The 69,491-nt window shown below is 55.9% G+C and overlaps 1 protein-coding gene and 5 long non-coding RNA genes across 6 annotated transcripts; all 6 read right to left on the bottom strand.

Annotated features, from left to right (window-relative positions):
* Positions 1 to 24,181: 24,181 nt before the first annotated feature.
* On the bottom strand, positions 24,182 to 27,174 carry LOC137453089 (uncharacterized). The gene is made up of 3 exons (XM_068162042.1): positions 27,133 to 27,174; positions 25,012 to 25,967; positions 24,182 to 24,217 (listed from the first exon to the last, which is right to left on the bottom strand). The coding sequence occupies exons 1-3, from the start codon at positions 27,172 to 27,174 to the stop codon at positions 24,199 to 24,201; spliced, it is 1,017 nt and encodes a 338-aa protein (XP_068018143.1). The 3' UTR covers positions 24,182 to 24,198.
* Positions 27,175 to 28,927: 1,753 nt separating this feature from the next.
* LOC137453106 (uncharacterized) lies at positions 28,928 to 31,923 on the bottom strand. Its single transcript, XR_010990262.1, has 3 exons — positions 31,414 to 31,923; positions 31,010 to 31,169; positions 28,928 to 29,549 (listed from the first exon to the last, which is right to left on the bottom strand). It is a non-coding gene; the product is annotated as an uncharacterized lncRNA (long non-coding RNA).
* A 213-nt stretch (positions 31,924 to 32,136) lies between these two features.
* On the bottom strand, positions 32,137 to 33,880 carry LOC137453107 (uncharacterized). The gene is made up of 3 exons (XR_010990263.1): positions 33,792 to 33,880; positions 33,620 to 33,698; positions 32,137 to 32,614 (listed from the first exon to the last, which is right to left on the bottom strand). It is a non-coding gene; the product is annotated as an uncharacterized lncRNA (long non-coding RNA).
* Positions 33,881 to 39,582: 5,702 nt separating this feature from the next.
* On the bottom strand, positions 39,583 to 43,044 carry LOC137453105 (uncharacterized). The gene is made up of 4 exons (XR_010990261.1): positions 42,811 to 43,044; positions 42,093 to 42,266; positions 41,689 to 41,848; positions 39,583 to 40,228 (listed from the first exon to the last, which is right to left on the bottom strand). It is a non-coding gene; the product is annotated as an uncharacterized lncRNA (long non-coding RNA).
* Positions 43,045 to 43,148: 104 nt separating this feature from the next.
* Positions 43,149 to 44,583, bottom strand: LOC137453103 (uncharacterized). The gene is made up of 3 exons (XR_010990260.1): positions 44,493 to 44,583; positions 44,321 to 44,399; positions 43,149 to 43,315 (listed from the first exon to the last, which is right to left on the bottom strand). It is a non-coding gene; the product is annotated as an uncharacterized lncRNA (long non-coding RNA).
* A 15,857-nt stretch (positions 44,584 to 60,440) lies between these two features.
* LOC137453102 (uncharacterized) lies at positions 60,441 to 68,823 on the bottom strand. The gene is made up of 4 exons (XR_010990259.1): positions 68,780 to 68,823; positions 67,467 to 67,545; positions 63,277 to 63,379; positions 60,441 to 61,057 (listed from the first exon to the last, which is right to left on the bottom strand). It is a non-coding gene; the product is annotated as an uncharacterized lncRNA (long non-coding RNA).
* Between the last annotated feature and the right edge of the window lie 668 nt (positions 68,824 to 69,491).

Here is a 69,491-nt window from a genome sequence, read left to right as displayed (position 1 = left end):
CAATTTTGAGCTACATTGATGTTTTTGAGCCTAAAACTCAAGGTGCTTGTAGCAGATGCCACTGTCTCTTCTCCACTCCATATTGCTGGATGTCAGTGCATACAACTTACAGCAGCAGTTCCTAAAGTACACAAAAGTATCTGGCAATCAGTGTTTCTTACAGGCTTCTAGGACAGTCATCTTCTCCCAAGTCATGCTTTTTGCCTAAAGTGTCCCTTCTGTCCACAATTAAAACACATGGAAAAACTTTTAAGGGTTAGTGGGAGGGTGTCCAGCAGCAGGGGGGGAGTGGGCTGCTGTTGCTATTGGCCAGGTGCCAGTGACTGCAGCTCCAGGGGTGCAGGTGAGCTTAGTGGCCATGGTGGGGGAGAAGGGCTGGGGGGCGTAGATGTCAAAGAAGAGCTTTGTTCTGGTGAAATGGCATTACTATTGTAACAGCTTTATAATGCTCTGCTAATTGATCTAAAGAATCTTTAATTAGTCCCTGTGTTGTAAGGGAAGATGTAACAATTTTGTTTACTTTTGTTGCCGCCATCCCTCCCCGCTCCCATGTCTTTTCATTCTACATTGTTGCCCTTTTTTTTCCCTCCAAGATGTAAGTAAATGACTCTGAGTATCAAGTTATCTTCTTTTGTTCTTTCATTACCCATACGTGCTCCTCAACAGGAGGCACCGACGCTCAGTTTCCCCAGTCACTTACCTCTGTCCGGGGTGACCATTTGTTGTAGTATTGATGTTTTAATTACTTCGAGCAGTGCTTTCTGGGCCAGATGTAAGCAGCTGAAGACATTTATTACATTATACAGCAAAGTTATATAGTCTAATCAGAAGGCACACCTCAATTGGGCATTTTCTACTGGCATACGTGCAATTAAGGCATACAGTAGGTCGTAACAACAAAACTATTTTAACACGTCCAACCAAACTCTGCCCAGTTTCTCTCCTTCGGTTCCAAAGTGTTTACATTACTCTCAGAGTCAAAGGCAAAACATAGCTTTCTCTGACTCGAGCAAAGGCAAATCTTCCCCGTAGTCTTCCAAAGCTATCCCAAAACACCTTCCCACATCATACTATTCTTCTACATCCACTTAAACAGGAGAGCTTCTGGAATGTAAAAGCAAATTCTAGGGAGAGCAAAACAGGGTTTCAAAGCATAAATATAACATGTGTATCACATAAAAACAGTAGACCTTCCTTTTTGTCTGTCATGGGAGGGGGGGGTTGCCCTTCTTTGTTCCTTTGGGGTTTTTTTCTTTTTGTTTCTTAGTTTTCAATACAAATGGAAAAACCTTCAAAGAGGGCCGCACTCAGCTGCTCCCCACACACAGGGGCAAGAGAAGCCCCTAACTGGTCAGTGTTGCCACCCCTCTTAAGGGGATCGGTTGGCACCTAAGGTGCACCTGGGGGTATCAAAGGGGAATTTGGGGGCACATAGAGGGATGAGGAGGGCCTCTGGAGAGTCTCCCAAAGGATTAGTTGGATATTTAGGGTTATTTGGAACCCCGCCACAAAGGCCACTACTGCAAAGCTTTCCCCCCACCACCACAACTAACCCTAACCATCCGACTAAAATACCCACAGGAGACCTTCCATTAGTCCCCACATGCCTCTATATTCCCCTTGACTTCCCATTCAAATTAAGAAACTAAAAATAAAACCAGTGATGTTTCTTTTGTGTGTCTTGTGGGGTTTTTTAGTTTGCAAATAAGAGTCATTTCAAAGCCTTTTTGCATCCACATTACTACTGTTCTGCAATCTCTCGATTAAGAGCACAGCTTTTTCTCTGCTGGAATACCTCACACTAACACTTAAATTTTTTTCATGGGTTTTCATCCCCTCTGAGAGCATTCAGGCAGCTTTTTTGGGCAGCATCCCCCGCCCCTCACTCACCTGCTCCTCTCCTGCATCAGCACCCACCCCCATGTGGTATCATGGAAGGAAAGAGAGACAGCTGAGGGGCTGCCCCGCTTTTTATCACCCCGACCCACGGATGCCCTTCTCAGTAGGATTTGCACCTTCAGCACGCAGCTGAGTTTTTGCTGCGCTTCCCTCCTCTGTGACAGCTGCTGCGCAGGTCTGCATCTCCAAGCATGTCACACCTTCAGGGATTTACTACCCCATAATCACCTTGCAGTTGGTGCATTTCTTGCTGGCAATCAACCCATCTCTTCCATCTGTTGCTCTCATTGTTTTGTTTCAGCTTTCTGAGCCTGTGTCGGTACAAGTCCTTCTCAGGGCACTGCAAACAGAGACAGACAAAGCTTCCTTTTCTCCAATAGTTCCAGGAAGATTTCCGGCACTTCTAGGCAAGCACCGACAGAGTGACGGCTGTGAGGGGACATCAGCCTGGCACTGGAGCTGGGCATTCTGAGCAGATGAGGAACCCTGGGCAACACCTACAGAGAAATCTTGGTTTCTCTGCAGAGAAGCACTGGCCTTAGAGACAAAGCTGTCTTTGATCTGGGCACCAGCTGCAGCTCCCAGCGGTGCCTAGCTGCAGAGCAATGGCCTGCACCTTCATCCTGATCCAGGTGGAGAGAGAACTGCCAGGAGCACAACTTCTCTGCTACGGTTGCAGCATCCCCAGGGGCCGAGCGCAGCCTTGCTGTTAGTGAGGAACACAGCCCCTGTGAGAAGCTCCTGGGGTCAGGGGACAAACAAGAGGTTGTCCACACTGGAAACAAGGGAAGTCTCTTTGCCACTCCCATTATACCCATCAGAGGACTTCTGCTTGCTTACCTACCTGCTCGGTTGGAGTCTACACTGGAAGAAGTTTCAGCTCCCCGGTAAAAGCGTGGACTGAGCAGTTTCTTTTTCAGCCTTTCCTTCCTGACTGACAGATCAAACCCTACCTGGAGCCCACACAAGCCAAGCAGGAGATCCCCTGCTAGGCTGGCAGGGCGAGGCTGTACCGTCGCAGCAGCCGTAGCCCTTGTGCCGACCGTGTCGCTGCTGCACGTCTTGCTTGCTCGGTTAATGAAGTGGAAAGCAAAGAGTCAATCTGTAAAGAATAAAGCAAAAAGCAAAGAACAGATCTCAGTTACTCACATTGTAAAGCTCTGAGGAGGTTAGCATGCATTCAATAAAAATACCACAAAATCATTTGTTCTCCCTTCAGCGTTCATTTAACTCACAGAGCTGTGAACTGATGCTGTCCCAAAACACACACTCAGCATCTGGTGGTACTTGGAGCACCAAGAAGAGAGTTTGGCATGCTGGGAGAACACTTCCCCACTGAGGGAAGATCTGGGGCCCCACTGGGAGACTTGGGAAGGCACTGGGAGCACTAGAAAAGGATTTTGGAGTTACTGGGAAGAAGAGGGAGAACACAGGGGCCATGCTGGGAGCAATCAGGAAAGCAGAATAGAATACAGACTTAACCAGGTTGCAAAAGACCTTCCAGAACACTGAGTCCAACCTATCACCCACCACCATCTAGTCAACCAAACCATGGTACTCAGTGCCTCATCCAGTCTTACTTTAAACACTTGCAGTGATGGTGACTCCATCACCTCCCAGGGCAGCTCATTCCTCATGAGTGCAACACAAAGCAGACTTACTTGTGGTCTTGTTCTCCAAAGCACAACGTATAGACTGCTCCTGATGTAGACATACACACACACCCCACATGTGGAGAACAGCAAGAGTCCTGCAGACAAGACTCCTAACAGGAGTGGGGAAACACTGGGTGTACTAGAAAAGAAAAAGAGATAAAGGGCCAATTCTGTTATCACTTACAGCTCCACACTTCCGTCATTATTGCATGCACTAGAAGCACAGAGTTACAGGTATCTCTAGGTACAGTTGAGGCAGCAGCCGCCACCCCTCCAAAGCCCCGCGCTGCCCCGCCGGCCGCCGCCGCCACGGCCAGCCCCCAAAGCCTCGCGCAGCCCCGCCTGGGGCCACCCCCACAAGCCCCGCGCAGCACCGCCTGCGGCCACCCCCCCAAAGCCCCGCGCAGCACCGCCAGCGGCCACCCCCCCAAGCCACGCGCAGCTCCAGCGGCTGCTATAGAGAAACCCCACAAAGCAGCAGAGACTAGCACTGACCTGGGACACAGCAGAAGAGCTCCAACCTCTACCAGCCACGACCCTGCACTGAGCCATTTTAAAGCATCCGGCACCATGTTGTTGAGGGCGGTGCCACGCTGGGGGGTGGGGTTCAGGCTGGGGGGGGGGCGATGCTACGCTGAGGGGGCGGTGCCACGCTGGGGGGCGGTGCCACATGGGTGGAGGCGGTGCCGCGCTGGGGGAGGCGGTGCCGCGCTGGGGGAGGCGGTGCCGCGCTGGGGGAGGCGGTGCCGCGCTGGGGGAGGCGGTGCCGCGCTGGGAAGGGCGGTGCCGCGCTGGGAAGGGCGGTGCCGCGCTGGGAAGGGCGGTGCCACGCTGGGGGGGGGCGGTGCCACGCTGGGGGGGGGCGGTGCCACGCTGGGGGGGGGGGGCGGTGCCTGCTTTGTCACTTCACGCTCAGCTTTCCATGGGTTTTATTCCCCTCCAAGATTGTTGAGTTATGAGCAGCTGAGGAGCCCTGGGGAACACCTGTACAGAAATGTTCTTCCAAGAGCTGTCAGAAAAATGTGACTGAGAAGGACTGGGAAAGAACTGGGAGGGACTGGGATACCACTGGGACCCTCACAAGTCTATGGCACCAGATGGGATCCATCCCAGGGCAGAGAGCTCTGGCAGATGAGCTCCAAGCCACTGCCCAACATTTGCCACCAGTCCTGCATGACCACAGAGGTCCCAGGTGGCTGGAAGCTGCCAGTGTGATGCCATTCACGAGAAGGGCTGGAGGGAAGAACCTGGGAACTCCAGGCCTGTAAGCCTGACCTCAGTGCCTGGCAAGACTATGGAGCAGATCGTCCTGGGGGCAATCACAGCAAACCTGCAGGACGGGCAAGGGCTCAGGCCCAGCCAGCAAAGATTTGGTGGGAGGGGCAGGTCCTGCCTCACCAACCTGATCTCCTTCTATGCCCAGGTGACTGCCTGGTAGGTGTGGGGAAGGCTGTGGATGTAGTCTGCCTGGACTTCAGCAAGGCCTTTGACACTGTCTGCCACAACAACCACCTGGCCAAGCAGAACAGCCCACATCCTGGACAGGAGCACTCTGTGCTGGGTTAGGAACTGGCTGGAGTCCTGGGCCCAGAGAGTGGTGGTGAATGGTGCCACATGCAGCTGGCAGCCGGGCACTAGTGGTGTCCCCCAGGGATCAGTGCTGGGTCCCATCCTGTTCAATATCTGTATTGATGATCTGGATGAGGGGAGCGAGTCCATCATCAATAACTTTGCAGATGACACCAAGCTGGGGGCAGGAGTTGATCTGCTGGAAGGTAGGAGAGCTCAGCAGAGGGACCCTGACAGGCTGGACAGATGGGCAGAGTTTGGAAAGCATGCACGGACTCCCTGGTTGGTGAAGCAGGAATTGTTTAGTGGTACAGAACAAGCAGTGTATGTAGGAAAAATCAAGCAGGCTAAGCAATTCCCTGGCATTCTTGCACCACTGCTGCTAATTGAGTTTTCTCCTTTGATATGCAGCTCTCCATTATTATCTTCATCCCATAGCAGGTTGAGCTTCTCCGGCACGGAGGCGAGCGTCCTTCTGTCTCGCGCTTCAGGCTGTTTACTGCAGTCAGCTCTTCTTTATCATCAGACCGTTCTTCCGTCGTCAGCAGCCTGTTGTTCTTTCCTGTCCTGAAACCCTCCATAGATACTTTCTGCTTTCCTCCAGGCAGAGTCCAAGGGCATGATATTGAACACATCCAAGTGCCAGGTTCTACACATTACCACAACAACCCCAGGCATTGCTACAGGCTGGGGTCAGACTAGCTGGAGAGGAACCAGGCTGGAAAGGGAGCGGTAAGGGGGTGGCAAAGGGCTGGGAGGGGCTCAGGACAGTACTGGGAGGTACTGGGAGGCTGTGGAAGGACTCTGGGGGGGAGGGTTACTGGGGGGGAGTGAGGAGGCACTGGGAAAATTCTAAGGGTTAACTGGGAGGTACTGGGAAGGGCTCTGAATGGCACTGGGAAGAACTCAGAGACTGTGGAAAGACTCTGGGGCAGTGTGGAGGGGCTGAGGGGGGCACTTGGGGTTATGAGGAGATACTCACAGTGCTCCCAGTGCTCTCCCAGTTGTCTCCCAGTTGCTCCCAGTTGGGTTCCTGCTGCTTCCAGTTGTCTCCCATGGCTCCAGAACTGACTTCAGCTGCTGCAGGTATGGCTCCCAGTCCCTCCCAGTGCCTCTCAGCCCCTACCAGCTTCCTCCCAGACTGGGAAAGGACTGGGAGGCACTGGGAGGGGTTCAGGACAGTACTGGAAGGTACTGGGAGGCTGTGGAAGACCTGTGGTGGGGGTAAGGTTACGGGGGGGAGAGTAAGGGGACACTGGGAAAATTCTAAGGGTTAACTGGGAGGTACTGGGAAGGGCTCTACATGGCACTGGGAAGAACTCGGAGACTGTGGAAAGACTTTGGGGCAGTCTGGAGGGGCTCAGGGGGGCACTGGGGGTCATGGGGAGATACTCCCAGTGCTCTCCCAGTTGTCTCCCAGTTCCTCCCAGGGACCCCTAGTGCTCCCAGTTGGGATCCTGCTGCTTCCAGTTGTGTCCCAGGGCTCCAGCAATGCCTCCAGCTGGTCCAGGCATGTCTCCCAGTGCCTCCTGGTCCCTACTGGTCTCCTCCCATACTGGGATAGGACTAGAAGGGATTGGGAGGTACTGGGAGGGACAGGAATAAACAGGGAGGGACTGGGAGGGGACTGGGAAGGGAGTGGGACAGTGTGGGAGGGGACTTGGAGGGACAGGGAGGGGACACAGTGGGAATGGACTGGGAGGCTGTAAAGGGCTGTGGGAGGGAAATGGGGGACTGAGGGGGGTACTGGGAATTCCTGGGTCATGCTCCCAGTGCTCCCAGTTGTCTCCCAGTGGGGATGCTACTGCTTCCAATTGTCCACCAGGGCTCTTGCCAGGTAGTGCAGGTATGACTGGGAGGGTACTGGAAAGGGATGGGGAAGGCACTGGTTGGGGACTGTGAAGGGACTGGGATGGAATGGGAGGAACTGGGATGGACTGGGAGGGGCTGGGATGGACTGGGGGGGCACTGGGAAGAGACTGGGATGGGAGTGGGAAAGGACAGGGAGCAACTGGGTGCACTGGAATGGGAATGGGAGGGAACTGGGAGAGACTGGGAAGGACTGGGAGTGCACTGCGACGGGACTGGGAGGGGAGTGGGGAGCCAGTGGGAGGGGATTGGGAGGGAACTAAGAAGGGAATGGGAAAGGAAAAGAGTTGGAAGGGACTGGGAAGGGACAGGGAGGGGATTGGAAAACGACTGGGAGGGTACTGGAAAGGGCTCAGGACAATAGTGGGAAGGACTGGGAGGCTGTTAACAGCTCTGGAGGGGAATTGGGGGGGGCAGTGGGAGGCTGTGGAAGGATCTGGGGTAGGGAGGGTTACTGGGGGGGAGTGAGGGGGCACTGGGGAAGTCTAAGGGTTAACTGGGAGGTACTGGGAAGGGCTCTACATGGCACTGGGAAGAACTCAGAGACTGTGGAAAGACTTTGGGGCGGTCTGGAGGGGCTCAGGGGGGCACTGGGGGTCATGGGGAGATTCTCCCAGTTGTCTCCCAGTTCCTCCCAGGGACCCCTAGTGCTCCCAGTTGGGTTTCTGCTGCTTCCAGTTGTGTCCCAGGGCTCCAGCAATGCCTCCAGCTGGTCCAGGTATGCCTCCCAGTGCCTCCTGGTCCCTACTGGTCTCCTCCCATACTGGGATAGGACTAGAAGGGATTGGGAGGTACTGGGAGAGACAGGAATAAACAGGGAGGGACTGGGAGGGGACTGGGAAGGGAGTGGGACAGTGTGGGAGGGGACGTGGAGGGACAGGGAGGGGACATAGTGGGAATGGACTGGGAGGCTGTAAAGGGCTGTGGAGGGAAATGGGGGACTGAGGGGGGTACTGGAAATTCCTGGGTCATGCTCCCAGTGCTCCCAGTTGTTTCCCAGTTGTCTCCCAGTGTTCCCAGTGGGGATGCTACTGTTTCCAATTGTCCACCAGGGCTCTTGCCAGGTAGTGCATGTATGACTGGGAGGGAACTGGAAAGGGATGGGGAAGGGACTGGTTGGGGACTGTGAAGGGACTTGAAGAGGACTGGGAGGGGCACTGGGAGGGGAGTGGGAGGGCCACTGGGCAGGACTGGGAGGGACTGGGGAGGAACTGGCAGGGACTGGCAAGGACTGGGAAGGGACTGAGAAAGGATTGGGAGGAAATGGGTTGAATGGGAGGGGATTGGGAAGGACTGGGGAAAACTAGGAAGGGACTAGTAGGGGACATGGAAGGGACTGGGATGGAATGGGAGGAACTGGGATGGACTGGGAGGGGCTGGGATGGACTGGGGGGGCACTGAGAAGAGACTGGGATGGGAGTGGGAAAGGACAGGGAGGAACTGGGTGTACTGGGATGGGAGTGGGAGGGAACCGGGAGAGACTGGGAAGGACTGGGAATGCAGTGCGACGGGACTGGGAGGGGAGTGGCAAGTGACTGGGAGGGGAGTGGGGAGCCAGTGGGAGGGAAATGGGAGGGAATTAAGAAGGGAATGGGAAGGGAAAAAAGTTGGAAGGGACTGGGAATGGAATGGGTAGGGAGTGTGAAGGCAGTGGGAAGGAACAGGGAGGGCACCGGGACAAACTGGGAGGGGACTGGCAATGGCACTGGGAGGACCTGAATGAAATGGGAGGGGACTGAGAGGGAATGGGAGGAACTGGGAAGGATGGGGAGGGAACTATGAGGGGAATGGGAATGGACTGGGACAAACTGGGAGGGGACTGGTTGGGAAGTGGATGAACTGTGAAGGGACTGGGAAGTGACAGTGAAGGGACAGGAAGGGACTGGGAAGGGACAGGGAGGGCACTGGGACAAACTGGGAAGGGACTGGGGGGGGGACTGGGAGGGGACTGCTTAGGCACTGGGATGGGAATGTAAAAGGGACAGGGAAAAGAGTTGGAAGGGACTGAGAAGGGACAGTGCGGGGAGTTTGAGGGACAGGGTGGACCAGGAGGGAATGGAAGGGACTGGGAGGGTACTGGGAAGGGTCTGGAAAAAGCCTGGGAGAAACTGGGAGGGGACTTGGAGGGAACTGGGAGTGGACTGGGAGGGAATGGGAGGGCACTGGGAAGGACTGGGCGGACTGGGAGGGGACCGGGAGGGAATGGGTGGAACTGGGATGGAGTGGGAGGGAACTGGGAGGGCCTGGGAAGGGACAAGGAAGGGGAGTGGGAAGAGATTGGCACAAACTGGGAGGGGACTGGGAGGGAACTGGGAAGGGAAAAGGAGGGCAGTGCAAAGGGACTGGGAAGGGACAGGAAGGGACTGGGAAGGGCCTGGGACAAATTGGGAGGGGACTTGGAGGGAACTGGGAGGACCCAGGAAGGGACAGGGAGGGGAGTGGGAAGGGACAGGGACGGGACAAGGAAGGGACAGGGAGGGGAGTGAGAGGAAGTGGGAGGGAACTGAGAAGGGAATGGGACGGGCCTGGAACTAACTGGGAGGGGACTTGGAGGACCTGGGAGGGCACTTGGAAGGACTGGGAGGGCACCAGGAGGGAGTGGGAGGAAACTGGGAGTGCCTGGGAAGGGACTGGAAAGGGCCTGGGACAAATTGGAGGGGACTGGGATGGAACTGGGAAGGGAAAAGGAAGGGACAAGAAGGGTAGAAGGAGGGGACAAGGAGGGGACTGGGAGGGGAGTGGGAGGACAAGGAGGGTACTGAGAAGGGACAGGGACAAACTAGGAAGGGCCTGGAACGAAGTGGGAGGGGACTTGGAGGACCTGGGAGGGCACTTGGAAGGAATGGGAGGGGACCGGGAGGGAGTGGGAGGAAACTTGGAGGGCCTGGGAAGGGACTGGAAAGGGCCTGGGACAAACTGGGAGGGGACTGGGATGGAACTGGGAAGGGAAAAGGAAGGGACAGGGAGGGGACAAGGAGGGGAGTGAGAAGGGACTGGGAGGGGAGTGAGAAGGGACTGGGAGGGGAGTGAGAAGGGACTGGGAGGGGAGTGAGAAGGGACTGGGAGGGGAGTGAGAAGGGACTGGGAGGGGAGTGAGAAGGGACTGGGACAAACTGGGAAGGGCCTGGAACTAAGTGGGAGGGGACTTGGAGGGAACTGGGAGGGAATGGGAGGGCCTGGGAAGGAACTGGAAAGGGCCTGGGAGGGACTGAGAAGGGACTGGGTAGGTCCTGGGACAAACTGGGAGGGAACTGGGAATGCACAAGGAAGGGCAGTGGGAAGGGACTGCGAGGGGATTGGGATGGGACTGGGAGGGACCTGAGAAGGGACTGGGACAAACTGGGAAGGGCCTGGAACTAAGTGGGAGGGGACTTGGAGGGAACTGGGAGGGAATGGGAGGGCCTGGGAAGGAACTGGAAAGGGCCTGGGAGGGACTGAGAAGGGACTGGGTAGGTCCTGGGACAAACTGGGAGGGAACTGGGAATGCACAAGGAAGGGCAGTGGGAAGGGACTGGGAGGGGATTGGGATGGGACTGGGAGGGACCTGAGAAAGGGCCTGGGACAAACTGGGAAGGGCCTGGAACTAACTGGGAGGGGACTTGGAGGGAACTGGGAGGACCTGGGAGGGCACTGGGAAGGACCGGGAAGGAATGGGAGGGGGTGGGATGGAGTGGGAGGAAACTTGGAGGGCCTGGGAAGGGACTGGAAGAAACTGGGTGGACTGGGAGGGGACTGGAAGGGGACTGGGATGGAACAAGGAAGGGACAAGGAAGCAACAAGAAAGGGACCAGGAAGCGACACGGAGGCGACAAGAAAGGGACAGGGAGGGGAGTGGGAAGGGACAGGGAGGGGAGTGGGAAGGGACAGGGAGGGGAGTGGGAAGGGACAGGGAGGGGAGTGGGAAGGGACAGGGAGGGGAGTGGGAAGGGACAGGGAGGGGAGTGGGAAGGGACAGGGAGGGGAGTGGGAAGGGAACTGAGAAGGGACAGGGAAGGGCCTAGAACTAAGTGGGAGGGGACTTGGAGGACCTGGGAGGGCACTTGGAAGAACTGGGAGGGGACCGGGAGGGAGTGGGAGGAAACTGGGAGGGCCTGGGAAGGGACTGGAAAGGGCCTAGGACAAACTGAGAGGGGACTGGGATTTAACTGGGAAGGGAAAAGGAAGAGACATGGAAAGGACAAGGAGAGGAGAAGGAGGAGACAAGGAGAACAAAGAGAGTACAAGGAGGGGAGTGGGAAGGGACTGGGAGGGGAGTGGGAAGGGACTGGGAGGGGAGTGGGAGGGCACTTGGAAGGACTGGGAGGGGACCGGGAGGGCCTGGGAAGGGACTGGGAGGAAATGGGTGGACTGGGAGGGGACTGGGAAGGGACAAGGAGGAGACAAGGAGGGAATTGGGGAGGGACGGAGGGGAGTGGGAAGGGACTGGGAAGGGACAGGGAGGGGATTAGGATGAGACTGGGACAAACTGGGAAGAGACTGGGACAAACTGGAAGGGGACAGGGAGGGAAGTGGGAGGGAACTGGAAGGGTAATGCAAAGGGACTGGGAGGGGAGTGGGAGAGACTGGGTGGAGTGGGATGGACTGGGATGGAACTGAGTAGGCACTGGGATAAACTTTGAAGGGACTGGGAAGGGCCTGGAACTAACTGGGAGGGGACTTGGAGGGAACTGGGAAGACCTGGGAGGGAATGGGAGGGAACGGGAGGGACTGGGAAGAGACGGGAAAGGGCCTGGGAGGAACTGGGTGGACTGGGAGGGGACTAGGACAAACTGGGAGGGGACTGGAAGGGAACTGGAAAGTAACAAGGAATGGACAGGGAGGGGAGTGGGAAGGGACTGGGAGGGGATTGGGAAGGGACTGGGACAAAGTGGGAAGGGACTGGGACACACTGGGAAGGGACTGGGACACACTGGGAGCAGACTTGGAGGGAAGTGGGAGGACCCGAGTGAAATGGGAGGGCACTGGGAGGGACTGGGAGGGCAGTGGGAAAGACTGGGTGACCACTGGAAAGGGAATGGGAAGAGACTGGGAGGGGCCTGGGAGGAACTGGGTGGACTGGGAGGGGACCGGGAGGGAATGGGAGGGACTGGTAGGAAACTGGGAGGACCAGGAAAGGGACTGGGACAAACTGGGAGGCGACTGGGAGGGCACTGGAAGGCTAATGGAAAGGGAGCGGGAGGGGAGTGAGAGGGTATTGGAAAGGGACGGGGAAGGGAGTGGGGGGGAGTGGGAGGGAATGGGTGGACTGGGTCAAACTGGGAAGGGACCGGGAAGGGCCTGGAACTAAGTGGGAAGGGACTTGGAGGGAACTGGGAGGGAATGGGAGGAATCTGGGAGGGCCTGGGAAGGGACTGGAGGAAGTGGGTGGACTGGAGGGGAATGGGATGGAGTGGGAGGACACTGGGAACGGCCTAGGAAGGCCCTGGAACTAAGTGGGAGGGGACTTGGAGGGAACTGGGAGGCAATGGGAGGGCCTGGGAAGGAACTGGAAAGGGCCTGGGAGGGACTGAGAAGGGACTGGGTAGGTCCTGGGACAAACTGGGAGGGAACTGGGAATGCACAAGGAAGGGCAGTGGGAAGGGACTGGGAGGGGATTGGGATGGGACTGGGAGGGACCTGAGAAGGGACTGGGAAGGGCCTGGAACTAAGTGGGAGGGGACTTGGAGGGAACTGGGAGGACCTAGGAGGGCACTGGGAAGGACCGGGAAGGAATGGGAGGAAACTTGGAAGGCCTGGGAAGGGACTGGAAAGGGACTGGGAGAAACTGGGTGGACTGGGAGGGAACTGGAAGGGGACTGGGAAGGTCCTGGGACAAAATGGGAGGGGACTGGGATGGAACAAGGAAGGGACAAGGAAGCAACACGGAGGAGACAAGGAGGCGACAAGAAAGGGACAAGGAAGCAACACAGAGGCGACAGGGAAGCGACACGGAGGTGACAGGGAAGGGACAGGGAGGGGAGTGGGAAGGGACAGGGAGGGGAGTGGGAAGGGACAGGGAGGGGCCTGGAACTAAGTGGGAGGGGACTGGGATGGACAGGGATGGGCTGGGATGGACAGGGAGGGGCTTGGAGGGACTGGGAGAGAATGGGAAGGGTCTGGGAGAGAATGGGAAGGGTCTGGAAGAGAATGGGAGGGGACTGGGAGTGCACTGGGAAGGGACTGGGAGTGCACTGGGAAGGGACTGGGAGTGCACTGGGAAGGGACAGGGAGGAAAGTGAGAATGGACTGGTAAGGGCCTGGGACAAACTGGGAGGGAACTGGGAGGGGAGTGGGAGGGACTGGGTGGACTGGGAGGGAATTGGGAGGGACAGGGCAGGACTGGGAGCTTGCTGGGAGGGACTGGAAAGGGCCTGGGCGAAACTGGGAGGGAACTGTGAAGAGACTGGGAAGGTATGGGGAGGGCACTGGGACGGACTGGGAGGGAACTGGGAAGGGACAGTGAGGGAGTGGGAGGGACTGGGTGGAACAGGAGGGAATGGGAGGGACTGGGATGGAGTGGGAGGGACTGGGAAGGGGCTGGGAAGGGACAGGGAGGGAACTGGGACAAAGTGGGAGGGGACTGGGAGTGCACTGGGAGGACCAGAGTGAAATGGGAGGGGACGGGGAGGGAATGGGAGGGCACTGGGAATGGACCAGGAGGGGACTGAGAGGGAATGGGAGGAACTGGGAATGACTGGGAGGGCACTGGGCGGACTGGGAGGGGACGGGGAGGGAATGGGAGGGGCTGGGATGGACAGGAATGGGGGGGGAGAGACTGGGAAGGACTGGGACGGAATGGGAGGGAACTGGGAAGGGAATGGGAAGGGACTGGGAGGGCCCGGGATGGAGTGGGATGGACTGGGATAGGACGGGGAAGGGACTGGGTGGGAATGGGATGGACTGGAAAGGACCTGGAGGGAACTGGCAAGGGACTAAGAAGAACTGGGAGGTAGTGGGAGAAATTGGGAGGGACTGGAAGGAAACTGGGAAGGGACTTGGCTGGGAATGGGAGAGTACTGCGAAGGGACTGGGATGCAGTGGGAAAGGACTGGGAATGAAACTGGGAAGGGACTGGGAAGGGACTGGGACAGTGTGGGAAGGGACTTGGTAGGGATAGCAAAGCGATTGTTACAGACTGGGACAAGCTGGGAGGGACAGGGACAAACAGGGAAGGGACTGGGAGAACACATTGCAGTACTGGGAGCCCTTGAGGGAGATCTTGGAGTTCCTGGGAGCACTGTTGTTGCTGCGAGGTCACCGAGAATAGGATCGGAGAGGTTTTACTGGCAGCACCGCGTGGGACAGGAGGTCACTCACTGCGTTCCTGGGAGCACTGGAGAGGGATTTTGCAGTTCCCGGGAGCACTGGCAGAGACTGGGAGGCGCTGGGTTCACCCTGGGATCGCTGGGCGAGTCTGGGGGCATTGGGGTCAGCCTGCAAGAGCTGGGAGAGACAGGAGAACAGCTCGTGAACTGGGAGCAGACTGCTCCTGACCGCGGCAAATCGACACCCACCCCCGCCCCCTCGCTGCTGCCCACCCCCAGACCCGTGGCAGAGTCCTGCAGCAGGGACAAAACAACTCCAGAGAGCAGCAGAGTCGACACTGAGCTGATGCGGAGCAGAGAAAGCAGAGGGGACGAGGGTTACGCTGGCTAGGTCAGAGCCGAGGGGGCGAGGGCGGTGCCATCGTGGGAAGGGCAGGCGCTGTCACGGGGAGGACGGCGCCATCTTGGGAAGGGCAGGCGCTGTCACGGGGAGGACGGCGCCATCTTGGGAAGGGCAGGCGCTGTCACGGGGAGGACGGCGCCGAAGGGAGCCGAGCCGAGCCGAGGAGCCGAAGGGAGCCGAGCCGAGCCGAGGAGCCGAAGGGAGCCGAGCCGAGCCGAGGAGCCGAAGGGAGCCGAGCCGAGCCGAGGAGCCGAAGGGAGCCGAGCCGAGCCGAGGAGCCGAAGGGAGCCGAGCCGAGCCGAGGAGCCGAAGGGAGCCGAGCCGAGCCGAGGAGCCGAAGGGAGCCGAGCCGAGCCGAGGAGCCGAAGGGAGCCGAGCCGAGCCGAGGAGCCGAAGGGAGCCGAGCCGAGCCGAGGCGCCGAAGGGAGCCGAGCCGAGCCGAGGCGCCGAAGGGAGCCGAGCCGAGCCGAGGAGCCGAAGGGAGCCGAGCCGAGCCGAGGAGCCGAAGGGAGCCGAGCCGAGCCGAGGAGCCGAAGGGAGCCGAGCCGAACCGAGGAGCCGAAGGGAGCCGAGCCGAACCGAGGCGCCGAAGGGAGCCGAGCCGAACCGAGGCGCCGAAGGGAGCCGAGCCGAGCCGAGGCGCCGAAGGGAGCCGAGCCGAGCCGAGGCGCCGAAGGGAGCCGAGCCCAGCCGAGCCGCCGAAGGGAGCCGAGCCGAGCCGAGGCGCCGAAGGGAGCCGAGCCCAGCCGAGCCGCCGAAGGGAGCCGAGCCCAGCCGAGCCGCCGAAGGGAGCCGAGCCCAGCCGAGCCGCCGAAGGGAGCCGAGCCCAGCCGAGCCGCCGAAGGGAGCCGAGCCCAGCCGAGCCGCCGAAGGGAGCCGAGCCCAGCCGAGCCGCCGAAGGGAGCCGAGCCCAGCCGAGCCGCCGAAGGGAGCCGAGCCCAGCCGAGCCGCCGAAGGGAGCCGAGCCCAGCCGCGCCGCCGAAGGGAGCCGAGCCCAGCCGAGGGTTATATAAAAGGTTAATCTTTTCCCATGTTAATTCTTATTTTATACAGAACGGTTAATTTTTCCTATCAGGCTCAGCCAGCCTCTGTTCAGAGGGTTTTCCATTCACATAAAAAATAACCAATCGACAACAAAATCGATACTTTTAAAAAGCCACTCTTTGCATATGATAGATACACACTGCACATTTATATATTTGAGAACCCCACGTACCCCATTTCAAAGCCTCCCTTCTTACGAATTAACACTGTAGTATGGAGGTTTTACTTCGAGCAGTGCTTTCTGGGCCAGATGTAAGCAGCTGAAGACATTTATTACATTAAACAGCAAAGTCATATAGTCTAATCAGAAGGCACACGTGGCACATCTCAGTTGGGCATTTTCTGCTGGCATACAATAGGTTGCAATGAAACTATTTTAACACATCCAACCTGTTATAAAATATGCATCCTTTTTTTTTTTAATATATATAATCCTTCTCTTAAAACGATTTTGAATACAAAGAAACAAAAATCTCATTCTATAATATCCCTATATCAAACTCTTATCCTAACACCTTAGTACCTTAGTACAATCACTAATTACTTAATACTTATAAACACTAAATACTTACTATTCATTATGCTTACAGGTAAAACAACTATTAAAAACAAAAAAAAAAATCTCTAAAACACATCACAATCAGAAATAATGAAATAATCATTGTTGCTTTAAATCAGAACACAACTTTCATAGACTAGAGAGGTTATCAGAAAGGGGGGGAGAAATGGGGGGGGGGGGAGGCGGCCGGCTAGCAAAGGCACCATAGGGACAAAGAGAGGGGGGGGAAAGGGGTGTGGGGAGAAAGCCACCGAATTCACACCAGCTGCCCTTCCAGGCAGCCTCGAGGTCAAATGTAGGATTCCCTGAAGGCATGGAGACTTCCATAGGAGGCGATAGCAGCAATTTTGAGCTACATTGATGTTTTTGAGCCTAAAACTCAAGGTGCTTGTAGCAGATGCCACTGTCTCTTCTCCACTCCATATTGCTGGATGTCAGTGCATACAACTTACAGCAGCAGTTCCTAAAGTACACAAAAGTATCTGGCAATCAGTGTTTCTTACAGGCTTCTAGGACAGTCATCTTCTCCCAAGTCATGCTTTTTGCCTAAAGTGTCCCTTCTGTCCACAATTAAAACACATGGAAAAACTTTTAAGAGTTAGTGGGGGGGGTGTCCAGCAGCAGGGGGGGAGTGGGCTGCTGTTGCTATTGGCCAGGTGCCAGTGACTGCAGCTCCAGGGGTGCAGGTGAGCTTAGTGGCCATGGTGGGGGAGAAGGGCTGGGGGGCGTAGATGTCAAAGAAGAGCTTTGTTCTGGTGAAATGGCATTACTATTCTAACAGCTTTATAATGCTCTGCTAATTGATCTAAAGAATCTTTAATTAGTCCCTGTGTTGTAAGGGAAGATGTAACAATTTTGTTTACTTTTGTTGCCGCCATCCCTCCCCGCTCCCATGTCTTTTCATTCTACATTGTTGCCCTTTTTTTTCCCTCCAAGATGTAAGTAAATGACTCTGAGTATCAAGTTATCTTCTTTTGTTCTTTCATTACCCATACGTGCTCCTCAACAGGAGGCACCGACGCTCAGTTTCCCCAGTCACTTACCTCTGTCCGGGGTGACCATTTGTTGTAGTATTGATGTTTTAATTACTTCGAGCAGTGCTTTCTGGGCCAGATGTAAGCAGCTGAAGACATTTATTACATTATACAGCAAAGTTATATAGTCTAATCAGAAGGCACACCTCAATTGGGCATTTTCTACTGGCATACGTGCAATTAAGGCATACAGTAGGTCGTAACAACAAAACTATTTTAACACGTCCAACCAAACTCTGCCCAGTTTCTCTCCTTCGGTTCCAAAGTGTTTACATTACTCTCAGAGTCAAAGGCAAAACATAGCTTTCTCTGACTCGAGCAAAGGCAAATCTTCCCCGTAGTCTTCCAAAGCTATCCCAAAACACCTTCCCACATCATACTATTCTTCTACATCCACTTAAACAGGAGAGCTTCTGGAATGTAAAAGCAAATTCTAGGGAGAGCAAAACAGGGTTTCAAAGCATAAATATAACATGTGTATCACATAAAAACAGTAGACCTTCCTTTTTGTCTGTCATGGGAGGGGGGGGTTGCCCTTCTTTGTTCCTTTGGGGTTTTTTTCTTTTTGTTTCTTAGTTTTCAATACAAATGGAAAAACCTTCAAAGAGGGCCGCACTCAGCTGCTCCCCACACACAGGGGCAAGAGAAGCCCCTAACTGGTCAGTGTTGCCACCCCTCTTAAGGGGATCGGTTGGCACCTAAGGTGCACCTGGGGGTATCAAAGGGGAATTTGGGGGCACATAGAGGGATGAGGAGGGCCTCTGGAGAGTCTCCCAAAGGATTAGTTGGATATTTAGGGTTATTTGGAACCCCGCCACAAAGGCCACTACTGCAAAGCTTTCCCCCCACCACCACAACTAACCCTAACCATCCGACTAAAATACCCACAGGAGACCTTCCATTAGTCCCCACATGCCTCTATATTCCCCTTGACTTCCCATTCAAATTAAGAAACTAAAAATAAAACCAGTGATGTTTCTTTTGTGTGTCTTGTGGGGTTTTTTAGTTTGCAAATAAGAGTCATTTCAAAGCCTTTTTGCATCCACATTACTACTGTTCTGCAATCTCTCGATTAAGAGCACAGCTTTTTCTCTGCTGGAATACCTCACACTAACACTTAAATTTTTTTCATGGGTTTTCATCCCCTCTGAGAGCATTCAGGCAGCTTTTTTGGGCAGCATCCCCCGCCCCTCACTCACCTGCTCCTCTCCTGCATCAGCACCCACCCCCATGTGGTATCATGGAAGGAAAGAGAGACAGCTGAGGGGCTGCCCCGCTTTTTATCACCCCGACCCACGGATGCCCTTCTCAGTAGGATTTGCACCTTCAGCACGCAGCTGAGTTTTTGCTGCGCTTCCCTCCTCTGTGACAGCTGCTGCGCAGGTCTGCATCTCCAAGCGTGTCACACCTTCTGGGATTTACTACCCCATAATCACCTTGCAGTTGGTGCATTTCTTGCTGGCAATCAACCCATCTCTTCCATCTGTTGCTCTCATTGTTTTGTTTCAGCTTTCTGAGCCTGTGTCGGTACAAGTCCTTCTCAGGGCACTGCAAACAGAGACAGACAAAGCTTCCTTTTCTCCAATAGTTCCAGGAAGATTTCCGGCACTTCTAGGCAAGCACCGACAGAGTGACGGCTGTGAGGGGACATCAGCCTGGCACTGGAGCTGGGCATTCTGAGCAGATGAGGAACCCTGGGCAACACCTACAGAGAAATCTTGGTTTCTCTGCAGAGAAGCACTGGCCTTAGAGACAAAGCTGTCTTTGATCTGGGCACCAGCTGCAGCTCCCAGCGGTGCCTAGCTGCAGAGCAATGGCCTGCACCTTCATCCTGATCCAGGTGGAGAGAGAACTGCCAGGAGCACAACTTCTCTGCTACGGTTGCAGCATCCCCAGGGGCCGAGCGCAGCCTTGCTGTTAGTGAGGAACACAGCCCCTGTGAGAAGCTCCTGGGGTCAGGGGACAAACAAGAGGTTGTCCACACTGGAAACAAGGGAAGTCTCTTTGCCACTCCCATTATACCCATCAGAGGACTTCTGCTTGCTTACCTACCTGCTCGGTTGGAGTCTACACTGGAAGAAGTTTCAGCTCCTCGGTAAAAGCGTGGACTGAGCAGTTTCTTTTTCAGCCTTTCCTTCCTGACTGACAGATCAAACCCTACCTGGAGCCCACACAAGCCAAGCAGGAGATCCCCTGCTAGGCTGGCAGGGCGAGGCTGTACCGTCGCAGCAGCCGTAGCCCTTGTGCCGACCGTGTCGCTGCTGCACGTCTTGCTTGCTCGGTTAATGAAGTGGAAAGCAAAGAGTCAATCTGTAAAGAATAAAGCAAAAAGCAAAGAACAGATCTCAGTTACTCACATTGTAAAGCTCTGAGGAGGTTAGCATGCATTCAATAAAAATACCACAAAATCATTTGTTCTCCCTTCAGCGTTCATTTAACTCACAGAGCTGTGAACTGATGCTGTCCCAAAACACACACTCAGCATCTGGTGGTACTTGGAGCACCAAGAAGAGAGTTTGGCATGCTGGGAGAACACTTCCCCACTGAGGGAAGATCTGGGGCCCCACTGGGAGACTTGGGAAGGCACTGGGAGCACTAGAAAAGGATTTTGGAGTTACTGGGAAGAAGAGGGAGAACACAGGGGCCATGCTGGGAGCAATCAGGAAAGCAGAATAGAATACAGACTTAACCAGGTTGCAAAAGACCTTCCAGAACACTGAGTCCAACCTATCACCCACCACCATCTAGTCAACCAAACCATGGTACTCAGTGCCTCATCCAGTCTTACTTTAAACACTTGCAGTGATGGTGACTCCATCACCTCCCAGGGCAGCTCATTCCTCATGAGTGCAACACAAAGCAGACTTACTTGTGGTCTTGTTCTCCAAAGCACAACGTATAGACTGCTCCTGATGTAGACATACACACACACCCCACATGTGGAGAACAGCAAGAGTCCTGCAGACAAGACTCCTAACAGGAGTGGGGAAACACTGGGTGTACTAGAAAAGAAAAAGAGATAAAGGGCCAATTCTGTTATCACTTACAGCTCCACACTTCCGTCATTATTGCATGCACTAGAAGCACAGAGTTACAGGTATCTCTGGGTACAGTTGAGGCAGCAGCCGCCACCCCCCCAAAGCCCCGCGCAGCACCGCCGGCGGCCACCCCCCCAAAGCCTCGCGCAGCACCGCGGGCGGCCACCCCCCCCAAAGCCCCGCGCAGCACCGCGGGCGGCCACACCCCCAAGCCCCGCGCAGCTCCAGCGGCTGCTATAGAGAAACCCCACAAAGCAGCAGAGACTGGCACTGACCCGGGACACAGCAGAAGAGCTCCAACCTCTACCAGCCACGACCCTGCACTGAGCCGTTTTAAAGCATCCGGCGCCATGTTGTTGAGGGCGGTGCCACGCTGGGGGGTGGGGTTCAGGCTGGGGGGGCGATGCTACGCTGAGGGGGCGGTGCCACGCTGGGGGGCGGTGCCACATGGGTGGAGGCGGTGCCGCGCTGGGGGGCGGTGCCGCGCTGGGAAGGGCGGTGCCACCCTGGGAAGGGCGGTGCCACCCTGGGAAGGGCGGTGCCACCCTGGGAAGGGGCGGTGCCACCCTGGGGGGGGCGGTGCCACCCTGGGAAGGGCGGTGCCACCCTGGGGGGGGGGCGGTGCAACCCTGGGGGGGGGCGGTGCCACTCTGGGGGGGGGCGGTGCCTGCTGTGTCACTTCACGCTCAGCTTTCCATGGGTTTTATTCCCCTCCAAGATTGTTGAGTTATGAGCAGCTGAGGAGCCCTGGGGAACACCTGTACAGAAATGTTCTTCCAAGAGCTGTCAGAAAAATGTGACTGAGAAGGACTGGGAAAGAACTGGGAGGGACTGGGATACCACTGGGACCCTCACAAGTCTATGGCACCAGATGGGATCCATCCCAGGGCAGAGAGCTCTGGCAGATGAGCTCCAAGCCACTGCCCAACATTTGCCACCAGTCCTGCATGACCACAGAGGTCCCAGGTGGCTGGAAGCTGCCAGTGTGATGCCATTCACGAGAAGGGCTGGAGGGAAGAACCTGGGAACTCCAGGCCTGTAAGCCTGACCTCAGTGCCTGGCAAGACTATGGAGCAGATCGTCCTGGGGGCAATCACAGCAAACCTGCAGGACGGGCAAGGGCTCAGGCCCAGCCAGCAAAGATTTGGTGGGAGGGGCAGGTCCTGCCTCACCAACCTGATCTCCTTCTATGCCCAGGTGACTGCCTGGTAGGTGTGGGGAAGGCTGTGGATGTAGTCTGCCTGGACTTCAGCAAGGCCTTTGACACTGTCTGCCACAACAAACTCCTGGCCAAGCAGAACAGCCCACATCCTGGACAGGAGCACTCTGTGCTGGGTTAGGAACTGGCTGGAGTCCTGGGCCCAGAGAGTGGTGGTGAATGGTGCCACATGCAGCTGGCAGCCGGGCACTAGTGGTGTCCCCCAGGGATCAGTGCTGGGTCCCATCCTGTTCAATATCTGTATTGATGATCTGGATGAGGGGAGCAAGTCCATCATCAATAACTTTGCAGATGACACCAAGCTGGGGGCAGGAGTTGATCTGCTGGAAGGTAGGAGAGCTCAGCAGAGGGACCCTGACAGGCTGGACAGATGGGCAGAGTTTGGAAAGCATGCACGGACTCCCTGGTTGGTGAAGCAGGAATTGTTTAGTGGTACAGAACAAGCAGTGTATGTAGGAAAAATCAAGCAGGCTAAGCAATTCCCTGGCATTCTTGCACCACTGCTGCTAATTGAGTTTTCTCCTTTGATATGCAGCTCTCCATTATTATCTTCATCCCATAGCAGGTTGAGCTTCTCCAGCACGGAGGCGAGCGTCCTTCTGTCTCGCGCTTCAGGCTGTTTACTGCAGTCAGCTCTTCTTTATCATCAGACCGTTCTTCCGTCGTCAGCAGCCTGTTGTTCTTTCCTGTCGTGAAACCTTCCATAGATACTTTCTGCTTTCCTCCAGGCAGAGTCCAAGGGCATGCTATTGAACACATGCAAGTGCCAGGTTCTACACATTACCACAACAACCCCAGGCATTGCTACAGGCTGGGGTCAGACTAGCTGGATAGGAACCAGGCTGGAAAGGGACCTGAGGGTGCTGGTTGACACCAGCTGAACATGAGCCAGCAGTGTGCCCAGGTGGCCAAGAAGGCCAAATACATCCTGGCCTGCATCAGGAACAGTGTGGCCAGCAGGAGCAGGGAGGTCATTCTGCCCTGTGCTCAGCACTGGTCAGGCCACACCTTGAGTTCTGGGTCCAGTTCCTGGGCCCCTCAGTTTAGGAAAGATGTTGAGATGCTGGAAGGTGTCCAGAGAAGGGCAACAAAGCTGGGGAGGGGTCTGGAGCACAGCCCTGTGAGGCAAGGCTGAGGGAGCTGGGGTTGCTTAGCCTGGAGAAGAGGAGGCTCAGGGGAGACCTTCTTGCTCTCTACAACTACCTGAGGGCAGATTGTAGCCAGGTGGGGTTTGGTCTGTTCACCCAGGCACCCAGTACCAGAACAAGAGGACGCAGTCTCAGGCTGTGCCAGGGAAGGTTTAAGCTAGAGGTGAGGACAAAGTTCATCCCAGAAAGAGGAACTGGCCATTGGAATGTGCTGCCCAGGGAGGTGGTGGAGTCCCCATCCCTGGAGGTGTTCCAAAAAAGAACTGGATGTGGCAGCTGAAGCCATGGTTTAATTGTGAGGAGGGGATAGGGATGCAGACATAGGAGGGAATTGATGAGATCTGAGGTCTCTTCAAACCTGGTTGATTATGTGAGACTGGGAGGTACTAGGAGGAACTGGGGGTTACTGGGAAGTACTAGAAGGTACTGGGAGGCTGTGGAAGGACTCTGGGGGGGAGTGAGGGGCACTGGAGAACTATAAGGGTTAACTGGGAGGTACTGGGAAGGGCTCTGAATGGCACTGGGAAAAACTCAGAGACTGTGGAGAGACTTTGGGGCAGTCTGCAGGGGGTGAAGGGGTCACTGGGGGTTATGGGGAGATACTCACAGTGCTCCCAGTGCTCTCCCAGTTGTCTCCCAGTTCCTCCCAGTGCTCCCAGTTGAGTTCCTGATGCTTCCAGTTGTATCCCAGGGCTCCAGAACTGACTCCAGGTGCTGCAGGTATGGCTCCCAGTCCCTCCCAGTGCCTCTCAGCCCCTGCCAGCCTCCTCCCAGACTGGGAAAGGACTGGGAGGCACTGGGAGGGGCTCAGGACAGTAGTGGGGAGGTACTGGGAGACTGTGGAAGGACTCTGGGGAGGAATTGGGGATGCTCAGTGGGGTACAGAGGGTCACTGGGAGGCTGTGGAAGGACTTCCTCGGTGGAACTGGGAGGGCTCAGGGGGGCACTGGGGGTTACTGGAAGGTACTGGGAGGTAGTGGGGAGTACTGGGAGGCTGTGAAAGGACTCTGGGAGGGGAGGGTTACTGTGGGGGGAGTGAGGGGGCACTGGGGAAGTCTAAGGGTTAACTGGGAGGTACTGGGAAGGGCTCTGAATGGCACTGGGAAGAACTCAGAGACTGTGGAAAGACTTTGGGGCGGTCCAGTTGTGTCCCAGGGCTCCAGCAATGCCTCCAGCTGGTCCAGGTATGTCTCCCAGTGCCTCCTGGTCCCTACTGGTCTCCTCCCATACTGGGATAGGACTAGAAGGGATTGGGAGGTACTGGGAGGGACAGGAATAAACAGGGAGGGACTGGGAAGGGAGTGGGACAGTATGGGAGGGGACATGGAGGGACAGGGAGGGGACATAGTGGGAATGGACTGGGAGGGACTGGCAGGGACTGAGAGGACACTTTCACAGCTGTCTCCCAGTTTTGTCCCAGTTGGGTTCCTGCTGCTTCCAGTTGTCTCCCAGGGCTCCAGGTCTGACTCCAGGTGCTGCAGGTACGGCTCCCAGACTCTTCCAGAAACTTCCAGTCCCTACCAGTCTCCTCCCAGACTGGGAAAGGTGTAGGAGAAAATGGGATGGACTGGGAGGCTGTAAAGGGCTGTGGGAGGGAAATGGGGGACTGAGGGGGGTACTGGGAATTCCTGGGTCATGCTCCCAGTGCTCCCAGTTGTCTCCCAGTGGGGATGCTACTGCTTCCAATTGTCCACCAGGGCTCTTGCCAGGTAGTGCAGGTAGAACTGGGAGGGTACTGGAAAGGGATGGGGAAGGGACTGGTTGGGGACTGTGAAGGGACTGGGATGGAATGGGAGGAACTGGGAGGGGCGGGGATGGACTGGGGGGGCACTGGGAAGAGACTGGGATGGGAGTGGGAAAGGACAGGGAGGAACTGGGTGTACTGGAATGGGAATGGGAGGGAACTGGGAGAGACTGGGAAGGACTGGGAGTGCACTGCGACGGGACTGGGAGGGGAGTGGGGAGCCAGTGGGAGGGGATTGGGAGGGAACTAAGAAGGGAATGGGAAGGGAAAAGAGTTGGAAGGGACTGGGATGGAGTGGGATGGATCAGGGAGGGAATTGGAAAGGGCTCAGGACAGTACTGTGAAGGACAGGGAGGCTGTTAAGGGCTCTGGGGGGGCACTGGGAGGTACTGGGAGGCTGTGAAAAGATCTGGGGGGGGAGGGTTACTGGGGGGAGTGAGGGGGCGCTGGAGAACTATAAGGGTTAACTGGGAGGTACTGGGAAGGGCTCTGAATGGCACTGGGAAGAACTCAGAGACTCTGGAAAGACTTTGAGGAGGTCTGGAGGGGCTGAGGGGGGCACTGGGGGTTATGTGGAGATACTCACAGTGCTCCCAGTGCTCTCCCAGTTGTCTCCCAGTTGTTCCCAGTGCTCCCAGTTGAGTTCCTGCTGCTTCCAGTTGTCTCCCAGGGCTCCAGCAATGCCTCCAGCTGGTCCAGGCATGTCTCCCAGTGCCTCCTGGTCCCTACTGGTCTCCTCCCATACTGGGATAGGACTAGAAGGGATTGGGAGGTACTGTAAGGGACAGGAATAAACAGGGAGGGACTGGGAGGGGATGGGAAGGGAGTGGGACAGTATGGTAGGGGACTTGGAGGGACAGGGAGGGGACATAGTGTGAATGGACTGGGAGGGACTGGCAGGGACTGGGATGGAGTGGGATGGGACAGTAAGGGGATTGGGAAGGGACAGGGAAGGGACAGGGAGGGGATTGGGATGGGACTGAGTGAACTGGGAAGGGAATGAAAGGGACTGGGATGGACTGTTAGGGGCTTGGGTGGACTGGGATTGACAGGGAGGGCAGTGGTAGGGAATGGGAGGGATGGGAGGGGACTGGGAAGGAACTGGGAAGGGCCTGGGTCAAACTGGAAGGGGACTTGGAGGGAACTGGGAGGACCTGAGTGAAATTGGAGGGGACTGGGAGGGAGCGGGAGGAAACTGGGAGGGAATTGGTAGGGAACAGTGAAGGGACTGGGAGGGCACTGGAAGGGTTTTGGAAAGGGAGTGGGAAAGGACAGGGAGGAACTGGGTGTAGTGGAATGGGAATGGGAGGGAACTGGGAGAGAATGCGAAGGACTGGGAGTGCACTGCGATGGGACTGGCTGGCCACGCCCCCTCCCAAATAAGGGAGGGAGAGTGAAACGGAGGAGGACGGCTGGCCACACCCACAAAGGGAGGGCAGTGAAGAAGCGAGGTGGGGGGCTGGCCACGCCACCCCCCCAAATAAGGGAGGGAGAAAGTGAAGCGGAGGCGGGTGGCTGGCCATGCCCCCTCCCCCCACCAAGCTAAAAGGGGGAGGGAGCTTCTGGCGCGATGCGGCCAATAGGAGGGAGGGGAAAGCGCAAAGGCGGGAAAGGGGTTAGGGGTGGGCGGCAAAAGGGAAGGGGAGGGTGGGAAAGGAATAAGGAAGGGGAAGGGAGGAGAGAGGAAGAGAGGGGGGACCAGTATGTACCAGTATGTACCAGTATGGAGCCAGGGCTAGACCAGTCTGGACCGGTCTGGACCAGTTTGGACCAGTCTGGACCAGTCTGGACCAGTCTGGACCATTTTGGAACAGTATGGATCAGTTTGGACCAGTGTAGACTGGTTTGGACCGGTTTGGACCAGTCTGGAGTGTTTTGGACCGGTTTGGACCGGTCTGGACCGGTCTGGACCAGTCTGGACCGGTTTTGACCGGTCTGGACCGGTCTGGACCGGTTTGGACCGGTCTGGACCGGTCTGGACCGGTTTGGACCGGTTTGGACCGGTTTGGACCGGTCTGGACCGGTTTGGGCCGGTCTGGACCGGTCTGGACCGGTCTGGACCGGTCTGGGCCGGTCTGGACCGGTTTGGACCGGTCTGGACCGGTTTGGACCGGTTTGGACCGGTCCGGACCGGCTTGGACCGGTCCGGACCGGTCCGGACCAGTCCGGACCGGTCCGGACCGGTTTTGACCGGTTTGGACCGGTCTGGACCAGTTTGGACCGGTCTGGGCCGGTCTGGACCGGTTTGGACCGGTCTGGACCGGTTTGGACCGGTTTTGACCGGTCCGGACCGGTCCGGACCGGTCCGGACCGGCTTGGACTGGTCTGGACCGGTCTGGACCGGCTTGGACCGGTCTGGACCAGTCTGGACCGGCTTGGACCGGTCTGGACCAGTCTGGACCGGCTTGGACCAGTCTGGACTGGTCTGGCCCGGTCTGGACCGGTTTGGACCAGTCTGGACCGGCTTGGACCGGTTTGGACCGGTCTGGACCAGTTTGGACCGGTCTGGACCGGCTTGGACCGGTTTGGACCGGTCTGGATCAGTATCGAGCTTGGGTGGCCACTAATGACCCCCCCCAGCCTCTCCCTCCCACCCCTCCTCCTCCTCTCCCCTCCCATTCTCCCTTTTCCGTGCTCCCCGCGGCCCCACTCCACTCTCTGATGTCACCGCGCGGGGCAGCCCTGGTGCCCTCCTCCCAACTCCCACCTGGGTGCTCCGCCCCCTTGCTCTGACGTAATCAGCAGCCATCGCCTCTCTGCCCCAGCTGCTCAGGCCACGCCCCCCGTGACATAGTCTGCGCTATTCCCCGCCCCCCCATAGCCATCCTGCTGCCCTCCTCCAGCCCCGCCCCCTCCTATAGCCATCCAATTGTCGCTCTCCAGCCCTGCCTCCAGTCCTCCAGTCCCACCTCCTGCAACCTCCCTCAGCCCTTTCCCCGCCCCCTCCATAACCATCCTATTTCACTCAAACCCCGCCCCCTTGTGACGCAGCTGTCCTCTCGTTCCCGCCCCCTCCCTTAGCCATTCTATTGCCGCCCGCTAGCCCCGCCTCCAGTGACGTAACCTGCGCACTCTTCCCCGCTCCCCCTCCCCTCTAGCTCCCTTCCCACCCTTTCCCTTTCCTATCCCCTCACAGCGCCGCCGCCGCTTTCTCTGCTCCCCGCCCCTCCTTTGCGCGGCCCCTAATCACGTGACGATCGCTGGGCGAGTCTGGGTGCTGCGGGGTTCACCCTGGGATCGCTGGGCGAGTCTGGGGGCATTGGGGTCAGCCTGCAAGAGCTGGGAGAGACAGGAGAACAGCTCGTGAGCAGACTGCTCCCGACCGCGGCAAATCGACACCCACCCCCCCCCCTCGCCGCTGATGTTTCTCGCCCCCCCCCCCCTCGCTGCTGCCCACCCTCAGACCCATAGCAGAGTCCTGCAGCAGGGACAGAACAACTCCAGAGAGCAGCAGAGTCTACACTGAGCTGATGCGGAGCGGAGAAAGCAGAGGGGACGATAGTTACGCTGGCTAGGTCGGAGCCGACGGGGCGAGGGCGGCGCCATCTTGGGAAGGGCAAGCGCTGTCACGGGGAGGGCGATGCCATCTTGGGAAGGGCAAGCGCTGTCACGGGGAGGGCGACGCCATCTTGGGAAGGGCAAGCGCTGTCACGGGGAGGGCGACGCCATCATGGGAAGGGCAGGCGCTGTCACGGGGAGGACGGTGCCGTCTTGGTGCCCTCACTTCCGTCTACATGCCCCCAGACCTCCTTTGTCACCCTCTAAGGCCCTTGAGGTGCTCGCAGCTCGCCTTGAGATGTCGGGGGAGATGTGGCTGGGGGGGCCTGGGACTGCAGGACACCCAATACCGGAGTGAGACCACCCCAATCCTGGGGGACCCCAAAACCTGGAACCCCCCAGAGACCTCTAACACAGCACCACCACTCCCCGCCCCCTCAGCTGCTTCAGGACCCTCCAGAGACACCCCCGGAGACCCTCCAGAGGCCGCCAGACACCTCTCGATGCCCACAAAGCCCCTCTAGACGCCCCAGAATACCTCTCTGCGCCTCCCTTCAGAGGCCACTCACACCCTTGGCAGCAGGCAACAGCAAGCAGTACCTGGCCGTGCCCACAAGGTGGGAGCAGTGAGCAGAAGAGCCAGGGGCGCTAGGGACACCGAGACTCCAGCAATGCCACACAGCAACCCACACGCTGTGGGGACCTGACACAGAGACCCCGAAACCACACTGAGGCACAGACCCCCCCACTCCTCCCTGACCCTCCAGACATGACCCAGGAGCCCCTCCAGAGGTCCCCAGACATCTCTAGATGCTCCCAGAACCCTTCACATGCCCCCAAATTCCCCTTTCATACCCCCAAGCCCACTTCAGATGACAGCAGACCCTCCTTAACAGGCCCCCAACGCTCAGCAGGTCCGGTGCTGCTGTGCCTCGGGAGCAGATCAGCTGGTCTCCCTGCAGAGCTTTTTCCAGTCAATGAAAAAACAGCACACCACACACACATGAAAGACAATCCACTGTTTTAATTGAGAGACAGTTGCTATTTCTGTTTCAAACCACACCCCACACCCCCCCGTGGCTCTGCTCAGGATGTGCTTTTCTCCTCTAGAAGCCTTTCTACAGAACAGAGGGGGGTCACGTCAAGGCCTTTCTGCACACAAATCACTGCCCTTCTGCAATCTCTCAATAAGCAGCACCGCTGTTCCTCTGCTGGAACACCTCACAATCACTCTTACACTTTCCCGGGGCTTTCCCTCCCCTCCAAGAACGTCCTGGCATTTCAAACATTTGGCATTTCAGGTCTGCAAGCAGCCTTTGTGGGAGGCTGCCCTCACCCCTCCCTCACTGCTCCTCTGCTGTATCCTCGCCCACCCCCCTGTGGCATCACAGAAGGAAAGACAGCCGAGCGGCTACGCTCCTGTTCTTTTTCTCACCCCGAGCCGGGGACAGCCTTCTGGGCAAGGTTTGCAGCTTCAGCACACAGCTGAGCTTTGCTCTCACCCATTAAACCCTTTGGTGGTTTCAGCTTCCCGAGGATGTGTCGGCACAAGTCCTTGTCGGGGCACCGCAAACAGGGAGAGACAAAGCTCCGAGATCCAGGAAGAGGACGGCTGAGCAGACACTCCTAAAGAGAGAAACTTCATCAGCTGAACCTCACACTTCTCCCAGCTTTGCAACAGCAAAGAACTTTGTGAACAACACAGTGGTGCTCCTAAGGAGGTCACCAGCTTGCAAGTTACAGGAGAAATAAAAACCTTTTTATTACAGAAGCACTGGCAAAAATTTACGGACAGGAACAGCAGACGAGCAAATTCTGCGATTGAGCTAACGACAGACATCAGGCCTAGGATCTGGCTACCCTGACAAAGGATGCCAACAGGACAGAGTGAGGCCTCAGCAGCACTCCCAAAAAGCCCCACAGAGAGCCACAGGCTCTGGCCCGTGCCCCACCTACGGGCCGGCCCTCCTGGCAGCAGCGCAACACCTCCTCTTCAGGAGCCCAGGGACTGACCTCAGCCCCCTAAGGGCCAGGCAAGGTTGGTTCCTGTTAGCTGCCTAAAGCAGCCTCCCCAGCCCTGCTTACAGGGACCTTGGGCTGCTGCTGGGGACAGAAGGGGGATGGAGGGCTCCACAACTCGTCACACAGGCCCCGAGTACAGGGCTGTTAAGCTGACAGGGTGCCAAGGGAACAGGCTGCCATGAAGGCACAGACCCAGGCCCTGAACTACAGGGTGGGTCACCTTGCCGCAGCAACACGACCCAGCGGCTTCGCTGCGTCCGACGAATAAAAGGAGGAAGTTCCGCAGGAACAGAAGGGAAAACCTTTTCACTGTGTGTGCCAGAGCCCTGGAGCAGGCTGCCCAGAGAGTTAGTGGAGTCTCTGGAGACATTCAAAACCTGCCCCAGGTGATCCTGCACTGGCACAGGGGTTGGACCGGATGCTATTTTGGGGTCCCTTCCAACCCCTAACACTCAGTGATTCTGTGATTAGCTATGCTGGTGACAGAGTCTCACTGAGTGCTCTTTAAAATGTTTTTCTTTTCTTTCAGCCTAGGAGTTTCATATTTAAATAGACCTTCTGCTCTGTCTTCCCCCTTCCTTCTTCCATCTTGCGTCTAAACACTAGGAGAGCTTGATCAGGTGTATCCTGGGCGTCCCAACATAACACATCTCAACTGCATACATGGATTTTGTAATCTTTTGCCCCATTGCTCGCACAGGGTGGATTAAGTTCATTACTTAGAGCTCGTCAGGACAGCTGTTGAAGTGTCCTGTGCAATGCAGGAGGAGTTGAATCCCATAGGAAACCACATTACTGTGCTTTGTCAGCCTGGTTATGGTCAGAAACCTCCTTCATTTTTTTTTCTCTTGAACAGATATATCACATGAGTCCCCAGAATTAATTTGCCTCTTCTCATAATTATTTCTTTAAAACTGTCTTAGAAGTGTCTCTGTCCTTCCCTCTCTCTAGATACTGGCCTCCTGAGCCCACGGCAGACTTGCACAGAGCTACTGCGAGCACCACTCTGCACGGCCTCTGGGGGGCTTTCAAGCACAGGCACCCCAGGAGAATCCAAACCTAACCTTGCAGCTGGCCTTAGAGCTCCTCTTTGGAAAACTGTCGCTGCCAGGGCCCACAAACCAACGTCCTCTGTCGGCAAACCGGATGTAAGGGCTGAAAAGTGTCAACGGAAACCGTAATCGGATGGCCCAGGAAGATCCTGCCGGTCTGAACACACCGGACCTGGAATGCACAAAGAAACTCTGTTAACAACTGCCTGTGTGTCTGCTCATAGCTTGAGGAGTAACAGAGCAGAACCAATTCCCAAAAGGTTTTCACTGCGTTCCCAGGGCAAGTAGAGGCTTGCTCTGGCTGTAGTTAATACCTAGAAATTCCTATCAAAATCTTTGCAGCACAACAAGAAAAAAACCAAACCAACCAAACCACAAACTGCTTTATATTATTAAGTAGGAACTCGAAAGCTTACAGGAACTGTGGGGATTTTTTTATGACAAATTATTCCTTTTATTTTTTTCAGTGAGCAATTGGGTTTCCAACAGCTCCACATTCTGACACCAAAGCACCCCGCTCCGTGTCAGGGCTTGTGGCTGAGGCCGAATACAAATCTGCAACTGGTCCTCAGGCAAAGCAGTTAAGCTCCCTGAAAAAAAAGGAAAGAAAGCAAGAGTGAGTCAACCATAAAAACAAGACCTAACCAAACCCCCAAAGCCATTTTGTCAGGAAGTCGCCTCCACTATCACCCACCACATGCTGAAATTCCCTTCCCCTGGGGCTCCTGCTTGGCCCACAGCTGGGGAACATAAAGCAAGGCACAGCCCTGTGGGTACCTGCTGCCCTGGAGCCACCAAAACCGGAGCACCCAGTCACTACCAATCCCACGGCAGACCCAAGATACAACAGGGACTCCATAGAGACTCCAAAACCTCACTGAGAACCCCCCAACTCCTTCAGGACCCCCACAGATTCTCCAACTTAGATGCCCACAAAACCCCTTTGGTTGCACCCAAACCCCCCATCTGAAACACCCAGCTCCACTTTAGGTACCCCCAGATGCTTCCAATGTCCCCAGACCCGCTGGTGGACCAGCCCAGAACCCCCTGACACTATCCCAGACCCTTTCAGGGGGCTCCACACCCCTTCTAGATGCCCACAAAACCCCTTCACACGCCAAAAGAAACCTTTACCTGCCTCCAAACCCCATTAGGGGGCCACTTAGCAGCGGGTGGCAGCAACCAAGTCTGTTGCTCTCACCAATTAAACCCTTTGGTGCTCTCAGCTCTCTGACCCTGTGTCAGTGCAAGTCCTTGTCGGCCGGCACCTTCGTCCTGATCCAGGCGGAGAGAGAACTGCCAGGAACACAGCTTCGCCGCTCCGCTTGCGGCACGCCTGCTGCCGAGGGCAGCCTCGTCCGCAGCCTGCCCGAGAGGAACACGGCCCCCGGGGCCGGGGGACACACAAAAGCCTTCCACAAAGGAAACAAGGGAAGTCTCTTGGCCACTCTTCACGTGCCGAGTGTGATTGTCATGTGGAACACACCGCGGCATCTGGAACGAGTTTAAGTCCAGGTCTATGGCAGCACAGAGGTTCCTGGAATATCCCGGTACATCGGTCCCCAGTCTGATGCTTTGCAGCACAGCCATCACACCATTTCTCTCGAGTGCTTTGAACTGACAATTCATGCAGGAGAATAAAACCAAACAGGAGTAAGCAGCTTGGAAAAGAACTTTGATCATCACCGGGCCCAACAAGAGGACACAGTCTCAGGCTGCACCAGGGGAGGTTTTGGCTAGAGGTTAGGAAGAGGTTCTGCACAGAGAGAGTGATGGCCCATTGGAATGGGCTGCCCAGGGAGGTGCTGGAGTCACCATCTTTGGAGGTGTTCAGGAGGAGACTGGATAGGGTGCTTGGTTGCATGGTTTAGTTAATTAGGTGGTGTTGGATGATAGGTTGGACACGATGATCTTGAAGGTCTCTTCCAACTCGGTCTGGTCTATTCTATTCTATTCTATTCCATTCCATTCCAACACCATCTAATCAACTAAACCACGGCACTGAGTGCCTCATCCAGTCTCTTTCTAAACACTTCCAGTGATGGTGACTCCCTGGGCACCACCTCCCTGAGCAGCACATTCCAAAGGCCAATCTCTCTTTCAACCTGCTCTATTCTATTCTATGAAGACCTTCTTCCTAACATCCAGCCTAAACCTCCCCTGGCACAGCTTGAGACTGTGTCCTCTTGCTCTGGTGCTGCTTGCCTGGGAGAAGGGACCAACCCCCACCTGGCTACAACCAGAACTGAGGGGACTGCAATCTTTGCAGCTTCAGCTTTCCTTCTCTGCTACTTCTTTTTTCAGATGGATTTTTTTTCAAAGGGACTGCTGGACAGCAGAACAGGATGGATGGCTGGGCCCCAAGAGCGGTGGGGAACAGAGTTAAACCCAGCCGGTGGACGGCCGGGCACGAGTGGTGTTCCCCAGGACACCCCTTGTGAGAGAGTGAGTCCAGAGAAGGGCCACAAAGCTGGTGAGGGGTCTGGATAACAAGCCTTACGAGGAGTGGCTGAAGGAACTGGGACTGTTTAATCTGCAGAAGAGGAAGCTGAGGGAATTAAGGTATGGTCTGGCTTCAGCTCTCAACTAGTTCCACGTTGAGCAAGGACAGCTTGTACTCACAGAAGGCACTGGCTGCTTGGGTTCAAGGTTCCTGCAGAGCTCAGGCTATCTCTCTTCATTAGTGAGGTCGTCCTGTCACCTAGGCAGAGAGAAGAAAATGCAGCTATGAAATTAGACCACTGGAATCGTGAGACTCGTTCTGTGTGCGACTCCAGGAGAATCCAAACCTAACCTTGGAGCTGCCCTGAAGAGCTCCTCTTTGGAAAAGTCTCGCTGCCGGGCCCCACAAACCCCACACCCTCTGTCAGCAAACCGGATGTACGAGCTGAAGAGTGTCGACAGAAACTGTACGTGGACAGCTCAGGAAGGTCCTGCCAGTCCCAGCACACCAGACCTGGAATGATCAAAGAAAGTCCGTTAACAGCTGTCTGTGTGTCTGCTCATAGCTTGAGGAGAACCCCCCAACTCCTTCAGGACCCCCCCAGACTCCCCAACTTAGATGCCCACAAAACCCCTTTGGAGGCACCCAAACCCCCCATCTGATACGCTCAGCTCCGTTTTAGGTACCCCCAGACGCTTCTAATGTCCCCAGACCCGCTGGTAGACCAGCCCAGAACCCCCTGACACTATCCCAGACCCTTTCAGGGGGCTCCACACCCCTTCTAGATGCCCACAAAACCCCTTCACACGCCAAAAGAAACCTTTACCTGCCTCCAAACCCCATTTGGGGGCCACTCAGACCCCTTAGCAGCGGGTGGCAGCAACCAAGTCTGTGGCTCTCACCAATTAAACCTGGATGTTAGGAAGAAGGTCTTCATAGAATAGAATAGAGCAGGTTGAAAGAGAGATTGGCCTTTGGAATGTGCTGCCCAGGGAGGTGGTGGAGTCACCATCACTGGAAGTGTTTAGAAAGAGACTGGATGAGGCACTCAGTGCCGTGGTTTAGTTGATTAGATGGTGTTGGAATGGAATGGACCGGACCAGGTTGGAAGAGACCTTCAAGATCATCGTGTCCAACCTATCATCCAACACCACCTAATCAACTAAACCATGCAACCAAGCACCCTATCCAGTCTCCTCATGAACACCTCCAAAGATGGTGACTCCACCACCTCCCTGGGCAGCCCACTCCAATGGGCAATCACTCTCTCTGTGCAGAACCTCTTCCTAACCTCTAGCCTAAACCTCCCCTGCCACAGCTTGAGACTGTGTACTCTTGTTCTGCTGCTGCTTGCCTGGAAGAAGAGACCAACCCCCACCTGGCTACAACCTCCCTTCAGGGAGTTGCAGAGAGCAAGAAGGTCTCCCCTGAGCCTCCTCTTCTCCAGGCTAAGCAACCCCAGCTCCCTCAGCCGCTCCTCACAGGCCTGTGCTCCAAACCCCTCCCCAGCTTTGTTGCCCTTCTCCGGACTCCTTCCAGCAACTCAACGTCTTGCTTAAACGGAGGGGCCCAGAACTGGACACGGGACTCAAGGTGTGCCCTAACCAGTGCCAAGTGCAGGGGCAGAATGACCTCCCTGCTCCTGCTGGCCACACTGTTCCCGATATTGGCCAGGTTGCCAGTGGCCTTCTTGGCCACCCGTGCACGCTGCTGGTCACGACCAGAAGACAGGGATCAGAAGAGTCTTTGGCCAAGCTGTAAACCTCTTCCTAACATTCAGCCTAAACCTCCCCTGGCACAGCTTGAGACTGTGTCCTCTTGCTCTGGTGCTGCTTGCCTGGGAGAAGAGACCAACCCCCACCTGGCTACAACCAGAACTGAGGGGACTGCAATCTTTGCAGCTTCAGCTTTCCTTCTCTGCTACTTCTTTTTTCAGATGGATTGTTTTTCAAAGGGACTGCTGGACAGCAGAACAGGATGGATGGCTGGGCCCCAAGAGCAGTGGGGAACAGAGTTAAACCCAGCCGGTGGACGGCCGGGCACGAGTGGTGTTCCCCAGGACACCCCTTGTGAGAGAGTGAGTCCAGAGAAGGGCCACAAAGATGGTGAGGGGTCTGGATAACAAGTCTTATGAGGAGTGGCTGAAGGAACTGGGACTGTTTAATCTGCAGAAGAGGAAGCTGAGGGAATTAAGGCGTGGTCTGGCTTCAGCTCTCAACTACTTCCACGTTGAGCAAGGACAGCTTGTACTCACAGAAGGCACTGGCTGCTTGGGTTCAAGGTTCCTGCAGAGCTCAGGCTATCTCTCTTCATTAGTGAGGTCGTCCTGTCACCTAGGCAGAGAGAAGAAAATGCAGCTATGAAATTAGACCACTGGAATCGTGAGACTCGTTCTGTGTGAGACTCCAGGAGAATCCAAACCTAACCTTGGAGCTGCCCTGAAGAGCTCCTCATAGCTTGAGGAGTACCAGAGCAGGAACAATTCCCAAAAGGTTTTCACTGCATTCCTAGGGCACTTGAAGGATTGCCCTGGCTGTAGTTAATACCTAGAAATTCCCCTCAAAATCTTTGCAGCACAGCAAGGAAATTGAGGGATGGGAAGGCAATATGTACTTACACGTTAGGCAAGAATTGGCTTTGCAAACTAATCTCTCTAACTGTTGGATATGCACTGAACTTCCTCGAGGCCAAATGAGGACCCCTTTCTTTGGGGAAGCCTCAATGAATTGGACTTGGGGGGCATCAGACTGGGTGACTACATCTGAGAGTACCTTCCACAATTGTCAGCATGGGAAAGATAGCTCAGAAAGCCTGGGTCCAAAGTTTGCCTTAAGAAAATATAGTATAGGAATATACTGTTGGCTGTGAGAAAGGGGGGAATTGACGAACAGAAAAGTCTCATTAACAGAACCACAGAGTTGATAAGAATTTTCCGCTTGTTAGCTGAAATGCTGGGACGCAGGGAGGAGGAGAGGGGCTGGCAGACAGCCTTTGGATAGAGAAGGAATAACAGGATTTGTCAGTGATTCACTTCTGTTAGTCTTGGACAAGATGCTCTTTTGTATATGATAAAGGACACCTGCATGATATGTGTACTTCTGCTCTTTTAGATAGATAAGCTTTGTATAGATAGGCAGCATCTGGACCTCTGTCATTATAGACAGATAACTTTTTGTATAAAAGTTTGCCCAAACCTCTCTGAAGACACACAGCTCTTTTGAAATGATCCTACCTGTGTCAGGCGCCAGAATAGAAGCACGATACAAGAGACTTACTGAGTCTCTTGTGTGTCTTTCTCTAAGTCATTATCAACGCTGTTTGCAGCACAAACCCAAACCCAAACCCAAACCCACCCCGAGACACCCCCAGCTCCCACGGGAGCCTGCAGAGACCTCCCAAAGGGTCCGTCGGAGGTGCCCAGCTGCCTCTCCACGACCCTTGATCCTTTCAGATGGCCCCACCAGAACTTTACATATCCCCAGACCCTTTTAGGTGTCCCCAGACCTCCTCCGTCACCCCCAAAAGCCCTGCCGATGGCCCCAGACCACCTTCAGACGCCGGAAGGAACACACCTGGGAGTCCCGGGCCGGCAGCGACACCGGAAACCGCACTGCGAGCTCCCCGAATGCGCCAGGACGCCTTGCCCCGCCAAAGGACGGCGGTTCGCAGGCACCCTGGGGCACAGAACGGCGTCAGGCGCCGAATCAGGGCTCTCCGCCACCGCTCCGGCTCCAAAGCTGCTCAGCGCGGCGCCCGCCCCCCCGGCCAGAAAAGCGGGGCGCAGCCCGCGAGGAGGGCGCGTGCGCGGGACCGGACCCGCTGCGGCGCGGGCGCCGTATCCATAGCGACCACCGGGACGCTGCCCCCCTGGCGCGAGCAGAGCCGGGCTAGGGCGCGGGCGCCGTATCCATAGCGACCACAGGGACGCTGCCCCCCTGGCGCGAGCAGAGCCGGGCTAGGGCGCAGGCGCCGGACCCATAGCGACGCTCGACTCAAGCTCTCCGCTCTTCCCCTAAGAATTTTCGAGCATTCAGCGCAGTTAGGCTGCAGAAATTAGCTCCCCCGGGGCGGCACACGCCGCGGCACGGCAGCACTGCCGGCCATTACACACAGGGTGGCAGCATTGAGCTCCCACGGGGCGGCACACGCCGCGGCACGGCTGCACTGCCGGCCACTACACACCGGGTGGCAGCATTGAGCTCCCCCGGGGCGGCACACGCCGCGGCACGGCTGCACTGCCGGCCATTACACACCGGGTGGCAGCATTGAGCTCCCACGGGGCGGCACACGCCGCGGCACGGCTGCACTGCCAGCCATTACACACAGGGTTGAGCACTGAGCTCCCCCGGGGCGGCACACGCCGCGGCACGGCTGCACTGCCGGCCATTACACACAGGGTTGAGCACTGAGCTCCCCCGGGGCGGCACACGCCGCGGCACGGCTGCACTGCCGGCCATTACACACCGGGTGGCAGCATTGAGCTCCCACGGGGCCTCTGGGCACGGTTGAGGCAGCAGCCGCCATCCCCGCAGAGCCCCACCGGCCAAGCCCGGACACGCCCCCCCCCCCAAAAGCCCCGCGCTGCCCCGCCGGTGGCCACCCCCCCAAGCCCCGCGCAGCTCCAGCGGCTGCTATAGAGAAACCCCACAAAGCAGCAGAGACTGGCACTGACCTGGGACACAGCAGAAGAGCTCCAACCTCTACCAGCCACGACCCTGCACTGAGCCATTTTAAAGCATCTGGCGCCATGTTGTTGAGGGCGGTGCCATGCTGGGGGGTGGGGTTCAGGCTGGGGGGGGCGGTGACACGCTGGGGGGGGGCGGTGCCACGCGGGAGGGGGGCGGCGCCACGCTGGCGGGGGCGGCGCCACGCTGGCGGGGGCGGCGCCACGCTGGCGGGGGCGGCGCCACGCTGGCGGGGGCGGCGCCACGCTGGCGGGGGCGGCGCCACGCTGGCGGGGGCGGCGCCACGCTGGCGGGGGCGGCGCCACGCTGGCGGGGGCGGCGCCACGCTGGCGGGGGCGGCGCCACGCTGGCGGGGGCGGCGCCACGCTGGCGGGGGCGGCGCCACGCTGGCGGGGGCGGCGCCACGCTGGCGGGGGCGGCGCCACGCTGGCGGGGGCGGCGCCACGCTGGCGGGGGCGGCGCCACGCTGGCGGGGGCGGCGCCACGCTGGCGGGGGCGGCGCCACGCTGGCGGGGGCGGCGCCACGCTGGCGGGGGCGGCGCCACGCTGGCGGGGGCGGCGCCACGCTGGCGGGGGCGGCGCCACGCTGGCGGGGGCGGCGCCACGCTGGCGGGGGCGGCGCCTGCGTTGTCACCTCACGCTCAGCTTTCCATGGTTTTTATTCCCCTCAAGACAACACGTTGAGTTCTGAGCAGCTGAGGAGCCCTGGGGAACACCTGTACAGAAATGTTCCTCCAAGAGCTGTCAGAAAAACGTTCGTTCCGCCAGCACTGCCGGCCGTTACACACCGGGTGGCAGCATTGAGCTCCCACGGGGCGGCACACGCCGCGGCACGGCTGCACTGCCGGCCGTTACACACCGGGTGGCAGCATTGAGCTCCCCCGGGGCGGCACACGCCGCGGCACGGCTGCACTGCCGGCCGTTACACACCGGGTGGCAGCACTGAGCACCTCCCTGGGCGTGGGCAGCAGCCGGGCCCCCACGTGGCTTTTATTTTCCAACGCTAAAAGCCTTTTAGAAGCAGAGAGGGCAGACAGGGGTCGTTTCCAAAGCTTTCTTACGCACCAGTCACTCCAAGCCCTCCCTCTCCAGCTGCAAACCAGAGGTTTGCCTCCGCCTCGCCTCACCCCAGTACTTACACTTTTAAAGATAGTGTGGTCCCCTCGGAGAATTTTCAGCACTTTAGGGGGGGGCCATCAGCCCTCGCTCACCTGCTCCTCTGCTGCAGCAGCCCCCTGCCCCACGTGGCAGAACCAGCCCACCCACAATCCCCCCACTCCCTTTGATTCACCCCCAAAAAGGCACAAAATAAAGCAAACTGCCCAGCCAGCACCTCCTGCCTTTCACAGCAAGGACTGAACATTGCAGCTTTGGCCAAGACTATCAGCCCAAAGGAAGGCCTGGCCCCTGAGGAGCTAAATGCAAGTGAACTATCTGACACCACCACAGTCCTGTGAATGTTGCAAAGCAGTAGTGCATGCAGTATAATAATTCGAAAGTTAAGGGCTGCTCAAGCTTTACACAAAGTATCCTATTCAGTTTTGGGTTCCACTTAACACAAAGTAAAAGTGTAAAAGGTCAGAGGGAAAGCCAACTCTACCTCTGAACTACAGCAAGAAATACTGGAATCAAGGGGCCCTTTCTTCTGCTACTAATACATGAAGAGAACATGAAAACTGATGGGCTAAACCAACAGGGCAAGATTAGAATAACTAGTAGAGAGAACGGAAGATACAAAGCTTCAACTGCATCTGTTTAGCAACGACTCCTACCAGGTAACTTCCATGCCATAACTTTGCTGAATTCAAACAAGCCAGCTGGTGAAGCGTCTCGCTCACAGGCGGCCGACGAGGAGACGTGCAGAAGGCAGAGGCGAGGGAACAAGTCCTGAGCTTTGCTGCAGGCTGTCCTGCGGCTTCCCCTACCGACTCTTTCCCGTACACCACCGCAGAAGGAGTTGGGTGAATTTTGTCTCAAACCCATTAAACCCTTTGGTGGTTTCAGCTTCCCGAGGATGTGTCGGCACAAGTCCTTGTCGGGGCACCGCAAACAGGGAGAGACAAAGCTCCGAGATCCAGGAAGAGGACGGCTGAGCAGACACTCCTAAAGAGAGAAACTTCATCAGCTGAACCTCACACTTCTCCCAGCTTTGCAACAGCAAAGAACTTTGTGAACAACACAGTGGTGCTCCTAAGGAGGTCACCAGCTTGCAAGTTACAGGAGAAATAAAAACCTTTTTATTACAGAAGCACTGGCAAAAATTTACGGACAGGAACAGCAGACGAGGAAATTCTGCGATTGAGCTAACGATAGACATCGGGCCTAGGATCTGGCTACCCTGACAAAGGATGCCAACAGGACAGAGTGAGGCCTCAGCAGCACCCCCAAAAAGCCCCACAGAGAGCCACAGGCTCTGGCCCGTGCCCCACCTACGGGCCGGCCCTCCTGGCAGCAGCGCAACACCACCTCTTCAGGAGCCCAGGGACTGACCTCAGCCCCCTAAGGGCCAGGCAAGGTTGGTTCCTGTCAGCTGCCTAAAGCAGCCTCCCCAGCCCTGCTTACAGGGACCTTGGGCTGCTGCTGGGGACAGAAGGGGGATGGAGGGCTCCACAACTCGTCACACAGGCCCCGAGTACAAGGCTGTTAAGCTGACAGGGTGCCAAGGGAACAGGCTGCCATGAAGGCACAGACCCAGGCCCTGAACTACAGGGTGGGTCACCTTGCCGCAGCAACACGACCCAGCGGCTTCGCTGCGTCCGACGAATAAAAGGAGGAAGTTCCGCAGGAACAGAAGGGAAAACCTTTTCACTGTGTGTGCCAGAGCCCTGGAGCAGGCTGCCCAGAGAGTTAGTGGAGTCTCTGGAGACATTCAAAACCTGCCCCAGGTGATCCTGCACTGGCACAGGGGTTGGACCGGATGCTATTTTGGGGTCCCTTCCAACCCCTAACACTCAGTGATTCTGTGATTAGCTATGCTGGTGACAGAGTCTCACTGAGTGCTCTTTAAAATGTTTTTCTTTTCTTTCAGCCTAGGAGTTTCATATTTAAATAGACCTTCTGCTCTGTCTTCCCCCTTCCTTCTTCCATCTTGCGTCTAAACACTAGGAGAGCTTGATCAGGTGTATCCTGGGCGTCCCAACGTAACACATCTCAACTGCATACATGGATTTTGTAATCTTTTGCCCCATTGCTCGCACAGGGTGGATTAAGTTCATTACTTAGAGCTTGTCAGGACAGCTGTTGAAGTGTCCTGTGCAATGCAGGAGGAGTTGAATCCCATAGGAAACCACATTACTGTGCTTTGTCAGCCTGGTTATGGTCAGAAACCTCCTTCATTTTTTTTTCTCTTGAACAGATATATCACATGAGTCCCCAGAATTAATTTGCCTCTTCTCATAATTATTTCTTTAAAACTGTCTTAGAAGTGTCTCTGTCCTTCCCTCTCTCTAGATACTGGCCTCCTGAGCCCACGGCAGACTTGCACAGAGCTACTGCGAGCACCACTCTGCACGGCCTCTGGGGGGCTTTCAAGCACAGGCACCCCAGGAGAATCCAAACCTAACCTTGCAGCTGGCCTTAGAGCTCCTCTTTGGAAAACTGTCGCTGCCAGGGCCCACAAACCAACGTCCTCTGTCGGCAAACCGGATGTAAGGGCTGAAAAGTGTCAACGGAAACCGTAATCGGATGGCCCAGGAAGATCCTGCCGGTCTGAACACACCAGACCTGGAATGCACAAAGAAACTCTGTTAACAACTGCCTGTGTGTCTGCTCATAGCTTGAGGAGTAACAGAGCAGAACCAATTCCCAAAAGGTTTTCACTGCGTTCCCAGGGCAAGTAGAGGCTTGCTCTGGCTGTAGTTAATACCTAGAAATTCCTATCAAAATCTTTGCAGCACAACAAGAAAAAAACCAAACCAACCAAACCACAAACTGCTTTATATTATTAAGTAGGAACTCGAAAGCTTACAGGAACTGTGGGGATTTTTTTATGACAAATTATTCCTTTTCTTTTTTTCAGTGAGCAATTTGGTTTCCAACAGCTCCACATTCTGACACCAAAGCACCCCGCTCCGTGTCAGGGCTTGTGGCTGAGGCCGAATACAAATCTGCAACTGGTCATCAGGCAAAGCAGTTAAGCTCCCTGAAAAAAAAGGAAAGAAAGCAAGAGTGAGTCAACCATAAAAACAAGACCTAACCAAACCCCCAAAGCCATTTTGTCAGGAAGTCGCCTCCACTATCACCCGCCACATGCTGAAATTCCCTTCCCCTGGGGCTCCTGCTTGGCCCACAGCTGGGGAACATAAAGCAAGGCACAGCCCTGTGGGTACCTGCTGCCCTGGAGCCACCAAAACCGGAGCACCCAGTCACTACCAATCCCACAGCAGACCCAAGATACAACAGGGACTCCATAGAGACTCCAAAACCTCACTGAGAACCCCCCAACTCCTTCAGGACCCCCACAGATTCTCCAACTTAGATGCCCACAAAACCCCTTTGGTTGCACCCAAACCCCCCATCTGAAACACCCAGCTCCACTTTAGGTACCCCCAGATGCTTCCAATGTCCCCAGACCCGCTGGTGGACCAGCCCAGAACCCCCTGACACTATCCCAGACCCTTTCAGGGGGCTCCACACCCCTTCTAGATGCCCACAAAACCCCTTCACACGCCAAAAGAAACCTTTACCTGCCTCCAAACCCCACGTGGGGGCCACTTAGCAGCGGGTGGCAGCAACCAAGTCTGTTGCTCTCACCAATTAAACCCTTTGGTGCTCTCAGCTCTCTGACCCTGTGTCAGTGCAAGTCCTTGTCGGCCGGCACCTTCGTCCTGATCCAGGCGGAGAGAGAACTGCCAGGAACACAGCTTCGCCGCTCCGCTTGCGGCACGCCTGCTGCCGAGGGCAGCCTCGTCCGCAGCCTGCCCGAGAGGAACACGGCCCCCGGGGCCGGGGGACACACAAAAGCCTTCCACAAAGGTAACAAGGGAAGTCTCTTGGCCACTCTTCACGTGCCGAGTGCGATTGTCATGTGGAACACACCGCGGCATCTGGAACGAGTTTAAGTCCAGGTCTGTGGCAGCACAGAGGTTCCTGGAATATCCCGGTACATCGATCCACAGGAGGTTGTCTTTCGGTCCCCAGTCTGATGCTTGGCAGCACAGCCATCACACCATTTCTCTCGAGTGCTTTGAACTGACAATTCATGCAGGAGAATAAAACCAAACAGGAGTAAGCAGCTTGGAAAAGAACTTTGATCATCACCAGGCCCAGCAAGAGGACACAGTCTCAGGCTGCACCAGGGGAGGTTTAGGCTAGAGGTTAGGAAGAGGTTCTGCACAGAGAGAGTGATGGCCCATTGGAATGGGCTGCCCAGGGTGGTGGTGGAGTCACCATCTTTGGAGGTGTTCAGGAGGAGACTGGATAGGGTGCCTGGTTGCTTGGTTTAGTTGATTAGGTGGTGTTGGATGATAGGTTGGACACGATGATCTTGAAGGTCTCTTCCTACTCGGTCTGGTCTATTCTATTCTATTCCGTTCCATTCCATTCCAACACCATCTAATCAACTAAACCACGGCACTGAGTGCCTCATCCAGTCTCTTTCTAAACACTTCCAGTGATGGTGACTCCCTGGGCACCACCTCCCTGAGCAGCACATTCCAAAGGCCAATCTCTCTTTCAACCTGCTCTATTCTATTCTATGAAGACCTTCTTCCTAACATCCAGCCTAAACCTCCCCTGGCACAGCTTGAGACTGTGTCCTCTTGTTCTGGTGCTGCTTGCCTGGGAGAAGAGACCAACCCCCACCTGGCTACAACCAGAACTGAGGGGACTGCAATCCTTGCAGCTTCAGCTTTCCTTCTCTGCTACTTCTTTTTTCAGATGGATTGTTTTTCAAAGGGACTGCTGGACAGCAGAACAGGATGGATGGCTGGGCCCCAAGAGCGGTGGGGAACAGAGTTAAACCCAGCCGGTGGCCGGCCGGGCACAAGTGGTGTTCCCCAGGACACCCCTTGTGAGAGAGTGAGTCCAGAGAAGGGCCACAAAGCTGGTGAGGGGTCTGGATAACAAGCCTTAGGAGGAGTGGCTGAAGGAACTGGGACTGTTTAATCTGCAGAAGAGGAAGCTGAGGGAATTAAGGTATGGTCTGGCTTCAGCTCTCAACTACTTCCACGTTGAGCAAGGACAGCTTGTACTCACAGAAGGCACTGGCTGCTTGGGTTCAAGGTTCCTGCAGAGCTCAGGCTATCTCTCTTCATTAGTGAGGTCGTCCTGTCACCTAGGCAGAGAGAAGAAAATGCAGCTATGAAATTAGACCACTGGAATCGTGAGACTCGTTCTGTGTGCGACTCCAGGAGAATCCAAACCTAACCTTGGAGCTGCCCTGAAGAGCTCCTCTTTGGAAAAGTCTCGCTGCCGGGCCCCACAAACCCCACACCCTCTGTCAGCAAACCGGATGTACGAGCTGAAGAGTGTCGACAGAAACTGTACGTGGACAGCTCAGGAAGATCCTGCCAGTCCCAGCACACCAGTCCTGGAATGATCAAAGAAAGTCCGTTAACAACTGTCTGTGTGTCTGCTCATAGCTTGAGGAGAACCCCCCAACTCCTACAGGGCCCCCCCAGATTCCCCAACTTAGATGCCCACAAAACCCCTTTGGAGGCACCCAAACCCCCCATCTGATACGCCCAGATCTGTTTTAGGTACCCCCAGACGCTTCTAATGTCCCCAGACCCGCTTGTGGACCAGCCCAGAACCCCCTGACACTATCCCAGACCCTTTCAGGGGGCTCCACACCCCTTCTAGATGCCCACAAAACCCCTTCACATGCCAAAAGAAACCTTTACCTGCCTCCAAACCCCATTTGGGGGCCACTCAGACCCCTTAGCAGCGGGTGGCAGCAACCAAGTCTGTTGCTCTCACCAATTAAACCTGGATGTTAGGAAGAAGATCTTCATAGACTAGAATAGAGCAGGATGAAAGAGAGATTGGCCTTTGGAATGTGCTGCCCAGGGAGGTGGTGCCCAGGGAGTCACCATCACTGGAAGTGTTTAGAAAGAGACTGGATGAGGCACTCAGTGCCGTGGTTTAGTTGATTAGATGGTGATGGAATGGAATGGACCGGACCAGGTTGGAAGAGACCTTCAAGATCATCGTGTCCAACCTATCATCCAACACCACCTAATCAACTAAACCATGCAACCAAGCACCCTATCCAGTCTCCTCATGAACACCTCCAAAGATGGTGACTCCACCACCTCCCTGGGCAGCCCATTCCAATGGGCAATCACTCTCTCTGTGCAGAACCTCTTCCTAACCTCTAGCCTAAACCTCCCCTGCCACAGCTTGAGACTGTGTCCTCTTGTTCTGGTGCTGCTTGCCTGGAAGAAGAGACCAACCCCCACCTGGCTACAACCTCCCTTCAGGGAGTTGCAGAGAGCAAGGTCGTCTCCCCTGAGCCTCCTCTTCTCCAGGCTAAGCAACCCCAGCTCCCTCAGCCTCTCCTCACAGGCCTGTGCTCCAAACCCCTCCCCAGCTTTGTTGCCCTTCTCCGGACTCCTTCCAGCAACTCAACGTCTTGCTTAAACGGAGGGGCCCAGAACTGGACACGGGACTCAAGGTGTGCCCTAACCAGTGCCAAGTGCAGGGGCAGAATGACCTCCCTGCTCCTGCTGGCCACACTGTTCCTGATATTGGCCAGGTTGCCAGTGGCCTTCTTGGCCACCCGTGCACACTGCTGGTCACGACCAGAAGACAGGGATCAGAAGAGTCTTTGGCCAAGCTGTAAACCACTTCCTAACATCCAGCCTAAACCTCCCCTGGCACAGCTTGAGACTGTGTCCTCTTGTTCTGGTGCTGCTTGCCTGGGAGAAGAGACCAACCCCCACCTGGCTACAACCAGAACTGAGGGGACTGCAATCCTTGCAGCTTCAGCTTTCCTTCTCTGCTACTTCTTTTTTCAGATGGATTGTTTTTCAAAGGGACTGCTGGACAGCAGAACAGGATGGATGGCTGGGCCCCAAGAGCGGTGGGGAACAGAGTTAAACCCAGCCGGTGGCCGGCCGGGCACAAGTGGTGTTCCCCAGGACACCCCTTGTGAGAGAGTGAGTCCAGAGAAGGGCCACAAAGCTGGTGAGGGGTCTGGATAACAAGCCTTAGGAGGAGTGGCTGAAGGAACTGGGACTGTTTAATCTGCAGAAGAGGAAGCTGAGGGAATTAAGGCGTGGTCTGGCTTCAGCTCTCAACTACTTCCACGTTGAGCAAGGACAGCTAGTACTCACAGAAGGCACTGGCTGCTTGGGTTCAAGGTTCCTGCAGAGCTCAGGCTATCTCTCTTCATTAGTGAGGTCGTCCTGTCACCTAGGCAGAGAGAAGAAAATGCAGCTATGAAATGAGACCACTGGAATCGTGAGACTCGTTCTGTGTGAGACTCCAGGAGAATCCAAACCTAACCTTGGAGCTGCCCTGAAGAGCTCCTCATAGCTTGAGGAGTACCAGAGCAGGAACAATTCCCAAAAGGTTTTCACTGCATTCCTAGGGCACTTGAAGGATTGCCCTGGCTGTAGTTAATACCTAGAAATTCCTATCAAAATCTTTGCAGCACAGCAAGGAAATTGAGGGATGGGAAGGCAATATGTACTTACACGTTAGGCAAGAATTGGCTTTGCAAACTAATCTCTCTAACTGTTGGATATGCACTGAACTTCCTCGAGGCCAAATGAGGACCCCTTTATTTGGGGAAGCCTCAATGAATTGGACTTGGGGGGCATCAGACTGGGTGACTACATCTGAGAGTAACTTCCACAAGTGTCAGCATGGGAAAGATAGCTCAGAAAGCCTGGGTCCAAAGTTTGCCTTAAGAAAATATAGTATAGGAATATACTGTTGGCTGTGAGAAAGGGGGGAACTGATGAACAGAAAAGTCTCATTAACAGAACCACAGAGTTGATAAGAATTTTCCGCTTGTTAGCTGAAATGCTGGGACGCAGGGAGGGGGAGAGGGGCTGGCAGAGAGCCTTTGGATAGAGAAGGAATAACAGGATTTGTCAGTGATTCACTTCTGTTAGTCTTGGACAAGATGCTCTTTTGTATACGATAAAGGACACCTGCATGATATGTGTACTTCTGCTCTTTTAGAGAGATAAGCTTTGTATAGATAGGCAGCATCTGGACCTCTGTCATTATAGACAGATAACTTTTTGTATAAAAGTTTGCCCAAACCTCTCTGAAGACACACAGCTCTTTTGAAATGATCCTACCTGTGTCAGGCGCCAGAATAGAAGCACGATACAAGAGACTTACTGAGTCTCTTGTGTGTCTTTCTCTAAGTCATTATCAACGCTGTTTGCAGCACAAACCCAAACCCAAACCCAAACCCAGACACCCCCAGCTCCCACGGGAGCCTGCAGAGACCTCCCAAAGGGTCCGTCGGAGGTGCCCAGCTGCCTCTCCACGACCCTTGATCCTTTCAGATGGCCCCACGAGAACTTTACGTATCCCCAGACCCTTTTAGGTTTCCCCAGACCTCCTCCGTCACCCCCAAAAGCCCTGCCGATGGCCCCAGACCACCTTCAGACGCCGGAAGGAACACACCTGGGAGTCCCGGGCCGGCAGCGACACCGGGACGGGACCCGCTGCGGCGCAGGCGCCGTGTCCATAGCGACCACCGGGACGCTGCCCCCCTGGCGCGAGCAGAGCCGGGCTAGGGCGCAGGCGCCGGATCCATAGCGACGCTCGAGTCAAGCTCTCCGCTCTCCCCCTAAGAATTTTCGAGCATTCAGCGCAGTTAGGCTGCAGAAATTAGCTCCCACGGGGCGGCACACGCCGCGGCACGGCTGCACTGCCGGCCGTTACACACCGGGTGGCAGCACTGAGCACCTCCCTGGGCGTGGGCAGCAGCCGGGCCCCCACGTGGCTTTTATTTTCCAATGCTAAAAGCCTTTTAGAAGCAGAGAGGGCAGACAGGGGTCGTTTCCAAAGCTTTCTTACGCACCAGTCACTCCAAGCCCTCCCTCTCCAGCTGCAAACCAGAGGTTTGCCTCCGCCTCGCCTCACCCCAGTACTTACACTTTTAAAGATAGTGTGGTCCCCTCGGAGAATTTTCAGCACTTTAGGGGGGGGCCCCCAGCCCTCGCTCACCTGCTCCTCTGCTGCAGCAGCCCCCTGCCCCACGTGGCAGAACCAGCCCACCCACAATCCCCCCACTCCCTTTGATTCACCCCCAAAAAGGCACAAAATAAAGCAAACTTCCCCAGCCTTCCTGTAGGCCCCATTCAGATACTGGAAGGCCACAATTAGGTCACCTCGGAGCCCTCTCTTCTGCAGACTGAACAGCCCCAACTCCTTCAGTCTGCCCTCATAGGAGAGGTGCTCCAGCCCTCTGATCATCCTCGTGGCCCTTCTCTGGACATGTTCCAGCACCTCCACATCCCTCTTGTCATAGGGGCTCCAGAACTGGACACAGTACTCCAGGTGGGGTCTCACCAGGGCTGAGCAGAGGGGGAGGATCACCTCCCTCGACCTGCTAGCCACACTTCTCCTGATGCAGCCCAGGATCTGATTGGCCTTGCGGGCTGCAAGTGCACATTGAGAGCTCATGTTGAGCTTTTTGTCCACCAGCACCCCCAAGTCTCTCTCCTCAGGGCTACTTTCCAGCCAGTCACTGCCCAGCCTGGATTTGTGCCTGGGATTGCCTCGACCCAGATGCAGGACCCTGCACTTGCTCTTATTGAACTTCATGAGGTTGGCTTGTGCCCACCTCTCCAGCCTGTCAAGGTCCCTCTGGATGGCCTCCCTTCCCTCCAGCGTGTCTGCTGCACCACACAGCTTGGTGTCATCAGCAAACTTGCTGAGGGTGCACTCAATGCCACTGTCCATGGCACCCACAGAGATGTTGAACAAGCCTGGTTCCAGGAGTGATCCCTGAGGGACTCTGCTTGTCCCTGGCCTCCCCTGGGACATGGAGCCATTGACAGCCACTCTTTGGCTGCGGCCATCAAGCCAGTTCCTTATCCATCCAGTGGTCACCCATCACACCCATGTGTCACCAGCCTGGAGACCAGGATGTGGTGTGGGACAGTGTCGAAGGCTTTGCTCAGGTCCAGGTAAACGACATCAGTTGCTCGCCCCTCAGCTATTAATTTTGTCACCTGCTCATAGAAGGCCACCAGGTTGGTCAGGCAGGATTTGCCCTTGGCAAAGCCATGCTGACTGTTCCCAATCACCTCTTCACTATTCTTTTGAGCGAGTAGTGACTCCAGGAGGATCTGCTCCATGATCTTTCCAGGCACAGAGGTGAGACTGACTGGCCTGGAGTTCCCTGGTTACTCCTTCTTGCCCTTTTTGAAGATGGGGGCAATGTTTCCCCTTTTCCAGTCTGTGGGGACTGCCCCAGACTGCCATGACTTTTGAAATATAATAGAGAGGGGTTTAGCAACCTCCTCTGCCAGTTCTCTCAGCACCCGTGGGTGTATCCCGTCGGGTCCCATGGACTTGAACACTTTCAGGTTCTTCAGATGATCACGAACCTGATCTGCACTTACAATGGGCAGTTCTTCCTCCCTGTCCCTGGCTTTGACTTCCATAACATCAGGAGTGTGGCTAGAGGCCCTTGCAGTGAAGACTGAGGTAAAGAAGTTATTAAGCACCTCAGCCTTTTCCTCATCACTTGTGACCATGTCACCAGTTTCCTTTCTGAGGGGAACCTCCTCAGAAAGGAAACCTCCTGATGAACCTCCTGCCTTTCACAGCAATGACTGAACATGCAGCTTTGGCCAAGACTATCAGCCCAAAGGAAGGCCTGGCCCCTGAGGAGCTAAATGCAAGTGAACCGTCTGACACCACCACAGTCCTGTGAATGTTGCAAAGCAGTAGTGCATGCAGTATAATAATTCGAAAGTTAAGGGCTGCTCAAGCTTTACACAAAGTATCCTATTCAGTTTTGGGTTCCACTTAACACAAAGTAAAAGTATAAAAGGTCAGAGGGAAAGCCAACTCTACCTCTGAACTACAGCAAGAAATACTGGAATCAAGGGGCCCTTTCTTCTGCTACTAATAGATGAAGAGAACATGAAAACTGATGGGCTAAACCAACAGGGCAAGATTAGAATAACTAGTAGAGAGAACGGAAGATACAAAGCTTCAACTACATCTGTTTAGCAACGACTCCTACCAGATAACTTCCATGCCATAACTTTGCTGAATTCAAACAAGCCAGCTGGTGAAGCGTCTCGCTCACAGGCGGCCGACGAGGAGACGTGCAGAAGGCAGAGGCGAGGGAGCAAGTCCTGAGCTTTGCTGCAGGCTGTCCTGCGGCTTCCCCTACCGACTCTTTCCCGTACACCACCGCAGAAGGAGTTGGGTGAATTTTGTCTCAAACCCATTAAACCCTTTGGTGGTTTCAGCTTCCCGAGGATGTGTCGGCACAAGTCCTTGTCGGGGCACCGCAAACAGGGAGAGACAAAGCTCCGAGATCCAGGAAGAGGACGGCTGAGCAGACACCCCTAAAGAGAGAAACTTCATCAGCTGAACCTCACACTTCTCCCAGCTTTGCAACAGCAAAGAACTTTGTGAACAACACAGTGGTGCTCCTAAGGAGGTCACCAGCTTGCAAGTTACAGGAGAAATAAAAACCTTTTTATTACAGAAGCACTGGCAAAAATTTACGGACAGGAACAGCAGACGAGCAAATTCTGCGATTGAGCTAACGACAGACATCAGGCCTAGGATCTGGCTACCCTGACAAAGGATGCCAACAGGACAGAGTGAGGCCTCAGCAGCACTCCCAAAAAGCCCCACAGAGAGCCACAGGCTCTGGCCCGTGCCCCACCTACGGGCCGGCCCTCCTGGCAGCAGCGCAACACCACCTCTTCAGGAGCCCAGGGACTGACCTCAGCCCCCTAAGGGCCAGGCAAGGTTGGTTCCTGTTAGCTGCCTAAAGCAGCCTCCCCAGCCCTGCTTACAGGGACCTTGGGCTGCTGCTGGGGACAGAAGGGGGATGGAGGGCTCCACAACTCGTCACACAGGCCCCGAGCACAGGGCTGTTAAGCTGACAGGGTGCCAAGGGAACAGGCTGCCATGAAGGCACAGACCCAGGCCCTGAACTACAGGGTGGGTCACCTTGCCGCAGCAACACGACCCAGCGGCTTCGCTGCGTCCGACGAATAAAAGGAGGAAGTTCCACAGGAACAGAAGGGAAAACCTTTTCACTGTGTGTGCCAGAGCCCTGGAGCAGGCTGCCCAGAGAGTTAGTGGAGTCTCTGGAGACATTCAAAACCTGCCCCAGATGATCCTGCACTGGCACAGGGGTTGGACCGGATGCTATTTTGGGGTCCCTTCCAACCCCTAACACTCAGTGATTCTGTGATTAGCTATGCTGGTGACAGAGTCTCACTGAGTGCTCTTTAAAATGTTTTTCTTTTCTTTCAGCCTAGGAGTTTCATATTTAAATAGACCTTCTGCTCTGTCTTCCCCCTTCCTTCTTCCATCTTGCGTCTAAACACTAGGAGAGCTTGATGAGCTGTATCCTGGGCGTCCCAACGTAACACATCTCAACTGCATACATGGATTTTGTAATCTTTTGCCCCATTGCTCGCACAGGGTGGATTAAGTTCATTACTTAGAGCTTGTCAGGACAGCTGTTGAAGTGTCCTGTGCAATGCAGGAGGAGTTGAATCCCATAGGAAACCACATTACTGTGCTTTGTCAGCCTGGTTATGGTCAGAAACCGCCTTCATTTTTTTTTCTCTTAAACAGATATATCACATGAGTCCCCAGAATTAATTTGCCTCTTCTCATAATTATTTCTTTAAAACTGTCTTAGAAGTGTCTCTGTCCTTCCCTCTCTCTAGATACTGGCCTCCTGAGCCCACGGCAGACTTGCACAGAGCTACTGCGAGCACCACTCTGCACGGCCTCTGGGGGGGCTTTCAAGCACAGGCACCCCAGGAGAATCCAAACCTAACCTTGCAGCTGGCCTTAGAGCTCCTCTTTGGAAAACTGTCGCTGCCAGGGCCCACAAACCCAACATCCTCTGTCAGCAACCTGGATGTAAGAGCTGAAAAGTGTCAACAGAAATTGTACTTGGACACCTCAGGAAGATCCTTCAATGAAAGAGCTGGCTCCTCCTGAAGGGCAAGTATGAATGGAGCTCTCAAAGTACCACACTTCAGAGCCTCCTACTTGCTAGCACTAAGACAATTGTTCATGTAGAACGACTGGCCACTCACTTCAGTCTTTGCAGCTTCAGCTTTCCTTCTCTGCTACTTCTTTTTTCAGAAGAGGAAGCTGAGGGAATTATGGCGTGGTCTGGCTTCAGCTCTCAACTACCTCCATGCTGGACAAGGACAGCTTGTACTCACAGAAAGCACTTGGGGGTTTGTGTGCGAAGTTCCTGTAGAGCTCAGGTCTCTGAGACTTCTGAACAGCTGTGCTTAGCCCAAAATCAGACAGTTTCACATCACCCTGGGAAAAAAAAAAATCCAAGAATTCAGAAAGATTGTGCTTGAGCAAAAGAAAAGGTTTAACCGCTGCACAGCCTCCTGAGCCCATGGCAGACTTGCAGAGCTACTGTGAGCACCACTCTGCACGGCCTCTGGGGGGGTTTCAAGCACGGACACTCCAGGAGACTCCAGGCACTCCATAGAGACTCCAAAACCTCACTGAGAACCCCCCAACTCCTTCAGGACCCCCACAGATTCCCCAACTTAGATGCCCACAAAACCCCTTTGGAGGCACCCAAACCCCCCATCTGATACGCCCAGCTCCGGTTTAGGTACCCCCAGACGCTTCTAATGTCCCCAGACCCGCTGGTGGACCAGCCCAGAACCCCCTGACACTATCCCAGACCCTTTCAGGGGGCTCCACACCCCTTCTAGATGCCCACAAAACCCCTTCACATGCCAAAAGAAACCTTTACCTGCCTCCAAACCCCATTTGGGGGCCACTCAGACCCCTTAGCAGCGGGTGGCAGCAACCAAGTCTGTTGCTCTCACCAATTAAACCTGGATGTTAGGAAGAAGATCTTCATAGAATAGAATAGAGCAGGATGAAAGAGAGATTGGCCTTTGGAATGTGCTGCCCAGGGAGGTGGTGGAGTCACCATCACTGGAAGTGTTTAGAAAGAGACTGGATGAGGCACTCAGTGCCGTGGTTTAGTTGATTAGATGGTGTTGGAATGGAATGGACCGGACCAGGTTGGAAGAGACCTTCAAGATCATCGTGTCCAACCTATCATCCAACACCACCTAATCAACTAAACCATGCAACCAAGCACCCTATCCAGTCTCCTCCTGAACACCTCCAAAGATGGTGACTCCACCACCTCCCTGGGCAGCCCACTCCAATGGGCAATCACTCTCTCTGTGCAGAACCTCTTCCTAACCTCTAGCCTAAACCTCCCCTGCCACAGCTTGAGACTGTGTCCTCTTGTTCTGGTGCTGCTTGCCTGGAAGAAGAGACCAACCCCCACCTGGCTACAACCTCCCTTCAGGGAGTTGCAGAGAGCAAGAAGGTCTCCCCTGAGCCTCCTCTTCTCCAGGCTAAGCAACCCCAGCTCCCTCAGCCTCTCCTCACAGGCCTGTGCTCCAAACCCCTCCCCAGCTTTGTTGCCCTTCTCCGGACTCCTTCCAGCAACTCAACGTCTTGCTTAAACGGAGGGGCCCAGAACTGGACACGGGACTCAAGGTGTGCCCTAACCAGTGCCAAGTGCAGGGGCAGAATGACCTCCCTGCTCCTGCTGGCCACACTGTTCCTGATATTGGCCAGGTTGCCAGTGGCCTTCTTGGCCACCCGTGCACGCTGCTGGTCATGACCAGAAGACAGGGATCAGAAGAGTCTTTGGCCAAGCTGTAAACCACTTCCTAACATTCAGCCTAAACCTCCCCTGGCACAGCTTGAGACTGTGTCCTCTTGTTCTGGTGCTGCTTGCCTGGGAGAAGAGACCAACCCCCACCTGGCTACAACCAGAACTGAGGGGACTGCAATCCTTGCAGCTTCAGCTTTCCTTCTCTGCTACTTCTTTTTTCAGATGGATTGTTTTTCAAAGGGACTGCTGGACAGCAGAACAGGATGGATGGCTGGGCCCCAAGAGCGGTGGGGAACAGAGTTAAACCCAGCCGGTGGCCGGCCGGGCACGAGTGGTGTTCCCCAGGACACCCCTTGTGAGAGAGTGAGTCCAGAGAAGGGCCACAAAGCTGGTGAGGGGTCTGGATAACAAGCCTTAGGAGGAGTGGCTGAAGGAACTGGGACTGTTTAATCTGCAGAAGAGGAAGCTGAGGGAATTAAGGCGTGGTCTGGCTTCAGCTCTCAACTACTTCCACGTTGAGCAAGGACAGCTTGTACTCACAGAAGGCACTGGCTGCTTGGGTTCAAGGTTCCTGCAGAGCTCAGGCTATCTCTCTTCATTAGTGAGGTCGTCCTGTCACCTAGGCAGAGAGAAGAAAATGCAGCTATGAAATTAGACCACTGGAATCGTGAGACTCGTTCTGCGTGAGACTCCAGGAGAATCCAAACCTAACCTTGGAGCTGCCCTGAAGAGCTCCTCATAGCTTGAGGAGTACCAGAGCAGGAACAATTCCCAAAAGGTTTTCACTGCATTCCTAGGGCACTTGAAGGATTGCCCTGGCTGTAGTTAATACCTAGAAATTCCTATCAAAATCTTTGCAGCACAGCAAGGAAATTGAGGGATGGGAAGGCAATATGTACTTACACGTTAGGCAAGAATTGGCTTTGCAAACTAATCTCTCTAACTGTTGGATATGCACTGAACTTCCTCGAGGCCAAATGAGGACCCCTTTATTTGGGGAAGCCTCAATGAATTGGACTTGGGGGGCATCAGACTGGGTGACTACATCTGAGAGTACCTTCCACAAGTGTCAGCATGGGAAAGATAGCTCAGAAAGCCTGGGTCCAAAGTTTGCCTTAAGAAAATATAGTATAGGAATATACTGTTGGCTGTGAGAAAGGGGGGAACTGATGAACAGAAAAGTCTCATTAACAGAACCACAGAGTTGATAAGAATTTTCCGCTTGTTAGCTGAAATGCTGGGACGCAGGGAGGGGGAGAGGGGCTGGCAGAGAGCCTTTGGATAGAGAAGGAATAACAGGATTTGTCAGTGATTCACTTCTGTTAGTCTTGGACAAGATGCTCTTTTGTATACGATAAAGGACACCTGCATGATATGTGTACTTCTGCTCTTTTAGAGAGATAAGCTTTGTATAGATAGGCAGCATCTGGACCTCTGTCATTATAGACAGATAACTTTTTGTATAAAAGTTTGCCCAAACCTCTCTGAAGACACACAGCTCTTTTGAAATGATCCTACCTGTGTCAGGCGCCAGAACAGAAGCACGATACAAGAGACTTACTGAGTCTCTTGTGTGTCTTTCTCTAAGTCATTATCAACGCTGTTTGCAGCACAAACCCAAACCCAAACCCACCCCGAGACACCCCCAGCTCCCACGGGAGCCTGCAGAGACCTCCCAAAGGGTCCGTCGGAGGTGCCCAGCTGCCTCCCCACGACCCTTGACCCTTTCCGATGGCCCCACGAGAACTTTACGTATCCCCAGACCCTTTTAGGTGTCCCCAAGACCTCCTCCGTCACCCCCAAAAGCCCTGCCGATGGCCCCAGACCACCTTCAGACGCCGGAAGGAACACACCTGGGAGTCCCGGGCCGGCAGCGACACCGGGACGGGACCCGCTGCGGCGCAGGCGCCGTGTCCATAGCGACCACCGGGACGCTGCCCCCCTGGCGCGAGCAGAGCCGGGCTAGGGCGCAGGCGCCGGATCCATAGCGACGCTCGAGTCAAGCTCTCCGCCCTCCGCTCTTCCCCTAAGAATTTTCGAGCACTCAGCGCAGTTAGGCTGCAGAAATTAGCTCACCCAGGGCGGCACACGCCGCGGCACGGCTGCACTGCCGGCCATTACACACCGGGTTGAGCACTGACCTCCCACGGGGCGGTATACGCCGCGGCACGGCTGCACTGCCGGCCAGTACACACCGGGTGGCAGCATTGAGCTCCCCCGGGGCGGCACACGCCGCGGCACGGCTGCACTGCCGGCCATTACACACCGGGTGGCAGCATTGAGCTCCGACGGGGCCTCTGGGTACGGTTGAGGCAGCAGCCGCCACCCCCGCAGAGCCCCGCCGGCCAAGCCCGGACACGCCCCCCTCCCCCCCCCCAAAAGCCCCGCGCTGCCCCGCCGGTGGCCACCCCCCCCAAGCCCCGCGCAGCTCCAGCGGCTGCTATAGAGAAACCCCCCAAAGCAGCAGAGACTGGCACTGACCTGGGACACAGCAGAAGAGCTCCAACCTCTACCAGCCACAACCCTGCACTGAGCCACTTTAAAGCATCTGGCGCCATGTTGTTGAGGGCGGTGCCATGCTGGGGGGGGGCGGTGCCACGCTGGGGGGCGGTGCCACGCTGGGGGGGCGGTGCCACGCAGGGGGGGGCGGTGCCACGCAGGGGGGGCGGTGCCACGCTGGGGGGGGCGGTGCCACGCTGGGGGGGGGCGGTGCCACGCTGGGGGGGGGCGGTGCCACGCTGGGGGGGGCGGTGCCACGCTGGGGGGGGCGGTGCCACGCTGGGGGGGGCGGTGCCACGCTGGGGGGGGGCGGTGCCACGCTGGGGGGGGCGGTGCCACGCTGGGGGGGGGCGGTGCCACGCTGGGGGGGGCGGTGCCACGCTGGGGGGGGGCGGTGCCACGCTGGGGGGGGCGGTGCCACGCTGGGGGGGGCGGTGCCACGCTGGGGGGGGCGGTGCCACGCTGGGGGGGCGGTGCCCCGCTGGGGGGGGCGGTGCCGCGCTGGGGGGGGCGGTGCCGCGCTGGGGGGGGGCGGTGCCGCGCTGGGGGGGGGCGGTGCCGCGCTGGGGGGGGCGGTGCCGCGCTGGGGGGGGCGGTGCCGCGCTGGGGGGGGGCGGTGCCGCGCTGGGGGGGGGCGGTGCCGCGCTGGGGGGGGGCGGTGCCGCGCTGGGGGGGGGCGGTGCCGCGCTGGGGGGGGCGGTGCCGCGCTGGGGGGGGCGGTGCCGCGCTGGGGGGGGCGGTGCCGCGCTGGGGGGGGCGGTGCCGCGCTGGGGGGGGCGGTGCCGCGCTGGGGGGGGGCGGTGCCGCGCTGGGGGGGGGCGGTGCCGCGCTGGGGGGGGGCGGTGCCACGCTGGGGGGGGGCGGTGCCTGCGTTGTGACCTCACGCTCAGCGTTCCATGGGTTTTATTCCCCTCCAAGACAACACGTTGAGTTCTGAGCAGCTGAGGAGCCCTGGGGAACACCTGTACAGAAACGTTCCTCCAAGAGCTGTCAGAAAAACGTTCGTTCCGCCAGCACTGCCGGCCGTTACACACCGGATGGCAACATTGAGCTCCCCCGGGGCGGCACACGCCGCGGCACGGCTGCACTGCCGGCCGTTACACACCGGGTGGCAGCATTGAGCTCCCACGGAGGCACACGCCGCGGCACGGCTGCACTGCCGGCCGTTACACACCGGGTGGCAGCACTGAGCACCTCCCTGGGCGTGGGCAGCAGCCGGGCCCCCACCTGGCTTTTATTTTCCAATGCTAAAAGCCTTTTAGAAGCAGAGAGGGCAGACAGGGGTCGTTTCCAAAGCTTTCTTACGCACCAGTCACTCCAAGCCCGCCCTCTCCAGCTGCAAACCAGAGGTTTGCCTCCGCCTCGCCTCACCCCAGTACTTACACTTTTAAAGATAGTGTGGTCCCCTCGGAGAATTTTCAGCACTTTAGGGGGGGGGCCCCCAGCCCTCGCTCACCTGCTTCTCTGCTGCAGCAGCCCCCTGCCCCACGTGGCAGAACCAGCCCACCCACAATCCCCCCACTCCCTTTGAGTCGCCCCCAAAAAGGCTCAAAATAAAGCAAACTGCCCAGCCAGCACCTCCTGCCTTTCACAGCAAGGACTGAACATTGCAGCTTTGGCCAAGACCATCAGCCCAAAGGAAGGCCTGGGCCCTGAGGAACTAAATGCAAGTGAACTATCTGACACCACCACAGTCCTGTGAATGTTGCAAAGCAGTAGTGCATGCGGTATAATAATTCGAAAGTTAAGGGCTGCTCAAGCTTTACACAAAGTATCCTATTCAGTTTTGGGTTCCACTTAACACAAAGTAAAAGTATAAAAGGTCAGAGGGAAAGCCAACTCTACCTCTGAACTACAGCAAGAAATACTGGAATCAAGGGGCCCTTTCTTCTGCTATTAATAGATGAAGAGAACATGAAAACTGATGGGCTAAACCAACAGGGCAAGATTAGAATAACTAGTAGAGAGAACGGAAGATACAAAGCTTCAACTGCATCTGTTTAGCAACGACTCCTACCAGATAACTTCCATGCCATAACTTTGCTGATTTCAAACAAGCCAGCTGGTGAAGCGTCTCGCTCACAGGCGGCCGACGAGGAGACGTGCAGAAGGCAGAGGCGAGGGAACAAGTCCTGAGCTTTGCTGCAGGCTGTCCTGCGGCTTCCCCTACCGACTCTTTCCCGTACACCACCGCAGAAGGAGTTGGGTGAATTTTGTCTCAAACCGGCTCCTAAGACAACCTCCGCTTTTTCCCTGGGTGCCTACGTGGGTGTTGCTTCATCTTTCCCTCACGCTCGGTACGGCATTCGGGTGCAGAGCAAGGCTCTGGACAGCCAAACCGAACTCCTGTGCTGAAGAAAAGGAAGCGGAAGCACAGGCTGAGCCCCTGAGCTCTAAACATTCACTGAGCCCCAGGAAATGCCTGCATGTGCTGGCTGCTGCCACCTCCTCGTTGCCCCGGGCCTGCTCATTGGAGGCTGCCTGGCAAAAGCACCTGCCCCCACTTTCCTCGGCGTTCTTTGAATACCCAGGTTGGAAACCTAAGAGGTAGCGTACTAATTGGAAAGCATGTTCCAGCGGGCGTGGCTGGAGGCTGGGCGCCGCCGCCGCTTTCTCTGCTCCCCGCCCCTCCTGTGCGCGGCCCCTAATCACGTGACGATCGCTGGGCGAGTCTGGGTGCTGCTGGGTTCGCCCTGGGATCGCTGGGCGAGTCTGGGTGCTGCCGGGTTCACCCTGGGATCGCTGGGCGAGTCTGAGGGCATTGGGGTCAGCCTGCAAGAGCTGGGAGAGACAGGAGAACAGCTCGTGAACTGGGAGTAGACTGCTCCCGACCGCGGCAAATAGACACCCACCCCCCCCCCCCCGCCGCTGGTGTTTCTCGGCCCCCCCCCTCGCTGCCGCCCACCCTCAAACCCATAGCAGAGTCCTGCAGCAGGCACAGAGCAACTCCAGAGAGCAGCAGAGTCCACACCGAGCTGATGCGGAGCGGAGAAAGCAGAGGGGACGAGGATTACGCTGGCTAGGTCGGAGCCGACGGGGCGAGGGCGGCGCCATCTTGGGAAGGGCAGGCGCTGTCACGGGGAGGGCGACGCCATCTTGGAAAGGGCAGGCGCTGTCACGGGGAGATCGACGCCATCTTGGGAAGGGCAGGCGCTGTCACGGGTAGGGCGGCGCCATCTTGGGAAGGGCAGGCGCTGTCACGGGGAGGACGGTGCCGTCTTGGTGCCCTCACTTCCGTCTACATGCCCCCAGCCCTCCTTTCTCACCCTCTAAGGCCCTTGAGGTGCTCGCAGCTCGCCTTGAGATGCCGGGGGAGATGTGGCTGGGGGACCCTGGGACTGCAGGACACCCAATACCGGGGTGAGACCACCCCAATCCTGCGGGACCCCAAACCCTGGAACCCCCCCGAGACCTCTAACACAACACCACCACTCCCCGCCCCCTCAGCTGCTTCAGGACCCTCCAGAGACCCCCCCGGAGACCCTCCAGAGGCCGCCAGACACCTCTCGATGCCCACAAAGCCCCTCTAGACGCCCCAGAATACCTCTCTGCGCCTCCCTGCAGAGGCCACTCACACCCTTGGCAGCAGGCGACAGCAAGCAGTACCTGGCCGTGCCCACAAGGTGGGAGCAGTGAGCAGAAGAGTCAGCGGCGCTAGGGACACCGAGACTCCAGCAGTGCCACACAGCAACCCACACGCTGTGGGGACCTGACACAGAGACCCCGAAACCACACTGAGGCACAGACCCCCCCACTCCTCCGTGACCCTCCAGACATGACCCAGGAGCCCCTCCAGAGGTCCCCAGACATCTCTAGATGCTCCCAGAACCCTTCACATGCCCCCAAATTCCCCTTTCATACCCCCAAGCCCACTTCAGATGACAGCAGACCCTCCTTAACAGGCCCCCAGCGCTCAGCAGGTCCGGTGCTGCTGTGCCTCGGGAGCAGATCAGCTGGTCTCCCTGCAGAGCTTTTTCCAGTCAATGAAAAAACAGCACACCACACACACACACGAAAGACAATCCACTGTTTTAATTGAGAGACAGTTGCTATTTCTGCTTCAAACCACACCCCACACCCCCCCGTGGCTCTGCTCAGGATGTGCTTTTCTCCTCTAGAAGCCTTTCTACAGAACAGAGGGGGGTCACGTCAAGGCCTTTCTGCACACAAATCACTGCCCTTCTGCAATCTCTCAATAAGCAGCACCGCTGTTCCTCTGCTGGAACACCTCACACTCACTCTTACACTTTCCCAGGGCTTTCCCTCCCCTCCAAGAACGTCCTGGCATTTCAAACATTTGGCATTTCAGGTCTGCAAGCAGCCTTTGTGGGAGGCTGCCCTCACCCCTCCCTCACTGCTCCTCTGCTGTATCCTCGCCCACCCCGCTGTGGCATCACAGAAGGAAAGACAGCCGAGCGGCTACGCTCCTGTTCTTTTTATCACCCCGAGCCGGGGACAGCCTTCTGGGCAAGGTTTGCAGCTTCAGCACACAGCTGAGCTTTGCTCTCACCCATTAAACCCTTTGGTGGTTTCAGCTTCCCGAGGATGTGTCGCCACAAGTCCTTGTCGGGGCACCGCAAACAGGGAGAGACAAAGCTCCGAGATCCAGGAAGAGGACGGCTGAGCAGACACCCCTAAAGAGAGAAACTTCATCAGCTGAACCTCACACTTCTCCCAGCTTTGCAACAGCAAAGAACTTTGTGAACAACACAGTGCTGCTCCTAAGGAGGTCACCAGCTTGCAAGTTACAGGAGAAATAAAAACCTTTTTATTACAGAAGCACTGGCAAAAATTTACGGACAGGAACAGCAGACGAGCAAATTCTGCGATTGAGCTAACGACAGACATCAGGCCTAGGATCTGGCTACCCTGACAAAGGATGCCAACAGGACAGAGTGAGGCCTCAGCAGCACTCCCAAAAAGCCCCACAGAGAGCCACAGGCTCTGGCCCGTGCCCCACCTACGGGCCGGCCCTCCTGGCAGCAGCGCAACACCTCCTCTTCAGGAGCCCAGGGACTGACCTCAGCCCCCTAAGGGCCAGGCAAGGTTGGTTCCTGTTAGCTGCCTAAAGCAGCCTCCCCAGCCCTGCTTACAGGGACCTTGGGCTGCTGCTGGGGACAGAAGGGGGATGGAGGGCTCCACAACTCGTCACACAGACCCCGAGCACAGGGCTGTTAAGCTGACAGGGTGCCAAGGGAACAGGCTGCCACGAAGGCACAGACCCAGGCCCTGAACTACAGGGTGGGTCACCTTGCCGCAGCAACACGACCCAGCGGCTTCGCTGCGTCCGACGAATAAAAGGAGGAAGTTCCACAGGAACAGAAGGGAAAACCTTTTCACTGTGTGTGCCAGAGCCCTGGAGCAGGCTGCCCAGAGAGTTAGTGGAGTCTCTGGAGACATTCAAAACCTGCCCCAGGTGATCCTGCACTGGCACAGGGGTTGGACCGGATGCTATTTTGGGGTCCCTTCCAACCCCTAACACTCAGTGATTCTGTGATTAGCTATGCTGGTGACAGAGTCTCACTGAGTGCTCTTTAAAATGTTTTTCTTTTCTTTCAGCCTAGGAGTTTCATATTTAAATAGACCTTCTGCTCTGTCTTCCCCCTTCCTTCTTCCATCTTGCGTCTAAACACTAGGAGAGCTTGATGAGCTGTATCCTGGGCGTCCCAACGTAACACATCTCAACTGCATACATGGATTTTGTAATCTTTTGCCCCATTGCTCGCACAGGGTGGATTAAGTTCATTACTTAGAGCTTGTCAGGACAGCTGTTGAAGTGTCCTGTGCAATGCAGGAGGAGTTGAATCCCATAGGAAACCACATTACTGTGCTTTGTCAGCCTGGTTATGGTCAGAAACCTCCTTCATTTTTTTTTCTCTTGAACAGATATATCACATGAGTCCCCAGAATTAATTTGCCTCTTCTCATAATTATTTCTTTAAAACTGTCTTAGAAGTGTCTCTGTCCTTCCCTCTCTCTAGATACTGGCCTCCTGAGCCCACGGCAGACTTGCACAGAGCTACTGCGAGCACCACTCTGCACGGCCTCTGGGGGGCTTTCAAGCACAGGCACCCCAGGAGAATCCAAACCTAACCTTGCAGCTGGCCTTAGAGCTCCTCTTTGGAAAACTGTCGCTGCCAGGGCCCACAAACCAACATCCTCTGTCAGCAACCTGGATGTAAGAGCTGAAAAGTGTCAACAGAAATTGTACTTGGACACCTCAGGAAGATCCTTCAATGAAAGAGCTGGCTCCTCCTGAAGGGCAAGTATGAATGGAGCTCTCAAAGTACCACACTTCAGAGCCTCCTACTTGCTAGCACTAAGACAATTGTTCATGTAGAACGACTGGCCACTCCCTTCAACAAACCCCACAGAACTGGCTCCTATCAACTCTCCAGAAGACACTGCTGCACTAGCTTGGCTGCCTGACCGGCTCAGTTCAGGTGGCTTAGGATCTCACAGAGGGTACCACCAGAACTGAGGGGACTGCAATCTTTGCAGCTTCAGCTTTCCTTCTCTGCTACTTCTTTTTTCAGATGGATTGTTTTTCAAAGGGACTGCTGGACAGCAGAACAGGATGGATGGCTGGGCCCCAAGAGCGGTGGGGAACAGAGTTAAACCCAGCCGGTGGCCGGCCGGGCACAAGTGGTGTTCCCCAGCACACAGAGGTGAGAGAGTGAGTCCAGAGAAGGGCCACAAAGCTGGTGAAGGGTCTGGATAACAAGCCTTAGGAGGAGTGGCTGAAGGAACTGGGACTGTTTAATCTGCAGAAGAGGAAGCTGAGGGAATTATGGCGTGGTCTGGCTTCAGCTCTCAACTACCTCCATGCTGGACAAGGACAGCTTGTACTCACAGAAGGCACTTGGGGGTTTGTGTGTGAGGTTCCTGTAGAGCTCAGGTCTCTGAGACTTCTGAACAGCTGTGCTTAGCCCAAAATCAGACAGTTTCACATCACCCTGGGAAAAAAAAATCCAAGAAAAGAATTCAGAAAGATTGTGCTTGAGCAAAAGAAAAGGTTTAACCGCTGCACAGCCTCCTGAGCCCATGGCAGACTTGCAGAGCTACTGTGAGCACCACTCTGCAAGGCCTCTGGGGGGGTTTCAAGCACAGGCACTCCAGGAGACTCCAGGCACTCCATAGAGACTCCAAAACCTCACTGAGAACCCCCCAACTCCTTCAGGACCCCCACAGATTCCCCAACTTAGATGCCCACAAAACCCCTTTGGAGGCACCCAAACCCCCCATCTGATACGCCCAGCTCCGGTTTAGGTACCCCCAGACGCTTCTAATGTCCCCAGACCCGCTGGTGGACCAGCCCAGAACCCCCTGACACTATCCCAGACCCTTTCAGGGGGCTCCACACCCCTTCTAGATGCCCACAAAACCCCTTCACATGCCAAAAGAAACCTTTACCTGCCTCCAAACCCCATTTGGGGGCCACTCAGACCCCTTAGCAGCGGGTGGCAGCAACCAAGTCTGTTGCTCTCACCAATTAAACCTGGATGTTAGGAAGAAGGTCTTCATAGAATAGAATAGAGCAGGATGAAAGAGAGATTGGCCTTTGGAATGTGCTGCCCAGGGAGGTGGTGGAGTCACCATCACTGGAAGTGTTTAGAAAGAGACTGGATGAGGCACTCAGTGCCATGGTTTAGTTGATTAGATGGTGATGGAATGGACCGGACCAGGTTGGAAGAGACCTTCAAGATCATCGTGTCCAACCTATCATCCAACACCACCTAATCAACTAAACCATGCAACCAAGCACCCTATCCAGTCTCCTCATGAACACCTCCAAAGATGGTGACTCCACCACCTCCCTGGGCAGCCCACTCCAATGGGCAATCACTCTCTCTGTGCAGAACCTCTTCCTAACCTCTAGCCTAAACCTCCCCTGCCACAGCTTGAGACTGTGTCCTCTTGTTCTGGTGCTGCTTGCCTGGAAGAAGAGACCAACCCCCACCTGGCTACAACCTCCCTTCAGGGAGTCGCAGAGAGCAAGGAGGTCTCCCCTGAGCCTCCTCTTCTCCAGGCTAAGCAACCCCAGCTCCCTCAGCCTCTCCTCACAGGCCTGTGCTCCAAACCCCTCCCCAGCTTTGTTGCCCTTCTCCGGACTCCTTCCAGCAACTCAACGTCTTGCTTAAACGGAGGGGCCCAGAACTGGACACGGGACTCAAGGTGTGCCCTAACCAGTGCCAAGTGCAGGGGCAGAATGACCTCCCTGCTCCTGCTGGCCACTCTGATCCTGATATTGGCCAGGTTGCCAGTGGCCTTCTTGGCACCCGACACGACCAGAAGACAGGGATCAGAAGAGTCTTTGGCCAAGCTGTAAACCTCTTCCTAACATCCAGCCTAAACCTCCCCTGGCACAGCTTGAGACTGTGTCCTCTTGTTCTGGTGCTGCTTGCCTGGGAGAAGAGACCAACCCCCACCTGGCTACAAGCAGTTGAATTTAACATCCTCAGGGCAATCAGGAGGAAGTATTCCAAGCTTACGACCCTAGACTTTAGGCGTGCAGATTTTGATCGCTTCAGGGATCTGCTAGCCAAAGTGTCGTGGGACAAAGCCCTGGAGGGAAGAGGGACCCAGGACAGCTGGTCAGTATTCAAGGACCACCTCCTCTGTGTCCAGGAGCTCTGTGTACCAACAAAGAGAAAAGCAGGTAAGAATGCTAGGAGGCCTGCCTGGATGGGCAAGGAGCTACTGGACACACTATTACTTAAAAGGAAACTCTACAGGAAGTGGAGGGAAGGACAGGTAGAACAGGGGGAATATAAGGAAGCTGCCCGAGCAGCAAGAGTCCTGGTTAGGAAAGCCAAAGCAGAGTTTGAGTTGAATCTAGCCAGGGAGATTAAAGGGAATACTAAGAACTTTTACAGATATATTAATGGGAAGAAGAAGACTAGGGAAGGTGTGGGCCCCCTCAGAAAGGAAAATGGTGACATGGTCACATGTGATGAGGAAAAGGCTGAGGTACTTAATAACTTCTTTACCTCAGTCTTCACTGCAAGGGCCTCTAGCCACACTCCTGATGTTATGGAAGTCAAAGCCAGGGACAGGGAGGAAGAACTGCCCATTGTAAGTGCAGATCAGGTTCGTGATCATCTGAAGAACCTGAAAGTGTTCAAGTCCATGGGACCCGACGGGATACACCCACGGGTGCTGAGAGAACTGGCAGAGGAGGTTGCTAAACCCCTCTCTATTATATTTCAAAAGTCATGGCAGTCTGGGGCAGTCCCCACAGACTGGAAAAGGGGAAACATTGCCCCCATCTTCAAAAAGGGCAAGAAGGAGGAACCAGGGAACTCCAGGCCAGTCAGTCTCACCTCTGTGCCTGGAAAGATCATGGAACAGATCCTCCTGGAGTCACTACTCGCTCAAAAGAATAGTGAAGAGGTGATTGGGAACAGTCAGCATGGCTTTGCCAAGGGCAAATCCTGCCTGACCAACCTGGTGGCCTTCTATGAGCAGGTGACAAAATTAATAGCTGAGGGGCGAGCAACTGATGTCGTTTACCTGGAGCTGAGCAAAGCCTTCGACACTGTCCCGCACCACATCCTGGTCTCCAGGCTGGTGACACATGGGTGTGATGGGTGACCACTAGATGGATAAGGAACTGGCTTGATGGCCGCACCCAAAGAGTGGCTGTCAATGGTTCCATGTCCCAGTGGAGGCCAGGGACAAGCGGAGTCCCTCAGGGATCACTCCTGGGACCTGTCTTGTTCAACATCTTTGTGGGGGACATGGACAGTGGCATTGAGTGCACCCTCAGCAAGTTTGCTGATGACACCAAACTGTGTGGTGCAGCAGACACGCTGGAGGGAAGGGAGGCCATCCAGAGGGACCTTGACAGGCTGGAGAGGTGGGCACAAGCCAACCTCATGAAGTTCAATAAGAGCAAGTGCAGGGTCCTGCATCTGGGTCGAGGCAATCCCAGGCACAAATCCAGGCTGGGCAGTGACTGGCTGGAGAGTAGCCCTGAAGAGAGAGACTTGGGGGTGCTGGTGGACAAAAAGCTCAACATGAGCTCTCAGTGTGCACTTGCAGCCCGCAAGGCCAATCAGATCCTGGGCTGCATCAGGGGAAGTGTGGCTAGCAGGTCGAGGGAGGTGATCCTCCCCCTCTACTCAGCCCTGGTGAGACCCCACCTGGAGTACTGTGTCCAGTTCTGGAGCCCCTATGACAAGAGGGATGTGGAGGTGCTGGAACGTGTCCAGAGAAGGGCCATGAGGATGATCAGAGGGCTGGAGCACCTCTCCTATGAGGACAGACTGAAGGAGTTGGGGCTGTTCAGTCTGCAGAAGAGAGGGCTCCGAGGTGACCTCATTGTCGCCTTCCAGTATCTGAAAGGGGCCTACAGGAAGGCTGGGGAAGGACATCTCAGGATATCAGGTAGTGATAGGACTAGGGGGAATGGAATGAAGCTGGAGGTGGGGAGATTCAGGCTAGATGTGAGGAGGAGGTTCTTCACCATGAGAGTGGTGAAACCCTGGAATGTGTTGTCCAGGGAGGTGGTCGAGGCCCCGTCCCTGGGGGTGTTTAAGAGCAGGCTGGATGAGGCTCTGTCCAGCCTGATCTAGTTTGGGGTGTCCCTGCCCATGGCAGGGGGGTTGGAACTAGATGATCCTTGTGGTCCCTTCCAATCCTGAATGAAACTATGAAACCAGAACTGAGGGGACTGCAATCTTTGCAGCTTCAGCTTTCCTTCTCTGCTACTTCTTTTTTCAGATGGATTGTTTTTCAAAGGGACTGCTGGACAGCAGAACAGGATGGATGGCTGGGCCCCAAGAGCGGTGGGGAACAGAGTTAAACCCAGCCGGTGGCCGGCCGGGCACAAGTGGTGTTCCCCAGGACACCCCTTGTGAGAGAGTGAGTCCAGAGAAGGGCCACAAAGCTGGTGAGGGGTCTGGATAACAAGCCTTAGGAGGAGTGGCTGAAGGAACTGGGACTGTTTAATCTGCAGAAGAGGAAGCTGAGGGAATTATGGCGTGGTCTGGCTTCAGCTCTCAACTAGTTCCACGTTGAGCAAGGACAGCTTGTACTCACAGAAGGCACTGGCTGCTTGGGTTCAAGGTTCCTGCAGAGCTCAGGCTATCTCTCTTCATTAGTGAGGTCGTCCTGTCACCTAGGCAGAGAAAAGAAAATGCAGCTATGAAATGAGACCACTGGAATCGTGAGACTCGTTCTGTGTGAGACTCCAGGAGAATCCAAACCTAACCTTGGAGCTGCCCTGAAGAGCTCCTCATAGCTTGAGGAGTACCAGAGCAGGAACAATTCCCAAAAGGTTTTCACTGCATTCCTAGGGCACTTGAAGGATTGCCCTGGCTGTAGTTAATACCTAGAAATTCCTATCAAAATCTTTGCAGCACAGCAAGGAAATTGAGGGATGGGAAGGCAATATGTACTTACACGTTAGGCAAGAATTGGCTTTGCAAACTAATCTCTCTAACTGTTGGATATGCACTGAACTTCCTCGAGGCCAAATGAGGACCCCTTTATTTGGGGAAGCCTCAATGAATTGGACTTGGGGGGCATCAGACTGGGTGACTACATCTGAGAGTACCTTCCACAAGTGTCAGCATGGGAAAGATAGCTCAGAAAGCCTGGGTCCAAAGTTTGCCTTAAGAAAATATAGTATAGGAATATACTGTTGGCTGTGAGAAAGGGGGGAACTGATGAACAGAAAAGTCTCATTAACAGAACCACAGAGTTGATAAGAATTTTCCGCTTGTTAGCTGAAATGCTGGGACGCAGGGAGGGGGAGAGGGGTTGGCAGACAGCCTTTGGATAGAGAAGGAATAACAGGATTTGTCAGTGATTCACTTCTGTTAGTCTTGGACAAGATGCTCTTTTGGATAAGACAAAGGACACCTGCATGATATGTGTACTTCTGCTCTTTTAGAGAGATAAGCTTTGTATAGATAGGCAGCATCTGGACCTCTGTCATTATAGACAGATAACTTTTTGTATAAAAGTTTGCCCAAACCTCTCTGAAGACACACAGCTCTTTTGAAATGATCCTACCTGTGTCAGGCGCCAGAATAGAAGCACGATACAAGAGACTTACTGAGTCTCTTGTGTGTCTTTCTCTAAGTCATTATCAACGCTGTTTGCAGCACAAACCCAAACCCAAACCCACCCCCAGACACCCCCAGCTCCCACGGGAGCCTGCAGAGACCTCCCAAAGGGTCCGTCGGAGGTGCCCAGCTGCCTCCCCACGACCCTTGACCCTTTCCGATGGCCCCACGAGAACTTTACGTATCCCCAGACCCTTTTAGGTGTCCCCAAGACCTCCTCCGTCACCCCCAAAAGCCCTGCCGATGGCCCCAGACCACCTTCAGACGCCGGAAGGAACACACCTGGGAGTCCCGGGCCGGCAGCGACACCGGGACCGGACCCGCTGCGGCGCAGGCGCCGTATCCATAGCGACCACCGGGACGCTGCCCCCCTGGCGCGAGCAGAGCCGGGCTAGGGCGCAGGCGCCGGATCCATAGCGACGCTCGAGTCAAGCTCTCCGCCCTCCGCTCTTCCCCTAAGAATTTTCGAGCATTCAGCGCAGTTAGGCTGCAGAAATTAGCTCCCCCAGGGCGGCACACGCCGCGGCACGGCTGCACTGCCGGCCATTACACACAGGGTTGAGCACTGAGCTCCCCCGGGGCGGTATACGCCGCGGCACGGCTGCACTGCCGGCCAGTACACACCGGGTGGCAGCATTGAGCTCCCCCGGGGCGGCACACGCCGCGGCACGGCTGCACTGCCGGCCATTACACACAGGGTGGCAGCATTGAGCTCCCACGGGGCCTCTGGGTACGGTTGAGGCAGCAGCCGCCACCCCCGCAGAGCCCCGCCGGCCAAGCCCGGACACGCCCCCCTCCCCCCCCCCAAAAGCCCCGCGCTGCCCCGCCGGTGGCCACCCCCCCAAGCCCCGCGCAGCTCCAGCGGCTGCTATAGAGAAACCCCCCAAAGCAGCAGAGACTGGCACTGACCTGGGACACAGCAGAAGAGCTGCAACCTCTACCAGCCACAACCCTGCACTGAGCCACTTTAAAGCATCTGGCGCCATGTTGTTGA

This window comes from Melanerpes formicivorus, unplaced genomic scaffold (assembly GCF_026170545.1).
Source record: "Melanerpes formicivorus ecotype bairdi unplaced genomic scaffold, bMelFor1.0.p_v2 SCAF_61, whole genome shotgun sequence".
Lineage (NCBI taxonomy): Eukaryota > Metazoa > Chordata > Aves > Piciformes > Picidae > Melanerpes > Melanerpes formicivorus.
Note: the sequence above shows the minus strand (reverse complement) of the source record. Positions and strands in the feature narration are given on the sequence as shown.

Excerpts from the sequence above, each read along its gene's own strand:
- LOC137453089 (XM_068162042.1), bottom strand. The coding sequence starts at position 27,174 with ATGGCTGCTGATTACGTCAGAGCAAGGGGGCGGAGCACCCAG. Across the intron at positions 25,968-27,132 it reads CAAGGGGGCGGAGCACCCAG|CTTGGTGGGGGGAGGGGGCA; the intron begins GTGGGAGTTGGG and ends TCCCCCTTTTAG.